A 70,695-nucleotide genomic window follows, 5' to 3' on the forward strand; every position below is an offset into this window, starting at 1 on the left:
AGTTGCATCATTTTGGCCCCAGAGTGGGTTTGTAATAAGACTAAATTCTTAAGTAGCTAGGAAACGAAACGACTATGCATGGGGCGGAAACACTTATCCTGTTATCCGTTAATATTATGCGCATGTTTCGTTTTATGTTGGAAAGCAAGTGCTGATTTTATTGTTTTTCCGGCTTGCCCGCTTGACCTTCCGCGAGCCGGAGGACCTTAGCCGGAAACACTCGCCAGCGGCGACGAAGCCCAATGGCAACCCGTCCATAACCGCGGAAACAAGCCCCCAGGCATAGGTGCCGGAAATCGCTACTAGGAATCCACGAGTTCGCAACAGATAACAATTTAATCAGAAAACTTAAGCTTACGTCCTAAAGGACGATTTTTGAAAATCACAACTTTCATACACGCCTAGGCGGAAAAATCCAGCTCTGCGGTTTTAGTCGGAAAACATACATGATCTAAAAATGAACAAGTAAAGGAGGTAAAAGACTCAGAGAGTGAACCATAAGCTTTATTTCATTGATCATGTATAACTATTACAGAGTTTGTAACTCGGAAAAAATACGCTAAGTGTAGAAATGACGTAGTTGTGCGATGTTCCAAGGGCGATCTGTCTCGTCGTAGATGTCATCCGGATCCTCACGCTTGCGTTTCCGGTGCCAATTAGCAGGTCTATCCTTCAGCTCGCGGAAATCAACAAGGTAGTATGACCCGTTATGAAGCACTTTGCTAACGACGAAGGGTCCTTCCCATGGAGACTGCAGCTTATGGTCTTTCACCTGCCGAAGGCGGAGGACCAGGTCTCCTGCCATGAAGGAGCGATTCCGAACTCGACGACTGTGATAGCGTCGGAGCTTCTGCTGGTAGATGGCGGAGCGCTGGTCAGCTAGGTTCCGAGCTTCCTCGATCAGGTCCACAGGATAGTCAGTCCGGCCTCGTTGTTTTCTTCATTGTAGGCGGAAACTCGCGGTGAATCGTGGATGATGTCGGAGGGAAGCACGGCTTCGGATCCGTATACCAGGAAAAATGGGGTAAACCCTGTTGATCTGTTAGGGGTAGTTCGTAAACTCCACAAAACAGCTTCCAACTCGTCAGCCCAAGCTCCAGCTGCTCATCGCAGCGGTTCTTCAAGACGCGGCTTAATTCCTGATAATATTAGGCCGTTAGCCCTTTCAACCTGACCATTTGATTGTGGATGAGCCACAGATGCAAGGTCCAGTCGAATCCCTACTGTCTCACAGTAATCCTTCAATTCTCCCTGTGCGAAGTTTGTGCCATTGTCTGTGATTATGCTGTGTGGGATGCCGAATCGCATCACGAGGCTGCAGACAAATTTTAGTGCCGTAGCACCATCGGCTTTCCTCACTGGCTTTGCCTCGATCCACTTGCTGAACTTGTCAACAGCGACCAGAAGGTATTCAAAACCGCCAGGAGATGATCTTTTTAACTTACCAACCATATCGAGCCCCCAGACCGCAAATGGCCAGGTGATAGGTATGGTCTTCAGCTCTTGGGCTGGAGCGTTTGGTTGAGTAGCGTAGTACTGACAACCTCGGCAGGTCTTGACTATCTTGTCAGCATCTTCTTTAGCTGTGAGCCAGTAAAAACCTAGCCGAAAATCTTTTGCAACGAGTGACCTGGGGGCGGCATGATGCCCGCAGTCCCCTGCATGGATCTCTCTGAGGATTTCAATGCCATCTTGATTGGAGACGCATTTGAGAAATACCCCTGTTGCGCTTCGTTTGTAGAGCTGTCCGTCAACAATTGTGTAGGATCTTGCTCGTCTGATGATCTGTCGCGCGAGGACCTCGTCCTCTGGCAACTTCTGATCGATGAGGTAGTCCAGGAAAGGCTGTGTCCAAACCGGAATGATAGCCATCACTTCCCTAGCCGGAGACACTGCCACTTCTGGGTTTTCCGGGTTAGCGCCCTTCACCGAGGGTATCCGGAGATGCTCCAGGAAAATTCCAGGCGGAATTGGCTTCCTGCCGGATCCGAGCTTGGATAGCATATCTGCCGCTGCGTTGTCATCTCGCCTGACGTACTTGACTTCGTATCCAAGGAAATGTTTGGCGATCTCGTCAACTTCGTCTCTATAGGCTGCCATGACGGAATTTCTGGCGTTCCAGGTTCCGGCTACTTGTTGTGCCACCAGGTCTGAATCTCCGCAACATATAATGTGCTTGATCCCTATCTCCTTGGCGATGCGCAATCCGTGTAGTAGAGGCTCGTATTCCGCCATATTGTTTGTAGCTTCGAAGTGTATTTGCAGAACATACTGCAGTTCTTCTCCAGTAGGGGACTTCAGGGTGACTCCGGCTCCCGAGCCTTGATGCTGCTTGGATCCATCGAAGTGCATAACCCATGTCTCAGGTTCCGGCTCCAGGTTCATATCCGGAGCTTCTGTCCAATCTGCGACGAAATCTGCCAAGACCTGGGATTTGACCGCGGTCCTGGCTTTGTAGTTGATGTCGAAGGCGGATAACTCAATGCCCCATTTTGCTGTGCGTCCTGTTGCGTCAGCGTTGTTGAGAATCGTTGACAGCGGAGCCTTGCTCACGACTGTTACTGGATGCTCCTGGAAGTAGTGTCTCAGCTTCCTGCTGCCTAGGAATACTCCGTATGCTAACTTCTGAAAGTGAGGGTAGCGCTGTTTGGACTCCGTAAGGACTTCGCTAATATAGTAGGCTGGCCTTTGGACTCCGTACTCGTGACCTTCTTCCTGTCGCTCCACCACGATGACGAGGCTGATGACCCTGTTGGTGGCTGCCAGGTAAAGGAGCATAGGCTCTGACTCTCCTGGAGCTGCTAGGATAGGTGGGGAGGTGAGTATGTCCTTCAACCCTTGAAGAGCTGCATCCGCTGCCTCGTCCCAGACAAACTTGTCTGTCTTCTTCAATAGCTTGTACAGGGGAAGTGCCTTCTCGCCAAGACGGCTAACAAACCTGTTGATTGCTGCGACACAACCAGTGAGCCGTTGCACGTCTTTGAGACAAGTTGGCCTTTTTATGCACAAAATTGCCTTGATTTTTTCCGGGTTAACTTCGATGCCCCTGTTAGAGACAATGAAGCCAAGGAGTTTTCCAGCTGGTACGCCAAAGACGCACTTCAGCGGATTCAACATCATCTTGTACCGACGGAGGTTCTCAAAGGTTTCTGTGAGATCGCTGATCAAGTCGGATCCTTTCCGGGTCATGACCGCAATGTCGTCGACGTAAGCGTGTACGTTCCGGCCTATTTGGTCCTTCAAAGCACCGCTGCATCGTACGTTGGTAGGTGGCACCTGCGTTTTTCAAGCCAAAAGGCATAGTAACATAGCAGTAAGTACCAAATGGGGTAATGAATGAGGTCGCCTTTTGGTCAGACTCCTTCATCCGGATCTGATGATACCCGGAATACGCATCAAGAAAACACAGAAGTTCCGCCCCTGCCGTCGAATCAATGACTTGGTCAATGCGCGGCAGGGGAAACGGATCTTTCGGGCAATGTTTGTTCAAGCCAGAGTAATCGATGCACATTCTTAGTATTTCAGTGTTCTTTTTGGGTACAAGGACGGGATTTGCGATCCAATCAGTGTGGATAACTTCTATTACAAAACCTGCCTCTAGTAACTTTGCTAATTCCATTCCTATGGCGCGGCGCTTCTTGTCTCCAAAGCGTCGCATAGCTTGCTTCACCGGTTTAGCCCCCGGGTTTATGTTGAGGTAGTGCTCGGCGAGTTCCCTTGGTACTCCGGACATGTCAGAAGGCTGCCATGCGAAGATATCCATGTTAGCGCGGAGGAACTCGACGAGCGCGTTTTCCTATTTGGGGTCCATGTTGGCTCCGACTGAGACCTGCTTGGAATCGTCGTCTTCCTTGAAGTTGACTTTCTTGGTCTCTATCGCGGCCTTGAAGGAGTTTTTGTGCTTGGAGATCTGCTTCTTGGTGGTCTGCATCTCAGTCGGATCCACCGCGGCTCTGTAGCCTTTCAGCTCTTCTCCAGATATCACAGACTCTGCGAAGGCGGCTTCGCCTAACTCGCACTCATGAGCCTTTTTGTAGTCTCCAGATATGGTAATCATACCCTTAGGACCCGGAATCTTGAGCTTGTTGTAGATGTAGCTTGCTCTTGCGTGGAACTTGTGGTAGGTGGGCCTGCCGAAGATGACGTGGTAGGAGCTCTTGAAGGGCACAACTTCAAACGTGATCTTCTCTTCGCGGAAATTGTGAACATCGCCAAAAGCCACGGGAAGTGTGATGCTGCCGAGGGAATTCGCCTTCTTACCCGGAACCACGCCATGAAACTCAGTGTTGCTGTGTTTGAGCTGTTCCTTGGTGAGGTTCATCCGCTCTAGAGTCTCCAGGTACATGATGTTCAAGCTGGCTCCACCATCCATGAGGCACTTGGAGAAGTCATACCCGTCTATGCGGGGACTTACAACCAAGGCGTAGCATTCTTTTGGCACAATGGCAGGGTGATCCTCCCTATCAAATGTGCACGGGACTTCCGACCACCTGACATACTGCGGCACAGCCGGAACTGTGGCGTTCAGGATCCGGGTAGCTGACTTGGTAGAGCGGACTGTTGGGGTTCCGAGGAAAGTGTGGTAAGCCCCCACGCTCTTTTTCTCGAATGGGTTGGATTTACCTGCGGACCCTGCCTTGGGATCCGGCGAGTTATCATCCTCATCCATCGCCTCGGAACTGTCTTCCTCTTTGTCCTTGCTCTTGCCCTTGCCCCCCTTGCCGCGTGGGCGGTGCTTCCGGGCTCGCTTGTATCCTGCCTCCGGGTCGTTCTTTAGATCATTGACCCACTTGCAGTTGCGGTTGGTGTGAGTGGACTTCCCTGTAACCGGGTCCAAGTGAGCCAGGCAGGGCATGTCTCTGTACTCCTCATAGGTTTGCGGGGTGCGGGATCCGCCAGCTGTGACCTCAGTGCCATGCTGCTGACCCCTGCCGGCTCCGCCACCACGGCCGCGTCCTCTTCCGCCTCCTGAACCTCCGCGTTGAAACGCCATGGCGACCATCTCGGATCCGCCACTCTTCTGGTCATCAGGGTTCTTGCGTTTATGGCTGCTGCTGTTGCCGTTATCACGGTTCTTCTTTTGTTGATGTAGGGGGATTGCTGTAGCTGCGAGATCACCGCCTGCGTCATCATCGGCGGCAGTATGATCACTGGCAATGGAGATCATTTCATCCAAAGTCAGTTTGTTTGAGTTAGCCAAACGAGTGAGCGTATGCCTCAGCAATCCTCCCCTCTGTAGTCCACCAATGAAGGCGTACATGGCTGTGGTGTGGTCGACGTTTTCGCACTCGTTCCTGCATGCCAACCATCGTGTGAGGTAGTGTCTTGAGGTTTCTCCCTTCTTCTGGATGCAGGCTTGCAAGTCGCTTGCCGTGGCAGGTCTTTTGTAGGTGCCTCTGAAGTGTTTCTCGAAAGCGGTCTTCAGGTCGAACCAGCAAAAGATGGAGTTTTTCTCGAGGTCACTGAGCCAGATCCGGGCTGGACCTACAAGGTACAACTGGAGCATGCGGCAGGCGATATTAGGGGTTCCTCCGGCAAAGGTTACTGCATTAGTAATCCTCAATCCAGGTATCCGGCCTTTCGGTGCCATCATAATGCTTCAAGTTTCCGGGTAGCTTGAGGTTCATCCTTGGCTTTGGTTCCTCTCGAATCATCCTGCCAAAGCACCTTTGGGCCGATGTAGTCGGTTCTGTATTCGTTAAGGCGTTCTCGTGCGTCGCGCGGGCCGTGGCGAGGAGATTGTGAGCGAGAGCGAGATCTCCGGCCGTCGCCTCCGCCTCCACCTCCACCGCCACCGCTAGGTGGTGGTGAGGGAGACCTGCGGGGGGGTTGATCCGACTTCTTGCTTCCACCTTCCGATTCTCCTCGGCCTTCCCGGTGCTGGCTCCGGCTTCTGTGGCTGCCTTCGCCATGGCGCTGGCTGCCCTGGTCGTTCCGGCTCCGGCGAGGGTCCGGGTCGCGGCTCCGGCGAGGCTCCGGGTCGCGCTCCTCATTCCGACTCCTCCTGGGCTCGGGCTCACGATCGTTGTTCTGGTTCCGGCGAGGTTCCGGCGAGCGCTCCCTGTTTCTGTTTCTTGGCAGCACGTTGTCGCGGATAACAATCCCACCATGCCCTGGGGGCCTGGTGTTTCCGGCTGGACTACGGCGGCGAGGGGGTCGCGGGTAACCATTAGGCGGAGGAGAGGGGTTGCGGTACTTGTCTCGTCCAGAGTACATTGCATCCTTTCCCTTTCTTGGATCTGACGGAGGCGTCTTTGACGGCACGGGGATCGGATTTGGGTGTTCCCTGGCTTTTCTTCTACGCTCCGAGGATCCGGTGTGTGATTCATCGTCGGGATGTCGATTGGCGCGAGCATCCTTCTGCGCGGTAGATACACAGTTATCCAGATTGGATTCTAACCTGCGCGAGGTATCCGCCTTGCTTTGCTGCTGCATTGCTGAAGCGACAAGTTTGCGGAGGTAGTTGATATCAACCTCTTCGTCCTTCTTTTTCAATAGCTCCGCAGCTTTTAGCATGTTATCCTTTGGGGTTTCCAGCGGCTGCTGCTCTGCGGGCGTGGCGAAGTTGATTCTGCGGGGCGGAATTGCTTCTCTAACGATTCGATCGGCCTCCGCCTGCGCATAGGTCATCTTTATTTCCCACTCTTGCCTCATGCTCTTGACATGCTCGAGTGTGTCAGCGATTTCGCGATCCTGTCTTTCGAAGCGGTCCATCAAGTTTGCAGCTTCTGCCCTTTCATCCATTATTGCGGCTGCGGTATTGGCGAGCTTCTTGGCTGTGGCCAGCATTTCCTTTCTCGTGGCCTCTAAAGCCTCCGGATCTGCGGCGTCGCCCGAGGTTATGGGTTTGTTAAGAATATCCGAGCGATAAACTGCATCCATGCCTGCTTGTGCAACCATCTCTTCGGTGTGACAGAGTTCCTCCGAGGAAGAATCCCTGCGGGGTCGCTCCCGTGACATTGGAGATCCTTGGCGGGATGGCTGAGGGTCGGATTGGTTGGTTGCCCCTTCTGATCCAGGTTCTCCCAGCGCTGCTACGGTTGCAAGGACTTGCTTAGGCTGGGCGGAGTCGACTTCAGGCTGATCACCGAAACCGTACTCCCCTAGCTTGCCGTTGAACTCGTTAGTATCCATGGAGGGGGTATCTCCCGAAATTGGGCTCAGATTTCCCAAAATCGACTCTTCAACCGGAGTTTCGCTTTCTCCGACAGGCTCAGCCTGATCCGGATCCGCGTCGTTTTCCGGTGCCTCTACCTGCTCAGGACCAGCTCCGTCTTCTTGAGGGGCGGTTCCGGCGGTATGGGCCAAGAAGTGTACGAAGTGGCACCTCTGCTTTTCTAACACCTGGGAGACCCAGGCGGATCTGCATTGGTCTTCCACCGTTGTTTCCTGCTCAGGGGCGGATTGGGTGGGCTTTGAAAATTCCAGATCCGAGGCGGAATCTTCCTTGGGAAGCTCCTGCATCTCAGATCGGATCTTCGCGACAGCGTCCAGCTCTGCGGCGGTCGCGTCTGCGTTACTTACCAGTGGGTTTCCGTCGGAATCGACGGTTTCCCCGATGAAGATGTGTATGCCGCCAACTGGGACGATGGAGAGCTTGACAGGGTTTGTCCTAGCCGGAATCCAACACTCGTCCGGAGGGACGATCGGCAGATTTCCGGCGTAGAGGACGCGCCCCACAGCGATGGTGTCGTCGTAGCTTCCCATGGCGGAACCCTCCCGGTTCCGGCCTCCAGACGCCGCAGGCCCCACGGTGGGCGCCAACTGTCGTTGCCTAATCGACGGTACCCCGGAGGAGGGATCCTCACGAGGGGGAGAAGAAGTAGGGGCCATAGGGCGGAGTGCACACGGGACGGTGGTACGCGATTTACCCAGCTTCGGAACACCTGCACCACTACAAGAAATCTGCCATAATATGACGTTTTTTTTATGACTGGAAATCAAAATGTCATAGCTTTATGACGTTCCTAGCATTGACCATCGTTGGCCACTGGGGGGGGGGGGCAAAACCCTAGAAAATCGTGACGTTATTGGGCAAAAACGTCATTGGCAATTTAGGTCAAAACGTCATTAGCAAAATTAAGTGGCCTACGACGTTTTTCCACTGCCGATTGCGACAAATCAACAACGTCATTAGCATGCCAAAAAAATTAGCCAATCAGAAGACAGGAAACAACCTACCAAGGATCAGCCCAAGACTTGGATCTCAACCATCCGAAGCATCCAACGCACCAAACAGAACCGAAATTGCCACCCAGGATTTTCCCATTCGCGCCGAAAACTTTGGAAACTAGCGCGCGATAGGGAAAAATTGGAAAAATTTCAGATAATACCGCGCGATAGGGCATCCCGCGCATCGTCGCTCCTAACTCCAAACCCTAGCCTCCCTGCGCCGCCACCACCTCCCTCCCTCCTTCCTTCCCTCAAAACACCCCGACCGAACCACATCCCGATGCCGCCCAAATCCAAGGCGGCGGCGGCGGCGGCCGCGGCGGAGCCAGCCGCCGTGGAGGACCTCTTCTCGGCGCTCCACCGCCACATCGAGGCCGGCGAGTTCCCCCAGGCCGTCAAGGTCGCCGACCAAGGTCAGGCGCTGCACACCCCCCTCCTCCTCCTCTCCCCCCGACGCGCTTCCCGTGCCATGATGCCCTAAACCCTGACCCCCCGCGGCTAATCCTGCAGTTCTCGCGGCGGCGCCGGGCGACGAGGACGCGGTGCGGTGCAAGGTGGTGGCGCACATCAAGTCCGACGCCACGGACAAGGCTCTCGCGGCCATCCGCGCCGCCGAGCGCCTCCCCATCGACCTCAGCTTCTATAAGGTAACGCACGTTCATCCTCCCACCCCTTGCTAGTGCGCGATGGATCTGTTTGCATTCGCTTGCTGTCCTGACTGCGTGGATCGATAGGCTGCGGTTTTGGGATCTGGGAGCAGTCAGACCTGCTTGGTGATGACCAAGCGGAAAGTCTCTGAACCATCTTTGAAGCTTCGAATATCAAAAACAGTTTAATGTTCGGTAGATTGCTAGCCACGATTCTGCCATCACCGTGTATCATTTTATCTACTAGAGAGCAACATTGCATAACAAAATTTGCTATTGAGAATTGTAATACAGTTGATTGCTGGTTCGTTGCGTACTTACAAAATCCATGTGCACTCACTTGCAGTGCACACTGCGAGAGGTGTTTGCGGCCTGGCAAGAACATATGGCCCTGCAAGCTGAATACTTGTGGTGAATCTTTGACATTTCTTTAGGATCTCTAGTTTCCCATAGACAAATAGTTTTCCTCTTCTTTGAGTTATTTCCATACATGAAGGTAAAGGTTTGGCGACCTGGGTGATGACGAGATGGAAAGTTTACCTTTGAATATCAAAAGTAGTTTAATGTCTGATGGTTTGCTAGGTACGATGCTGACAACACTGCATATAGAAATTTGTTTTACAGATCAAAATTGTTTAACAAAGCTTGGTATTGGGATTTGTAATGCACACTGAAGAGTTGTTTGCAGCCTGGCAAGAAGCTGTGGCCCGGCAACTTAAATACTTGTGATGGCATTTTCTATTATTACGCTTGTCTAACTTAATTTTTAAATTTGAGGTTCCAATGAGCGCAAAGAGTCCATAATCGCATGAGATTTGTACATTTTTATTTTACGTTTCTTTGTCTGTTCTGGTACTGAGCAGCTGCAACTGTTTTTTTAGATCAGACTGTTATGGGTGAACATGGTCATTTTACTCCTTAATTGATGATTATCATCCAGTTGAAAATATCAATATGCTGATCTCTTTTGATTTTTTTTTGTATGCCTGTATGATTTACTTTTTTACTTATACGAAGCATTAGGTGACAAGGTTTTGCTCAGCAATGCCGGCAGCCTAGTTGATAGCTAATACTAAAACATAACGAGGATTTACTTTCATGTTGGGTAGCAGTACAAAGGCTGATGAACTAAGATTGGATTCCATTGTCACTTAAGTGTAGATCTTCGACATTTCTTTAGGATCTCTACTTTCCCATAGACTAATAGTAGTTTTTTCATTGTAGTTTTTATAAGTCTTGAATACTAGGACATTTATTTGCTGGTATAAAAGGACTAGGATGTGCAAATCCGCTGAATAGTATTATTTTTATCTATATTCAGGCATACTGCTACTACAGGCAAAACAAATTGCAAGAAGCTTTGGAAATATTGAATGGCCAAGAAGAAACAGCTGCTGTTCTCCAGTTAGAATCCCAGATCTATTACCGGCTAGCAAGAATGACTGATTGCTTGAATAGCTATGAGAAGCTTCAAAAATTTTCATTCTCTAGATTAGGTAAGTCTTTGGTCTATCTCATTCTCCTCTTTGTTACTTGGTTGATGGGCCATGATGATGTGCATTATTTTGAGTTAAGTACCTATGTGATATGGAATATATGGTCTGAATAGCTTTGTATTAGGGTCTGATCAAGTCTCTATGATATTACTTTATGGTTAATTATATACGTGTTGCTTTCTTTTCAGTTTATGATGTAAGTGATAAGTCATAGTCATAATGATCTCCGTAAAATGGAAAATATCATACTCCAGTTCTCTATTTTCGAATTTATTGGCTGCATGATGTTCCAGGGGTAGCATTTACATGACTAGCACTCTTTTATTTCACTTTAGGCCATGCTCTCATTTCTCTTGCAGTAGATAGAGGCACAAATCTATTACAGTCTGATGCATATTTTTCTTTGGAAGCCTGTTGTAGTACTGCTGCCCTATGTTGCATTATTTCGCTGTTAAACGTAATTGGACACATGCGAATTAAAATTCATACTGTTAGCAAGTTCACCTACTATTTTGTTATCATACACGACAAGAAGTACTTTGTCCCTGTAATGTGAATCTGGAACTGAATCTGGAACTGCTCGTTTTTTCCAGGATGTCTTTCGGGTGGCACTGGACACAATAACAAGTACTGAGCAGAGATCACTACAATGCAATGGGTCACTGTAGTACAAATATGAATCTGTTGTCAGTGTCTTTCTTGTATATATATATATGATTTGTGGAAATATTGTAATATATTCAGTTACTGCTCTTATATGGATGATTTCATCATGTGTTGATATTTATATATTGTCTAATCTTGTTAATATAAACCTGACCAACCCAAGAATAAATGGATCATAAAAGGCTAAGGCCCAAATAGAGAAAGGCTGTAAAAATGGTGAGGTCCAAAATAGAAAAAGGGTGCAAAACGGCTAAGGCCCAAAACAGAAATGGACCAAAACAAAGGCCAATGCTTACGGTAAAAGGCTGGAATTATTGGGCTCGGCCCATGTAGAATACGGAATTGGACCGAGCTGATTTCGAATTAAGACGTTTTGGTTTCGTCATAATTTTGCCACGTCGGATTGCCACGCTGGACTCGGGGGCAGGTGCCCATGACGTTTTGGGAACGTCATGCCGTCGGTGACATTTTAAAACGTCACAAAGCTCTACGACGTTTTCAAGTGGAACGTCTTAAGCAGTCACTGCTGACTCCCAGCTTTCGACGTTTTGAAAAGCGTCACCGTAACGTCACAAGTAGCCATTATTGACGTTTCAGTGACACCTTTATTTTGTCAACTTATGGCAGATTTCTTGTAGTGCACGATGACAGGGCCTACTGCTGCTTGTCTGGAATTATCTGGGCGCTTTCGCGATGTTACAATGAGTTGAGGTTCTGCCTCTAGGGCTCCCAGGATCCGGCTTATAAAGGCGCACGGATCTAGGGTTTACATGGAGAGTCCTACCCGGATACAGGTTTCCTAACTACGGTACAATGTCTTGCCGTGTACGCCAAGGATCCGCCCTTCCATCTACGTCGTACCGGATCCGGGTCCCTTAATGGGCCTCCGTGGATCCGGGTTCCTCCTCAATGTCGGTTGGATCCGGCTCCCTGCTCCTGGGCCGGACATCTTCCGTCAGGATCAACAGCAACTGGGCCGCCCGATGGGCCACATGCCTCACCACCATCTGTGGGCCACCCGAGCTTGCCGGATCCAGGCACTGTCGATGGTACACCCATGAAGTATACCCACAACAATGCTCTTTTGGAAACTTTTCTCAAGACCGGTAACTGCACCAAACAAGGCAAGGATGGTGGATATATTTTAAATTTCCTCCTTGAGCGGTGCCACAAAAACTGCCGCATCGCCCGCGTAAAGTGAAGTCCTCGTAACCGTCCCTCTTCCTCTAATCTTGTGGAGGAGCTCATGATGGGTGGCCAACTATAGGATTTGTTGGAGGGGGTAAATGGCAAGCGCAAAGAGGAGAGGAGATAATGGGTCTCCTTGCCGCAAGCCTCGCCCATGCTTGATGGGGCGGCCGGCCACCCCATTAAGGAGGACCCTCGAGGAGGAACAGCTAAGAAAAACTGCAATCCAGACACAAATTTTTGGAGGGAAATGTTGGAGATATGCCCAAGAGGCAATAATAAAGTGGTTATTATATATCTTTGTGTTTATGATAAATGTTTGCATACCATGCTATAATTGTATTAACCGAAACATTGATACATGTGTGTTATGTGAACAACAAGGAGTCCCTAGTAAGCCTCTTGTATAACTAGCTTGTTGATTAATAGATGATCATAGTTTCATGATCATGAATATTGGATGTTATTAATAACAAGGTTATGTCATTAGATGAATGATATAATGGACATATCCAATTAAGCGTAGCATAAGATCACGTCATTAAGTTCAATTTGCTATCAGCTTTCGATACATAGTTACCTAGTCCTTCGACCATGAGATCATGTAAATCACTTATACCGGAAGGGTACTTTGATTACACCAAACGCCACTGCGTAAATGGGTGGTTATAAAGGTGGGATTATGTATTCGGAAAGTATGAGTTGAGGCATATGGATCAAGAGTGGGATATTGTCCATCCCGATGATGGATAAATATAATCTGGGCCCTCTCGGTGGAATGTCGTCTGATTAGCTTGCAAGCATATGAATGGTTCATAAGAGATGACATACCACGGTACGAGTAAAGAGTACTTGTCGGAGACGAGGTTGAACAAGGTATTGAGATACCGATGATCAAACCTCGGACAAGTAAAATATCGCGTGACAAAGGGAATCGGTATCGTATGTAAATGGTTCAATCGATCACTAAGTTATCGTTGAATGTGTGGGAGCCATTATGGATCTCCAGATCCCGCTATTGGTTATTGGTTGGAGAAGAGTCTCGACCATGTCTACATAGTTCACGAACGGTAGGGTGACACACTTAAGGTTTGATGTCGTTTTAAGTAGATATGGAATATGGAATGGGGTTCGAATGTTTGTTCGGAGCCTCGGATGGGATCCATGACATCACGAGGAGGTCCGGAATGGTCCGGAGAATAAAATTCATATATAGGAAGTCATTTTCTAGGTTTGAAAATGATCCAGTGTATTTATGGAAGGTTCTAGAAGGCTCTAGAAAAGTCCGGAAGAAATCACCGCAGAAGGTGGAGTCCCGACTCCACCCACCTTGGCCGGCCAGCCTAAGGGAGGAGGAGTCCTAGGTGGACTCCACCCCATGGTGGCCGGCCACCCCACCAAGGAAGGGGTGGGAGTCCCACCTTGAGTAGGAGTCCCACCTTGGGTAGGTTTCGTCCTTATGAAAGGTTTAGGAGTTGGACTCTTATTCGTTTTCTGGGTAAACCCTTGGGGCTGTTCCACCTATATATAGATGAGGAGAGGGAGGGGGCCAGCCACACCTTGGCCGCACCACCCTTGCCCCCTTGAGGCCGGCGCCCATAGCCCCCTCTCCTCAAACCCTAGCCGTCTCCCTCCTCCACTTCTCCCGCATAAGCTTTGGCGAAACCCTGCCGGAGATCTCCAGCACCACCGCCACCACGCCGTCGTGCTGTCGGGATTCTGAAGAGGATCTACTACTTCCGCTGCCCGCTGGAACATGGAGAAGGACGTCATCATCAACACCGAACGTGTGACCGAGTATGGAGGTGCTGCCCGACTGTGGCACCGTCAAGATCTTCTACGCGCTTTTGAAAGCGGCAAGTGATCATCTTCTGCAACAACGAGATCTAATCTCGTAGGCTTTAGAAATCTTCGAGGGTTAGTCTCATGATCTTCTCGTTGCTCCCATCTTCTAGATTGCATCTTGGCTTGGTTTTCGTTCTCGCGATAGGATTTTTTTGTTTTCTATGCTACGAATCCCATCAGGAAACATGTTTTTTAAGAAGCTCAAGGATGAACAATATCTCACGAAATCAAATGCTTTTCGAATGTCAAGCTTAAAGAGGAGCATTGGAGTTTTACGTTTGTGGAGGCGACTTGCAAGGTTGCGCATATACATGAAGTTGTTATGGATACTCCTACTTTTGATGAATGCGCTTTGTGCATTGGAGACGAGATCATTCATGAGATGGGCTAGCCGGATATCAATCATCTTGGCAATGATTTTTTGCTATGGCATGAATTAAGCTAATAGGCCTATAGTCGGAGATGCTTATCTCGGCCCCTCTTTTTGGGAACACCACAATATTTTCCAAATCGACCCATTGGACGTGTGCCATATGGAGGGTGTTGAATTGATGAATGGCACACATGACATCGTCCTTGATGATATCCCAACACTTCTTGAAAAAGACACCGGTAAAACCATCTGAACAAGACGCTTTGTCGAGTATTTGCCTAATTTGCTTAACCCATGGAGAAGGGGGCATCAATGCCCCATATCAACGTTCCAAAAATTAAGGCTCTCCCAATTGCAGTCAAGGTTCCTTGTAGGTCCTATCCCCATCACCGAAGAAAAGTGATCATGAATGATCCCCTCGTTTTCTGAATGCTCGGTGACCCATCCATTATTGTGCTTGAGGCGATACAAATGGTTTTTCCTTCTTCGCACATTCAGCCTCAAGTGAAACTACTTTGTGTTGGTGTCTCCTTCGATGTTAGAAATTCTTGAACATTTCTTTTTTTTCCCGCCCAATTATTGCCAAACTAATAATTTATCCTTTTAAGGGAAGCTCGAAGATACTTGGCTTCGAGATCTTATGGGTTTCAACTCTAGCCTACCCCAACTTGTTTGGGACTGAAAGGCTTGGTTGTTGTTGGTTGTTGTTGTTGTAAGGGAAGCTCGAAGATCATGCTCATCTGTTGAAAGAGGTCGGTTTTCTTGGACTATGTCAAGTTGGAGGATGTCAAAAAGGGCTTCGTGGAGGATCACATTGGTCTTTGGCACAAAGCTTTTGCGACTCCAAGTGGCAAGACATTTCCCCGATTGCCTTAACTTTTGGAATATATTTTGATAAGGTTCTATGTGCCCGGTTGGCTCATTCCAAGCTTGTTGGACCACATCTTGAAACCCCAGGAGGAAAATCTAAGAATTCTTGAATTTTAAACTCCTTGGTCTTCCAGGGGCACTATCATCGGCAAGGAGTAGGGGGAAATGATCGGAGAGGGCAGGACATGGGTGTCAAAGTGAATGTCCCATTTGGCGTTGACAAAAAAAAAGAGTCAAGCTTGCACATAGTGGGGCTCTCTTTCAACGTGCCTATTTTGAAGGTGAACTTTGAGCTCACAACTTTAAAGAGCATTGTGGAACTTATAGATGGGGTTACATGTCAACACTTTTGTTATTCTTGTCTCTACCTCTATAGATTTGGTTGAAGTCCCTAAAAAGGCAAAAGCCAGTTTTTACCATTTGCGGGCTTTTGGTAGATCAACTTGGTGAAGAAGTATCCCTAGAGTACACATTTGGTCCGTAGACAGAGGTGATCTTGAACATCTCATTTGTGTGGTAGTTGAGGATCGAGGCACATCGAGAAACTTATACGACATCCTCATCCCAAAGCTTAAGGATGCCTACCACGAGTGCCAATTGCGGGGCGCTAGGCAAAGCTTTTGAGGCAGCGACCAATTGTTTACTTCCGCACCTTCACGGTGAGCATGGCTGCCATCAAGCAGTCGCAGGCCCTCAATTGTACCAGTCACCCTTGGTCTTTGAATTCATCTAGAGCCTTCTCACTTTCTCAGTGACCACCTGACCCTGCTGTACAAGGCCCAGATTTTTTGCACCATCTTGGTGTTCTTCTTGTACAAATGATGCACATTTAGATGTGTATTCGAGAAAAAAAAAAACAGTTCAGGCCAAAAGAAAAAAAAAAGGCCCAGACCAATCCCAAAACTGCTTCCCACCTCTCACAACTGGTTGCCCATCAAGTAATTTTTTACTGTAGATGACTCACGAAGAATTTTGAGTTCAATTTTTTTACGACAATCACTCTACCAGAAACGATTCATGGTTCAAGCGCTCAGACACCGCTTACTCACATATATGCGTCATCACAGAATATGATTTGCTCACCAAAACCGTTAATAATGCACTAATATCATCTAGTCACCACTAGAACAGTACAGTAGCAGACTTGGGAAGCTTAAAAAGCTCCTTGAAAATCATTTAGATCACTAGCATGATAGGGTGACAGAATCATGCTACATAATACAGACAGAAAAATGTTCATAGTGAGGTGCCTAATCCTTCAGGTTCGCCATGGGAATGTTCTCAGAACATTTCAGATGTAACCTGCGCAACTTCAGTTACAACTTTGTTGTATTCCGTTTGCAGTTTCTCCTTCACCTCTTCACTGATCTCCCCCTTAGCTGGCTTGGTCATGACCAAGACGCAGCAAGTTGGCCTCTTAGTAGTCCCAGCAGTAGCAAGCTCCTGTGAATGAAGGCAAGCATAGTACATCAGATTACCATACTGTCTATCTTAACCATGAAGACAACCATAGCATAGGAAGGCACAAGTATAAGATAAATGAGACAAAACCAAGCAAGGTGCTAACACATTGTAGCACAATGGAAAAAAACAATAGAACAACAAATGACAGGACAACTATATGCTGCTCCTTAGTTGTTATGCACCCACAGAGGAAAACATGTTCTCCCTTGGTACATCACATGATTAGAAGGCAAGGAATATACAGAGGTGAATAAAGGTATATATATATATATTGACATATATTTTGCCATAAAAGTGGGTAAATATGTAAAGCCAGATATGTTGGCCTCTCAACAGGGCATGTGCATGTTTCATGTTGGCCTGTGACATGGGGCTGCTATCTCAGAAGATCAAGCATGCCAATGCAAACAGTGAAACAGGTGATGCAATCGATAAAAAAAATCAACTCAAAAGGTCCCAAACACAAAACCTTCTACTTCAGACAGATAAGCTGGTAAAGTGACCGTCTTGAGCTTGTTTTGACTCACAGAATGTAAGGTGCAAACATAGAATTAGGAAAATAAATGACTGCCTGATTCAGATACAGCTATAGTAAAGTGGATAAATAAAATGTCAAGAGGTGTGTTTTTTCTCATTAGCTGCCAATCGAATAGAATATTTGAAAAGTAAATGAAAAGACACTATGTGGTACTCCTTAGATGTACAGTAATGTTCCAGAGAGGGAAACACTTTAGTGTTAACAAAAGGAAAAAAACAGTTTTCAACTCAAAAGAGTGGCATTATTGCTATCTACAAGAAAAATAGAAAAGTTCTTCTTTCCAGTGTTAACAAAAATAGTTCATGGTGCTGTTAAAGATCCAAATAATGAAATATGCCTAGGTTGCACGCTCTGTTGACTTAGTCATCATAGAATGAATCAGCAACTAGTCAAAGTTTTAGAGTATTTAGGTTATAGGGAGACACAATTAATGCCACGTCCTGCTACCAAAAAAGGCCGGTGCAAACAAACCGGAAAACTTCCGACCCATCTCCCTCCAGAACTGTTGTCTCAAGGTCCACTCCAAATGCCTCACCTTGCGCGCCTCCGGGGACTCATCCCCCACCTTGTTCCCCCTGATCAGACCGGGTTCATCTCTGGGCGCTCCATTGCGGAAAAGTTCGTCTATGCTGCCGATATTGTTTAGGCTTGCCATAGGTGCTCCGCTCCTGCTGCAGTCTTTAAGCTTGACTTCCGCAAGGCCTTCGACTCCATTAGCTAGGAGGCTCTCAACCGCATTATGCGGGCTAAAGGGCTTCCTGATCTATGGTGCTCTTGGATTAGTCTGCTCAACCAATCTAGCCATACTGCCGTCCTCCTCAACGGTATCCCTGGTCACTGGATCCAATGTCAGCGAGGGCTTCGGCAAGGAGACCCTCTCTCCCCCTTCCTTTTCAACATTGTTGCTGATGTCCTCCAGCAGATGCTCCGCTTGGCCTCCCACTCTGGCCTCCTCCTCCACCCTCTTGTTGATGACCTTCCTTGCCCCGTCCACCAGTATGCCGACGACACCCTCATTATTATCCGGGCCGTCCCGAACCATGTCGCCAACCTCAAAAAAATCCTTGACGATTTCTCCGCTGCCACCGGGCTGACCATAAACTTCCATAAGAGCACCTTCGTGCCCATAAAAATTGATGCCCCTGTCACCACTTCTATGGCCGCCACCTTTGGTTGCCCGATATCCACCTTTCCCCAAACCTACCTGGGCCTCCCGCTCTCCCCCTATAAACTGCGCTTCGGACAAAAGCGACATGCGCCTCTCTGGGTGGCAAGGTCGTTGTCTTCCAATTGGCGGCCGCCTGATCCTCGTTAACTCTCCTCACATCTATGCTCTCTCATGCCATGTGCGCTGGGCTCCTCCCCGCTGGTGTTATCGAGGCTATCGATAAGCGACGGCGCGCCTTCCTCTGGACTGGTGAAGAATCCTGCCATGTCAGCCAATGCAAAGTGGCCTGGGACGATGTCTGTGCCCCCAAAACTCTTGGGGGTCTCGGAGTCATCTCCCTCCCAGCCCAAAACTCCGCCCTCATGACAAAATTTCTCACCAAACTTCACTATGACACATCGACCCCCTCGGCCTCCTGGTTCCGCCGCATGTATGGATGGCACAACTCTCGAGACCTGGGTGATCGTCACCACCTTGACACCCCCATCTGGAAGGACATGGTGGCGGGGCTCCCCTCCTTTCGCTCCATCTCCAAAGTTTCTCTGGGTAACGGGTCTTCCACGGCCTTCTGGGTGGACTGTTGGCTTGGGGACCAAACCCTCCAAGAACGTTTTCCCAACCTCTTCTCTCACTCTACCCGCCCCAACATTAACGTTGAGACCACTCTCTCCTGGGGCCTACGCAGCTCCCTTGGACCGCGCCTCACGGCTGCCGCGGCAGATAACCTTCGAGTTTTGTCTATCGAGCTGAACCTTGTGGAGCTCCGCCCTGACGCTCCGGACCTACGTGACGCTCGCCTCTCTAACAAAAAACTCTCAAACAAGTGTTTCTATGTCAACTCTTTCAGGCATTAGCAGATTGACGACGTGGCTCCAACTGTTTGGCGGAGTGCTGCCCCCTTAAAGTGCAAGATTTTGCTGCTGGCTTGCTCGGAAAAGGCGTCTGCCCACAAACGAGCAGCAGTTTCGACACCACCTATCTACTTCTGCTCCCTGTCTCTCCTGCAACCTTGATGAAGATGTTGATCACCTCCTGCTTGTTGAAATCTGGGATATCTTCCACCAAGATTTCAACCCAAGCATGTACACCGGGTTCTCTGACTTCTGCCTCAGACGCAATTGCACATACGAGGAATCCACCATCAACACTGCCATCGCCTGGAACATCTGGAAGCGAAGAAACGCGATGACCTTCAATGCTGTTGTAGAAAATCTTTCTCTTGTGTGTCGCCGATGTATTGAGGATATTAGGCTCTAGGCCTATAGATGCACTGCCCCCTCCTCCACCTCTTTTCTTAATTCCTGGTGTAATGGTTATGATCCCCCCTGAACTCTCTAGGCTAGCTCTCCTTCTGCCCCTCTGCCCCTCTCAAGCTGTGTAATGAACCCGTCTTTTTTGCTTTGATATAAAGTTGTTCAGGCTGGCGTAAGCCCGCCGTAGTCCAGGTCAAAAAAAAAATCAATGCCACACAATGACCATAGATAGTGGAGAGAAATATGTAGCCTACCTCTTTTGAGTTCACATATATGTATGGGACATTAGCTTCCTCACAAAGTATGGGAAGATGTGTAATCACGTCGATAGGAGAGATGTTTCCAGCAATTACGCACAACCTGCATCGAACAATACCACATACGTCAGTGACATTATGCAAGTCAAGCCAATGAATGGTAGATTTATAAAAGCAAAACAACAATATCAAACAACTAACCATCAGAACAATCAAACTCTACAGATATTTTCAATAGTTAACAACTTCATATTACCACACATGGAAAATTCTATCATCAGCAAAAAAACAGCACACTGCAGTTTTAAGTACTTATTATGTTAATGCCATAATGCATGTTTTGTGGGGCACATGATGTGAACTATACACTATAACTACTGGACAACTTGTAAGCACGTCAGATAACTCCATGACATATTTGAGCTAAAAAAAATCTGCTCTTCGCTGATTGCTTTGATCAGGTATCACCGGCACAGACTGGGTGACCTATACCCAGGAGCTCTCCAGGACTATCATACTACTGCACTAATTACCGAACAAACAATAACAGTGATGAGCTAGAGATGCTACCCTTTGTTCCCGCGACGGATGCTCTTGACCACCTCCTTGACCCCGCGCTTCAGGCACTTGGCCTCCGACGCTGCAAAACCAAACCGCATCATGAATAAACCGAGAGCTCACCAACAGAGCCGAAGAAATTTTGATTTGCGCGAAAGAGGAAAAAAGGGGAAACCCCACGGACCTCGGCGAACGAGCTTGAGGGTCCGCTTGGAGAGCTTGTCCTTGGCGAGGGGCTGCGCGATGGGCGCCAGCGCCAGCGCCATCTTCTTCTTCTTCTCCGTCTCCGTGTCGCTGCCCATCGCCGCCGCCGCCGCCGCTGCCGCCGCCTTGTGACTTCGCGGGTTTTAGGACTCGGGACGCCGTGCCGCCCGCTATTAAAAGGGGTTTGGGCCTAGTCCCTGGCACGTGGGCCCGCACGCGCATTTCGGCCCACCTGGTAGAAGCTCGTGGGCAGTTAAGCGGCCCAAACCCACATTGACGCCCGAACCCTACCTTCCCGTCGCAACGCCCACCAGCTCGACCGGCGGCGCCTCCACCCCTCGCTGACCGCCGACGAGCCGATTCTCTTCGCGTCTCCTTCGTGGACGCTTAGTTGCTGATTTTTTCCCATGGGAAAATCCAAAGGTGACCGGGATTTCCCCTTTCTACACTGTGTAGCTTCTTGATTGAAGTTGTAGTTCGAGTTGGGAGGCATGAGTATTTTTTTGCTGCTTTGTAGACAAGAAGGCGCCGCGGGAGGCGAAGGTTGATAGGAAGCTGGCGCTTGGGCTTGGAGTGAAGAAGAAGCAGCTGAAGAAGAAGAAGGATAGAGCTTTGGATGGTGCCGCTGAGAGCGAGGTCGCAGCCGGACATGGTATCGTGAAAGGTATTTGCAGTGATTGTTTCCCTGCAATTTTGTTCTGGGGAATCAGTGGTTAATCTAGGCCTGGAGCTTAGTTTATGCGCTTATTAAGAAATGTTACACTCATTGCCCCGGACGCCCCGGCAAAGGGTAAAAGCACTGATGCAGTGGTATATAGTTTGAATTAGGATGGGAAGATAAAAGAGGAGTGGATATTGATTTCCTTGTCCGACTGTTTGTTCCTCCATTGTCACTTAAGTTCAAGTTTGAAGTAAAAACTTGCTAAGTAAGTTTTCAGCATGAGTGGAGGCCTTTAATTTAGGGCCAGGATAGATTCCATCACTTCATGTTCATTCTCTCAATCTGATGCGTTACCTGTTTCATTCAGACTGAATCAGATCAGTGGCTCCACAGTAGGATTGCGAATTGTATTATTGATGTAGAATCACTCAGATGTTCTGTCAGTTTACGGCTGTAGAAACGTAGAATGGTATGACAGAATCGAGATTCTGAATACCTTTGTACTCTTCAGTGTCTCATGTGCACAAAACAAATAACATGGATACCATCTCATTTCCTTGGCGCCTGTTAATTTCTTGGTTCCAGCTCTTTGAGTTCTTTCTCTGACCCTATATATTGTTGTCAAGTTTTTTTTTTTTTTTTTTTGTAGAGCGTGATAAGGAGCTATATCTTGTAGTATAATGCTTTATCTTCTGTCTTTACTTGTTAGATAAGGAATTGGTAGGCAGCAAGAAAACTTTATTGATGAAGCAAAAGAAGAAAAGTAAGCATGTCAAAGTAACAAAACGTCTTACCAAGGCCGATAATTTGGTGTCTGTCGTTGAGGATGAGGCAACGCCTAAGCTGAAGAAGAAGAGCAAAAGGCAGCTAAAGGAAAGCAACAGTCCTGTTGAGGCAGAAAGTCTGTTGGAAAGTAATGATGCTGACACACTTAGAGTGAAGAAGAAAAATAAGAAGGTGAAGGAAGGGAAGAGCTCTGTTGAGCCTGACACGCTTGAGCTGAAGAAGAAGAAAAAGAAGGTGAAGGAAGGGAAGAGCTCTGTGGAGCCCAGTGATGCAGATGATATCCTGCATGATGAAAATCCAGATGAAGAATCTCTAAGAGGTAAGATTTGCTTCCGAGTTAACACTTTGACTGATGAATTATGTTTGAACCATGATGTATGACGTTGTTCTTATCACATTTTTTTCTTGACAAATTGGTTTTTCATCCGTGCAAGAAACTGGTTGATAGCCTTCATTTTGTGCCATATTTCTCACTCTAGTAATTCTTGATTCTTTCTTGTAACTAATAGTTGATGTGCGTATATTTTATGCAGCTGATGTCAACCAACTTGCTGATGAGAGTGAAGTTATGGGTATTGGGGAACCAGAAAAGGCAAAGAAACGAAAGAAAAATAAGAAAAGTAGGCCTTTGTACTTTTGTCCTAAACAAAGTTGTTCTTAATTATTATCTAACTGTTGCATAAATGGTTCTGTTTCCTGACACACTTCCTTTCCACTTGATGCAGAAAAAGTGAAGCAATCTGGGGAAGTCAACACAACAGATATGCAGGTATCAATTAGAGAGGACAATTTGGAGAGGCATGTTGAAGTTGATACTGCAGATGTTGTTGAAGTTGATACTGCAGATGTTGATGAAATTGCATCAGTCGATGAAGACTGTTCTAGAGGAATGAAAAGTAATGCTACACTTATAAATTTTTTTATCACCCAGAAGTTATATTTTCCTCTAGTATATAAAAAAGATGCATTGTCCAGTTTCTACAATGAAAAATACATAATTTACTGTCGCCAGTTACACTCTCAAGGAATGCCATTACATAGACTTCCTTAAATCAAAAGATTCGTGGGAGTCAATTTCATCGCGAAACTGACAGATCTATATCTAGCTTGTTGGTTCTATCAGCCTAAATCATATGTGGTGTAGACTTTGAGGGTGCTTATTAGTTGGCAGTCTGCTCCAGTGAATTCCACTGTATTCCCATATCTTGCTTTGTTATCTTAGAACCTGCAAATGGACGCAGCAAAGTCCAAAATGGCAAAATACTGATGATGTGACTGATGTCTTGTCAGAATGGATCTTGGAGTACAGGCAGAAGCGGCCAGGCTTGAAAGTTTTGCAGCAACAAATAGATGAGTTTATAACTGCGCATGAAGAACAACAAGAGCAGGTGTGTATTTTCCATTTATTAAGCATTCAAGGACCAGCCAACTGACCTGATTTATAGCTAGCTTGTTCTGCAAACAATTATTGAATATCTCGAGTTAAAATGCAAGCTAGGACAAGTTATTTAAGCTTGGTAGAGTGTATTGCCAACGCACGAAAATCATCTGCTTTCTGTCATTTATTAGGGAAAAGAATTTTCCATATGTTTGTGTTGGTATGACAACTGTTTGATTTGTTTGTCATCTGGTACCTGTTTGATTTATTCAGGAGAAGAAGGAACGAGAGGCAGCAGCTGCAGAAGATGGGTGGACAGTTGTAGTGCATCATAAGGGTAGGAAAAAGACTACAGATGCTGAAACTGGAACAGCGGTTGGCTCTGTATCTCTGGTTGCAATGCAAGAGAAAATGGCTCAAAAGAAACCTATGGAAGTTGGTCCGAACTTCTATAGACATCAGAAACGGGAAGCTCATATGACCGGTATGTCAAAAAATATTTATAGATTCCCACTATTATCCTTGATGCAGTTTCAGTTACTCCTAGTGGTCAGTACATGTATGATGCATTAGAACCTAGACTATGTTCAACGCTATAGTTTTAGGCAAAGAACGGATAGCTCGGACTTGCAGCGTTGTCCGGTTCAACAGCCCATGATCAGTTCAGGTGTTTGCCATGCCAGTCTTGTGACTTTCTGTTTAGTGTAGTCTGTTAGGTTTTTGCAAATATACAAGGCTTGGGTTCATTATTCATTTCTTTTTGTTTCCAGTCGAGAGTCTAGGGAATAAATCTTATATATTCCAGAAGTTATTTTGTGGTAGCAAACAGAGTGACTTGGTAGGCCATCGCAAATAAATGTTAATTTTGCATGTCAAGTTAATCCTTTCATGAAATAATTTGCAGTACGTGAAATTTGGTTTGGAAAAGAGGTGATATGCGGCTTTGATCGAGGAACTTATTTTCTCTATCTGCTACGAGCTGCAGTCTGCAGCATAGTGCATTTTTTGTGCAGGTTGATCATGATTGTGGCTGCAGAAACTGCTTGGGGCTAACAACCGTTGTTTCTTTCTTGTGCAGAACTGGCGATGCTGCAGAGCAAGTTTGAGCAGGACAAGAAGAGGATACAGCAGCTACGGGCGCAAAGGAAGTTCAAGCCTTACTGATGCTGCCCGAATTTTGAAGGGGGTCCTTCAGGCCACGGAGATGCCGGGTTGATTCTACAGTATTCAGGAGCAGCCACTGGCGCCGAGAGGCTGGTTGCTATGTTAATCATGCGTACGCAGCATTCCTTTTTTTGACAGAAAATGTTGCATTGTTGGACAAGATGCTGTATGCTTGATGACTGGAACCATTGCCAGCTATGTATGGAGTACAATGGCTTAAACATTTGCAGCACAAATGTAATTCTTGGTTATTTGGCCCATTTTTTGTGGATCATTCTTGTGTTGTTCTTTGTCCCTTTGTAGCATGTTAGTCCACAGGGCAGATTGAAGCGACGGTCTTCTACTTCTACAGCTGCCCTGCTGTTGATGAGATGGAGGCCACGGTGTTTGGAGGTGCTCATATCACCGAGGCAAGTCCCGCAGTCTGCTTTGGTTTGTTGGGGGATTTCAGGCCGTTCTGTTCGAACCGTTTGGTCCTTGACCTGTCAAAATTGTGGCAACCTGTGATATAGTGGCTCTTGTTTGGTTAGTAGCCAAAATTTTGGTTGCCACTAAAATGTTGCCCACCTTCCTTCTCACAGTTCTTGCCAAGATTTTGGCCAACAAAGGAACAAGGAATCCTTAGCAATTTTTTTGCAGAAATGGTAAGGCATGAAATGGCATAAACCAAACATGTTCCAGTATCAGTAACCCCTTTCCACAGTCGGTGTACATCAACCATAAACCTCCTCATCCAACACGTGGCACACAGACAGAGGCAACCGCAGCCTTTTGTTAACTAGGACATACACGGACACACACACGCGCAAGCGCAAGAGATACCAGAGAACCTCGACCGCGATGGTGAGCCTCTCGACCGGCGTCCTGGGCGCCCTGAGCATCGCGTCCCTCGTCCTCTCCGTCCCGCTCATCGGCGTTGGCTCCTACCTCAACGACCACGCCGCCGGCGCCACCGAGTGCCAGCGCCTGCTTCGCCTCCCGGTCCTCGCGCTGGGCGGCGGGATCCTGCTCCTCTCCCTCATGGCGCTCGCCGGCGCGTGCTGCCGCCCGTGCAACCCGCTCCTCTTCCTCTACGTGATCGCCATGTTCTTCCTCGTCATCGGCATGTTCTTCGTCACCGTCTTCACCTACGCCGTCACCAACAAGGGCGCCGCCACGGCCGCCTCCGGAAGCGGCTACGGAGACTACCGGATCGGGGACTACTCCGACTGGCTCAAGGACAAGGTCGGGGACTACGACACGTGGCGGCAGATCCAGAGCTGCATGGCTGACTCGGGCATCTGCGGCGATGGCCACTTCAGTGGACGGTTCGGTGGCGTCGCCGCCGGAATCGACGCTACCGACTTCTACCGCCTGAATCTGCCGCTCCTCCAGGTACGGACGCGCGCATGCATGGATCCGTTTCGTTGATTGGTTGCATGGCGCGCATGCATCACGCATACAGCTATAGGCAGTGGCCACGTGTGTTTTTGTCTGATTTCGTTCTAAGGGCATCTCCAATGGGGCGACCCATTTCGGACGTCAAAAATATCCGTGCGCATCCCTTAGCGTTCGCTCAAATGGTCGAAATCGACCCTGCGTACGTTTGCGGGGGTGGCTCCAGCGGCACGACGCAATTTTTCGATTTTGCATTTTTATAACATGAAAACATAATTTACATAGTAAAAGAAAGAAAAATAAAAACCATAAGAACGCTTGCACCTACTGGTTCTCATCGTCGCTGTCGATCACGACAAGCTCCAGTACCACCCACGGCTAGTTGGGAAGCGGCAGAACATACACCAGTGCCGCCGGCGGTGGTGGAGGTGGAGGAGCCCATGCCGGTGGTGAAGGTGGAGGAACCCACACCGGTGCAGGAGGTGGAGCAGCCCATGCCGGTGCTAGAGGTGGAGGCCCCCACGGGTTGTACGGCGGAGGTGGAGGCGGCGGTTGAACCGGTGGCGTGGCCGAGTCCTGGAGCGCCAGCCGTAGGGCTTCTTCCTCCGTGAGGCCCAGCGGCATGATGCCGGTGGCGTACCGGGGCTGCGGCGGCTGCATCGGTCGGTCCACCTCCGACACGAGGACGCCGAGCCTCGCGATCTCGTCGTCCGTCATGTGGTCCAGGTACTCGAACTTCCGGCCCTCCGCCATGGCCAACTGCTATTCTTGGAAAATGCACGCGCCGTAGTCGTCGATGTCGTCCTTGGCCTCCTCATTGTGGTACGCCAGCGCGTCGTGGTCCTGTGCAGGCGCCGACGCCTGCCATGTTCGACGACGAGGCGCAGGTGGACGGTCAAAGGGGAAGTCCCTGTCGCCCAGGAAGCCCGCCCTCCTCCTCGGATCCTTCTCGAACTCGCGATAGGTGCGCCAGCTGTCGAAGTCGATGGCGTAGGCGGGATCGGCGCGGAGGTCCAGCGGCAGGTACCGCCGCCTGCCGGATCTCGGCGCTCCTATATGGCTCGCGCGCAGACACGGGCGGGACAGACACCTGGAGGTAGCTCAGCCGCCAGCCGCCAGGCATGTGCACGTCCTTCAGTCGTTGCACGGCGTCCAGTTCGCGTGCATCAGCCGTGCCACGTGGACGGGCAGCGGCACCATGTGCGGCCGCTCCGACTTCTTGGTGCCGATGTCGGACACCTCGAAGTCGTTCTTCTTCTTCCCCATGGTGCTGCGGTGGCACGCGGCGGTGGTGGTGGGAGTGGGGGTGTGGGCGATGGCAGGAACGATGCCGGTCGACTTTTAAGGCCGGTCGCGCATGGGAAATGATGCTATTAAGGCGGCGCAGAAGCCCAGCCACCATCCGCCACTGCGCGCGAACCGCGACATTAATGGCGAGGGCTGCGGCGCAGATGCGGAAGCACTGACCGCGGAAGATGGCCGCGGAAGCGATGCCGTCGATACAGGCTCGTTGCTAGGCAGGCCGGTTGAGAAGCGAGCTCTCACTTTGGGCGTCCGCGCAGCGTCCGCGACGACGCATTCCAAACGCAAATATGCGCCGAGTTTGCGTCATTGCAGATGGCCCGGTCACGATGCGTCGCCCGGTGGAGCGTGTTCCAGACGTATTTTTGGCCCGGGCGGACGCAAACGGTCGCTCAACGTCGCTCCGTTAGAGATGCCCTAAGTGAAGTGATAATCAACAAAATGCTCATTTATTGGCGGAGATAGACTGTTGCATTAACTGCAGTAATTACCTAGTTATATTATGGTCCCTAACGCTCAGTTGACTGAGATTTAAGTTATGTCTAAGTTGACATCAGCGTGTATCAATGCAGACCTTGATAATCCTACTTTTGAAAAAAAAAACTCAGTTACTTAATTCCATGGATAATCCTACTTTTAGTTTTATTCTAAGTCAACTATTTCAAATTTGACCGAATTTATATAAAAGATACTCCCTATGTTCCATTCTATAGTGCCTATAGTTTTTGGCACGGAAATTAGCGCAAGAGTATTTTTTACACAAGACCCCTAGCTGAACGATCTGAGATCAACGTAAAATTTGGGAAATCCATATCTTACTAACTTACCATAACAAATTTGGGACCTGAACGATTTGGGAGCTGAATGGGGAGGGGGTAATTGAAAAAAACTAAGCTACAACCTTATATTCTGAAACAAATGCCAAAAATCTATAGGCACTATAGAAAGGAACGGAGGGAGTATATAACAATATTTATGGCATGAAATTAATATATTGTAAAAATACATTCTAAGGTGGATCTAATTATATTAATTTGTTTTCACAAATGTTGCTACGTCATTCTATAAAGTTTGCCAAGCTCAACTTTTTTTTTTATTTAAGACAAAACTAGAAATACAGTTATTTGTAGACACATAGGGTAGGTCTTTTCTACTTAGGTATAATTATAATGATTAAGCATATAGACAAAATGCAAATGCTAATCTCCACATGTTTCTACATATTTTTCCTTTTTTTTCTCACATATTTATTTCCTCCGTTCCATAATAGAACTATACCAGGATAGCCTCAGATCAAAACCTAAATGTGCCAGGATCATAGAAGCAAGGGCAATAAGTATTCATGAATTTGAGCTGTTGCTAATAACTCTGCCACCTGAATACTTGATTCATTAAGGTCGTCACCCTCCGGAAGTCTCTATCGTTTTCTTTGTTTGTCTGTTAAGCTTCACAGGGCCTAAATCAAACTCCAATCGCTGCTACCACTCACGACGACATTCAACTTATCTTGCCTCGTGCCTCATACAATCATACGATCGATGTTCTAACTGCTACCTAACCATATCTTTTCTTTTGTTCCTCGCTTCCTCCTCCAGGTCAGCTGTGATTCAATTCACAAGAAATAACATAGGTTAGGAAGTGAGTAAAGTATCTAGTATGGAACGGAGGAAGTAACTAATATCATAGTTATATAATTAAATTAATGAGGGGCTAAATAGAAGTGGCAAAAAATAGGGGTCAAACAGGAACAACATGGGCAAGAGTGTAGAAGGACTTGAATTTGGGTAGAAGTTAAGTAATGGCAATCTGTTTGTTTTCAGCCGTTTTGTATTTGATTAGTTCTTAGTTTTATTTTGGTGGCTAGGTCCTGTGGCGTACCATGTTGTAGTTTTTGTACTACTACTTCCGTAGTCTGGTCGTACTTGAAAATTAAAGCGGACTACCGCCAGTAAACAGACAACATGCTGATAAAAAAGTGTATACTGTGTTTCCAGTCCGGCTGCTGCAAGCCGCCGGCGTACTGCGGGTACCGGCCGGTGAACGCGACGTTCTACGAGGCCCCGGCGAGCGGCCTGGACACGACGGATGCGGACTGCCAGGCGTGGAGCAACGAGCAGAGCTTGATGTGCTTCCGCTGCAACGCGTGTAAGAACGCCGCGCTGGCCACCGCCAAGAGCAACTGGCGGGTCGTGGCCGGCGCCAACGTCGCCGCCCTTGTGCTCCTCACCTTCGCCTACTCCCTCGGCTGCTGCGCCCTCCGCAACAACGACCGCCGCCGCCGTCACTACTACTGATCGCTTAGTTTGGTCTTCTTCCATGCATGCATGGTGGTTCCATAATTCAGAGTAGATCGATTTTTGTGTTTGGTTTTCTTCTTTTTCAGTTAGCAATGCAGTTAAGCACAGAGGTAACAGCAGACAGGATGTATAATTGTTTGGTATGATGCAGAATTTTCTAAGAGGTTAGAAATACGGCGCTAGCTTGACCATCGGAAGGTGACATGCATGGGAATGAATGAATGATGCAGAGGCCTCTGAAGAGTCTGAACACCAGCACTTTTCAGAAGTCTTGAACCTTGGTTTCCACGGCACATATCACCTACTCCTGCATACCCAGACGAGTACCCTTTAGGACGTACAATGGTTGATAAGACGGTCTTATGCCTTTTGGTATGACAACAAAACATGGTATACAATGGATTATTTTTTAGTCTTATCTTTAGCCTCGTGTATTCCTAAAAATATGGTGAGACATATTGTGCTAAGAGATGATCTCTTAGCCAAGAGAAGGCAAAGATCTTTTTTTGTTTCTCTCTCCTCCAACTCAGCAATTATCTTATGTGGCATTCCTAAGATAAGACTAAGATAAAACCATTGTACATGCCCTTACATGTAGCAAAACACACAATAACTCTGGAGGACCTATGCCCCGGGTCTCTCACACACGCCAGCGAGTCTTGGTGTCTTCCTACTCACTTGTCTCTTCCACCCTCACATGTCACATGGTCAACATGCTTCAAACTCGTGTGTGTTTTGCTGCGATCGAACGAGCGTGGTGCTGCCTTGATTCTGTGTGTGTGCTGCATATGTTTCCGTGGGCAGCTGGGAACATTGTCCTCCCATGATGCATACATGTGTTAACCTTTTTTGTGGATTTAGTACGATAGTTGGAGATCTGCTGCTTACCCAACTTTTTTTTGTTACATTGGTGTTTCCGAAAGGTTGCTATGCTTTTCTTTTGTATGTTTTAACCTATTACGGCAAAAAAAAAATACAATGGCGCTACAATAGCACAATTTTTTTGTTACGCGGGTCGGGTACGATGCAATGATCGGATTAACGAGATTTCGCGTTTTAGCAATATCCGATGATGGGGAAGACGGAAGATGAAATCCTCAGATCCCAGGGGACGCTCATCATTACCCTTACATGTACACAGATCCTGATCCCTGAATTGCAATGACACTGCGTGTCATTTGACATCTTATTCTGCGTTCAAGGTGCAAGATCAAGATCTCGTATCTTCATTTAAGGGAAACATTTTCTTGCTGGGAAAATAAGTCTATAAAACTGCAGAACTGTCTGCATGCAACATCTTCGGAAACAAATCATGTCAATCATAAATTAGTTTCATCAATATTGGGAATGACTCTTAATTTATTTTCACGCCAATCTTGAGAGAAAGAGATACGCAAAGGCATTGCCCCCAATTTCAGCCAAAGATCTACTGCTAGAATTGTATTTCTTGGGGCACAGATGGTACCATATGTTGGCGTCCGAAGAAACACAAGATACGAGACTACCAACTACCAAGATACATGGAAGCGTGCACGTATGAGGAAATCAGAGGGCATCTAGCACTTCTTGATGCAGAAGCAGCCGTGATCGTGAACGCGAACGCACTTGCCTCCGATGAAAGCCCCTGGGCGCCCTGGCTCGGTCACGCAGACGTTTCCGCAGTAGGAGTCGCGCACGCACGGCCCCTGGAACTTGTGGCTCTGCGTCAGGCACTGCTTGGCCAAAGCTACCTGTACTGGCCCCTTGTCGTCTGCACCGATAGAATACATCAAAATCGATTCTCTCACATGATTTCAACGGTTTTCCCAGTTGGTATGTCAGAAAGATTCATTCGGTAGGTAATGATACCTGACGCCACGAGAAGCAGGATGACGACCATACAGACCTTCAGAGACAGATCCATTTCGATTTGCTGTAAAATACCAAGACGGTTACGCTGGAATGTATGGGCTCATGAAAGCAGAGGGGTTCTTGTTATATACTAGCAACAGCATACATATTTCCTTGTTTATGTTAGCCCATTTTTAGTAGGTAATTAACTCATCCCTGTAAACAGTAGAAATCGTCCTATGCCCGGCAAGTTTCTCGTGTCATCGAAAGCTCCATCCATGATATGTATTTAACCCTTTTATGTCTTCGTTAATACTAATATTTTAGCTAGGAAACATTTACAAGCTAACAAACGGTAATATCTGTTTCTGCAAACCTGACTTTTTTTCTCCATATTGTGTCCCGCACAAATATCTTTTGACAACTATTTTTTTATAGTAGGTTGTGTTACGAGCTACCAGATGATGTTGTATATTTGTTTTCATGCTACTATTTTCCCAGCGTGAAAAAGAGAGTTTCTCTCGGATTGATTTGAGTCACTGGTTTTGTCATCCATATCCAGCCACACCTGCATCATCCTCTTTTTTCGAGCAACGGACGTCATCCTCTTATTTACCGTTTCCCCGTTGCATGGTAAACAGTATAATTTTGTGTGACTAGAAATATGAAGAGCTGTTTCAAGATGCTCTCAGTAACCTTTAGAAAACTCATTAGATATTTGATGTAAGACCAATATTTTATGGGCCGTGTGCTGGCCGTTGGGTGACCGATCGATCTTGGGGAAGATTGGTCGCCCGCCTAGCCATTTGATCACCTTACTAAGACAGATCTGGAATGTCCATCATTCGGAACAAAAAATCCACCCTGTGCAGCAAACATAAATATTATTGCAACAAAACATGTCAACATTTTTTAAGAACATGTAAACTCGTGGATATCAAGCAATACTTCTGGAGAAATGCAAGATTCTTCTGCAACAATGTTTGCCTGATTTTTCTACGAAAATGATAACTTATGGATTTCGTGATATTTGAACAAAATAACATTCTTCTGCAACAAATTTTCCCAAATATGTAAAACTAGTGACTTTTTGTAATATTTCCGACACACCATTATAGCAAAAATAAAAAAACGTATTTAACAAATCACCGTTTGTCCCAAATCCTTGTAGCATCTTGTGTGTGCTTTCACGAAAAAACTTATATGAGTTTGTAGCAATTTGAAAGCATGTACGACAACATCAAACCATCTGTTGAATAACTTGTACCAACGTACATGGAGGCCCAGATATCGCCATTGTCGATGCGTCCAAGTGCACATCGTTGACGAAGAGCACTTTCGGGGAATTTTTTCTTAGTTGTATATCATTCCAATGAAGATCTTTGGCGAGTGTTAAAGTGTATAAGTGGATTGCCTGGTTTTTTGAAAGGACGAGATGTCTCCTAGAGGGGAAGGGAAGTGGTGAATAGGCGTTTTAAAAAAATTGCAGATTTAGCATGTAAAATGCGGAATTAAACTAACGTTTATTTCACAAGCACAAAACCTCTCAAGCTAAGCAATATAGGCACAATATGTAACACACAAGAGATATAAATATATACGTATTTCAAGCTCGACGTCTATCACAAGGAAAGTGAACTCGGGTATAAAGATAACTAAGACACGCGGAGACGAAGATGCAACCTCGTGTTCCCTCACGTTGGAAATATGCGGGCTACCACGTAAGTCTTCCGAACGCGACAAAAGCTCACCTTCTTCTCCAATCCAATACCACGAAGGGCAAAGGTCTTTCCCTTATGGCTAGCTTTTCCTCCACTCCGGAGATGGCTAGGTCCACGAAGGAGAAGCCTGTGCCTCTTCACAATCTTCCACGAAGAGGCCACCAGAGCACCAACTGACAAGGGGTAACCTTATCAATGCCCATAATGATACAGTTGGGTTTTCAGGAAGGAGAGCGCTGGTGAATTCAAAGACCGGTCAGCCAAACTAGGTAGCCGATGAAAAGCTGGATCAAGGGCGAAAGTCACCGAGATTGTATTATCAAACTAGGGTTACCGGGATGTTGCGGGTTGTGAATCTAACTTCCCTCTGGGTGGCTCATCCTAGCCCTTATATAGTGGGTGTACCGGCCCCGGATAATACCCCTAATAGATTTGTTTGTTCTTTTTCTTTTCTGCATCATCATGCATCTTGCATCATATCATTCATGTTTTATCTAATAAAATAAAACTATTTTATAAAACCCTAACACTAAGTTATTTTATGTTTGCTATCAATTTGTTGGCTCTCTTACCTTATCTTTCTCTCCCTCTACTATTCAAAATTCAAACCTTTGTTTGAGCAGTTTCAAAACAGATTTGCAAAACAGTTTTCAAAGGAGAAAAAGTATGTTTTAAATAAAACAAAACCCCTTCCCCTCTCCCCTGGACCCTCTCTCTGACCCACCTCTCTCCTCTCTCTTTCCTCAGCCCAGCCGGCAGCCCAAGCTCCCTCCTTTCGGCATGTTCCCTCCAGCCCGCACCTTCCTGGCAGGCCTGCTAGCCCAGCCCACCTCCATCCTCGCGAATCGGTGCACCACGCGGTCACCTTTCTCCTCACCATTTCAACGTCGAAGACGACCTCCCCAAATCGGGTAATGGCGCCCGGTGAGAAAATCCTTCGGCTGCGCTCGTTTCCCCTCTCCCCAAAATATCCTGGAGCCCCTCCTGGAACCCTAGCCTCTCCTGACTCCTCCCTCTGCGCTGCCAGCTTCAATCCCCCTCTTCCTCTCTGTGAGCTTCCGAGCGGGGACCTCACAGACCACCATGGTGCCACCCCTCTGGTCGCTCCCTCGGCGAGTTGAGACCACCAAAACCTCCGCCTTGATGGCGCAGTTCTCCTCATCCGAGAAAATCAAGCCGAGGAAGCCTCAACCGTCACCAACACCGTCGTTCTTCCCCATTACCGGCGGCCAATTTCTTCTATTTCGGCGGACATGGACCTTCTCCGGCCCTTCTGAGAACATCAGCTTGCTCCTGGTACTCTTGTCGATCTCAAGGACCACCCCAATTCCCGTTTCACTGCTCAGCTCTCCTACCGGCGTTGACGGTCATGTTTTCTTCAGATATGGTCGCCGCCGGTGATGCTCCGGTGCCTCCCTGCATGTCGCGCCGCCCGCTTTTGGTTCGCAGAGACCCGGCGCATCTTCCGCGCCCCCTCACTCGTCCTAGGACCCACGCCCCCGTCGCGTCCGTGCTCGACCTGCATCACATATGACGCGGATGTCGCGTGCATCTGCCTCCGTCCCTTCTCTTCATTTTCGTCAGGGAACGACACCGGCAGCAACAGCGCATGGTTCGCCAGCCTGGCATCCTGCGTGGCGCCTGGGCCCATCCGCAAGTGTCCGCGGGCTAGATCCCTCTCGGTGAGAAACACCCTCCTAGATCTAGATCTGAAAATCTTGCAGAAACCACCCTACAACTTTTTCCAACCCGCAGCCCCTGGCGCGGATGTTTTTCAGCATAACCCCTGCATCTATGTTAAATGAACATGGGGTCCTCCCCCTTTCTGTATTTTGTTTTCGGGTCCTTTTCTATTTAAAATACAATCTGTTTTTCTATTTTAAATAATAAAAACTATTCTGTTAATAACTTTTAAATGGTAACTCCAATGAAAAAGTGTTCTATATGAATTTTGATAAGGAAAATGCAAGGATCATGAATATGCCATCCATATACCTCTTTGCACATCGCATCATATCGAACCGTGATAGTTATGCATGTTCACCTATCATATATGCGGAGTATTTCGAAACACCAACGTGGTTGTCCCCGCTTCGTTTAACTTTGAAGTAGCCCACCCCTGCCATGTTGTGCCATGCTATTCAACACTTAAATTTTCCGGTAGAAATGCAACTCCAACTTTAATTTGTTTGTCCGGGGTTCCGACTCTGCTTAATTCGGATAAGTTGCATTGCACCATCGTTGCCATGTCATGCATATCATCTTGAGCATGCCGACTCTTTATCCATAGTAGTAAGATTTGCATCCGTTGTTTGTTGTAGCATTTGATTCTTTCTGGATAGGATCACGAAGTGGTGATGTGAGATACGACAAGTTCTTCTGCAACTTTCCACAGGCGAGCCCTCCCTCTTCACCTATTTTATATTTTTTTTCTCTCCCTCTCATTGCTATCCTTATGTTGCGATTCTTTATCGAGTCACGTGACCTATTCCACTTGATTACCATAATAATCCTATATGTATCATTCCTTACCCATAGCCGTTGCTTGATGTTTGAGCCTTGCGAGTCGTAGGCGTGTTTAGGCTCTGTTGTTTATCTCGGTCTGTTATCGGGATATGTTGGGTTGTTGGGAGGTTATCACATGATATATCAGTTGTTGGAGATACTCATGCTTTACTTTAATATTAACAACTATAATTGTAAGCAGAGGCATATGTGAGCCCCTTTGCGAAAGCATCGGAACTTTGACTCGCTAATGTCCGCTAGGACCGAGTTCTTGTTATATGTTCCGAGATTGAGTGCTCTACCCGTACGTGGGGACGATTATCGGGACCCCCCTCACCCATTACCTTTTCTCAAGTCAGTTGAAAAGGGGCCACAACCTTAGTTTTATTTGCCTATGTCATGTATGTCATGCTTTACTTACTGTTGCCTTCGAGTGTTTACTTCATGTTGCCTTCGGGTGTTTATATTCTGTATTGTACATTGCAGGATGTTTAGCAAAGCGTGTGGTTTGCACGCCTAGCTGCCGGCGCAAATCTCTGAGTCCGTCTCGGAGTATGGCCGAACTTCATCACGGGTAGCTTAGTTGGGTGCCCCCTAGACTTTCTTGTTGAACTGGGAACGGTCTTGTTGTGTAACATCCACCTATCGTAAGTGGGTCGAGCATGCGTATGGTTACATTTGGGCAACTCCTGCAGGGTGTACATCTTATCGATAAGCCGTGTCCGCGGTTATGGACGACTTGGAGCTGTTTAACTCGATCATAGACAACTTACACCTTTATGTTGATGCTAATAATTTGCTAATAACTTGCATAGTAATATAGCATTACTACAATGGCTACCTAATAAAACTTGTCCACTGTAATAAAGGTGAGCTCGCGAGATAGTCCTTGGTATGCTGATTATGCTAACTTTATTGTTTCTAAGTACTTGCCTCCAACCTTTTCAGCTCAGCAAAGGAGGAAATTCTTTTATGACTTGAGGCATTATTTTTGGGATGACCCACACTTATATAAAGAAGGAGTGGATGGTATTATGCGAAGATGTGTTCCCGAATATGAACAACAAGAGATATTGAGTAAGTGTCATGGTAGTGCTTATGGAGGACATCACGCCGGAGATAGAATCGCGCAAAAGGTTCTACAATCGGGTTTTTATTGGCCGACTCTCTTCAAAGATGCAAGGAAATTTATTTTATCTTGTGATGAATGTCAAAGGGTTGGTAATATCTCCAGACGCAATAAAATGCCTATGAATTATACTCTTGTTATTGAACCATTCAATTGTTGGGGATTTGACTTCATGGGTCCTTTCCCTTCTTCAGAAGGTAACACTCATATACTTGTTGCTATTGATTATTTTACTAAATGGGTGGAAGCCATACCCACAAAAAGTGCTGATGGTGAGACCTCTTTAAGAATGCTTTTAGATATTATTTTTCCTAGATTTGGAGTTCCTAGATATCTCATGACTGATGGAGGTTCTCATTTTATTCATGGTGGTTTTAGAAAAACTCTTGCTAATTATGGTATTAATCATAGGATTGCTTCCGCTTATTATCCTCAAACTAGTGGGCAAGTAGAATTATCAAATAGAGAGATTAAATCTATCTTGCAAAAGACTGTTAATAAATCTAGAAAGAATTGGGCTAGTAAATTGAAGGAAGCACTATGGGCTTATAGAACTGCTTATAAAAATCCTATGGGGATGTCACCTTATAAAATAGTTTATGGGAAAGCTTGTCATTTACCTTTGGAACTAGAGCACAAAGCTTATTGGGCTGTAAGAGAACTAAATAAAGATCCTAAACTTGCCGGTAAGAAGAGATTGCTACAATTGAGTTCTCTAGATGAATGGAGAAGTGAAGCTTATGAAAATGCTAAACTCTTTAAAGAGAAAGTTAAGAAATGGCATGATCGAATAATTATCAAAAGAGAATTTAATGTTGGGGATAAAGTCCTATTGTATCGGTCTTGTCTCAGATTTTTTTGCAGGGAAATTAATCTCAAAATGGGAAGGACCATATGTCATTGTGGAAGTGTATCGTTCAGGGGCAATTAAAATTAGTTCTCTGCAAGGCGATGCCACACAAGTGGTGAATGGACAAAGACTCAAGCATTATATCTATGGAGATTCTTACAATGAAGATGTTGATGTTATTCGAGTGGTAACTTCGGAAGCTTTCATCAAAGGCCAAATTGATAGTTCTGCAGAGTTCGACTTTGAATAGGAAACAGTACTGGTAATAAAAAGTCCGCGTTTAACTTTCCAAACAATGTTTTTGCTATTTTTGGAAAATATGAAAAATTACGAGATCGAAACGGAGTGGAGGAGACGCACGAGGGCGTGCCCCCATAGGTCGGCGCGGGCCCCAGCCTGGCCGCGCCGCCCTATGAGGATGGCCCCTCGTTGTCCCTCTCCGACTCTAGTTCGACCTGGTACTTTCCTTTCGTCGTGAAAATTCCTGCTATATAATCCCCCGGACCCCTGGAGGTCCGTATATCATTTTCTCGTCGTGTTTTGTTTCGAGCTGTTTTCTGCCTGGATCCGCTTGATCTAGAGCCACCAAGTCTTCGTCAGGAACTCCGAAGGACAGCTTCTTTGAGGACGTCGTCAACCTGTACATGAACGAGCTGAAGATGCACCCCAAGGAATTGATGCTCGTAGATGGAGAGTTGCAGATTGAAGATGTTCGGGGTCCTAAAGGAGAAGGAAGCTTGGAAGACAGGATGGAGAAACTAGAACAAGAGGTCTTCAACTACAAGAAGATGGCTGAGCGTGAAGTGGACATCTTCCACAAGATTGTGTCTGAACTTATTGATGGGCACAAGAAGGAGACCGCAAGGCTGTGGGACGACATCCTTTCGCTTCACGACACCACCAACAAACTCCAAGCTCAACTCTATGATGTTCAGAATCAAAACTGTGAGTATGAAAACAGGTTTAAACACATAAGCTATGCTGCTAGTTTCAGGATTCCTGAGACCAAGATGTCGTTTGTTGATGGAGAACCTCTTCCTTGGAAGTCTGATGATGGCAAGAATTCATCACCACCACCGCCGAAGGAGTAATTCATCATTGGTATTGGCACCCCCTTGGTTTGTTCCAAACTTGGGGGGGGGGGGGGTGCCGCGGTATCACATCATCACTATCTTTTACCCTTTTTACTATCAAGTAGAGTCATATCATGAGTAGGGAAGTTATCATATAAAGATGGGTTGCAGTGTGGAAGTATCTCTCCTTTAGTTAATTGTCTATGTATCCCTTGGTGTGAGTTATCGTTATGAAATATTAATGAGAAGTCTTATCATTTACATATTGCACATCTTATTTTAGTTTGCAATTTCTGCTATATGATTGATCTTGATGTTAGTATTGGTATCACTTTGGGAGCATTGAGTAAATCTATTTGGTTTTGGCAAACTTAGCATTGGTCAATAGCAACAACAATTTGAGTTTAAGTAGAAAAGAGAAATACATGTAGATATGTTGTTTCATTATCTTTCTTTCTTGTTAGCTCTTAGCTTATTGTTCTGAAGTTAAAATTGTTTGTGCTTACAAGGAAGATGCATGATTGTTTCTATCACATGTGTATTTCTTTGTTTCCCTCAACTCTTATGCTTGCTAATCAACCTTGCTAGCCAAATACCTGTACTGAGAGGGAATGCTTCTCGTGCATCCAAACCTTAACCCAAACCTGTGCCATCAGTGTCCACCATAACTACCTACTATGTGGTATTTCCCTGCCATTCCAAGTAAATACTTCATGTGCTACCTTTAAACAATTCAAATTTATTATCCCTTATTCGTGTCAATGTTTTATAGCTCATGAGGAAGTATGTGGTGTTTTATCTTTCAATCTTGTAGGGCGGACTTTCACCAATGGACTAGTGGCTTCATCCACTTATCCAATAATTTTGCAAAAAGAGCTGGCAGCGGGGTTCCCAGCCCCCAATTAATTAACTTTCATTAATAATTCTCTTCACATGTTTTGCTCTGATTCATCAGTAAGCAACTTAATTTTGCAAATAGACACTCCTCCATGGTATGAGATTGTTGGAAGGCACCCGAGGATTCGGTTAGCCATGGCTTGTGAAAGCAAAGGTTGGGAGGAGTGTCACCCATAAATAAATAAAAACTAAAGTACATGTGTAAACAAAAGATAAGAGGGATGATCTACCTTGCTGGTAGAGATGACGTCCTTCATGGGAGCCGCTCTTTGGAAGTTTGTTTGGCAAGGGGGTTAGAGTACCCACTACCATTCGTTGACAACAACAAACACCTCTCAAAACTTTACTTCTATGCTCTTTATATGATTTCAAAACTTGAAAAGCTCTGGCACATGATTTAATCCCTGCTTCCCTCTGCGAAGGGCCTATCTTTCACTTTATGTTGAGTCAGTAAACCTATTTCCCTCTATCTTAAGCAAGCAATTGAGTTGTTGTGATCAAACCATTTACATTGTGATCTACTTAATCATGCCTTTTACTCTTCCTTGTTTAGTACAAGTTTTATCTGAATGAATATAGCTTTGAAAGTTATCAATGATTATGAGGAGATTATTATGATTGAGTATGCAAGTTGTGCCATATAAGCTTTAACATAAGAGCGTTGCTCGACAGATAAGCACAATCTGTTAATTGTTCTCTGACCAAGAACGAAGTTTGCCATCACCAATTATGATTTCTTATGCACCTTTATTTGTGATTACCGTCTACTTGTTTCAAGTTGAATTATATGAGGAAGTTGTTCACTAGAATGTCTTGTGTGAATTAATATGATGCTTCTTGTCCGTATTTGGTTTATCGACTCTTCACTCCATAAACATGTGGTCTTGTTTACCGAGTTCAGTTTCGCTTGGGGACAAGCGAAGTCTAAGCTTGGGGGGAGTTGATACGTCCATTTTGCATCACTATTTTATATCATAATTTACTGTTATTCATTGATATATTTCATATTTAGAGATGATACTTATGTTTTTTCATCTATTTTGCATGTTTCATGATTATTGGAGAATCGCGCACCGGAGTCAGGATTCTGCTGGAAAAAGCACCGTCGGAATGCAATATTTCAGAAGATCAACAATTGACGGAAATTACACTGAAAATCTTATTTTTCCAGAAGACGGAGCTAGCCAAAAGGAGGAGCCGAGGAGGGCCGCCATGGCCCCCCCATAGGCCGGCGCGGGCCCAGGCCTGGCCGCGCCGCCTTGTGGGGAGGGGGCCCACAGCCCCCTTCTGCCGCCTCTCCTTCGCGTACTTCTTCGTCCCGAAAACCTAAGATCCAGGGGATAGTCATGAAGAGTCACAACCGCCTCTGCGGGGCGGAAAACACCAGAGAGAAAAGAGCTCTCCGGCATGCTGAAATCTGCCGGGGAAATTCCCTCCCGGAGGGGGAAATCGACGCCATCGTCACCGCCATCGAGCTGGACATCATTGGAATCATCATCACCATCATCTCCATCATCATCACCGCCATCTCCACCGCTGCACCTCGTCACCGCTGTAACATCTAGGGTTGAATCTTGATTGTTTGTTAGGGGAAACTCTCCCGGTATTGATTACTACTTGTTATTGATGCTATTGAGTGAAACCATTGAACCAAGGTTTATGTTCAGATTGTTATTCATTATCATATCACCTCTAATTATGTTCCATATGATGTCTCGTGAGTAGTTCGTTTAGTTCTTGAGGACATGGGTGAAGTCTAAATGTTAGTAGTGAATTATGTTGGGTAATATTCAATGGTTTGATATTTAAGTTGTGGTGTTATTCTTCTAGTGGTGTCATGTGAACGTCGACTACATGACACTTCACCTTTATGGGCCTAGGGGAATACATCTTTTATTCGTTTGCTAATTGTGGGGTTGCCGGAGTGACAGAAACCTGAACCCCCCTTGGTATATCGATGCAGGAGGGATAGCAGGATCTCAGAGTTTAAGGCTGTGGTTAGATTTATCTTAATTACTTTCTTGTAGTTGCAGATGCTTGCAAGGGGTATAATCACAAGTATGTATTAGTCCTAGGAAGGGCGGTGCATTAGCATAGGTTGACCCACACAACACTTATCAAAACAATGAAGATTAATCAGCTATATGAAGCGAAAGCACTAGACTAAATTCCCGTGTGTCCTCAAGAACGTTTGATCATTATAAGTAAACAAACCGGCTTGTCCTTTGTGCTAAAAAGGATTGGGCCACTCGCTGCAATTATTTCTCTCGCATTTTACTTACTCGTACTTTATTTATCTGTTATATCAAAACCCCCTGAATACTTGTCTGTGAGAATTTAGAGTGAATCCTTCATCGAAACTGCTTGTCAACACCTTCTGCTCCTCGTTGGGTTCGACACTCTTATTTATCAAAAGTACTACGATACACCCCCTATACTTGTGGGTCATCAGCCATGTATGCCATGCTTTACTTATTGTTGCCTTCGGGTGTTTACTTCTTGTTGCCTTCGGGTGTTTATATTCTGTACTGTACCTTGCGGGACATTTAGCAAAGCGTGTGGTTTGCACGCCTAGCCGCCGGCGCAAACCTCTGTGTCCGTCTCGGAGTACGACCATACTTCATCACGGGTAGCTTAGTTGGGTGGCCCCCTAGACTTTCTTGTTGAACTGGGAACGGTCTTGTTGTGAAACATCCACCTGTCATAAGTGGGTCGAGCATGCGTATGGTTACATTTGGGCAACCCCTGCAGGGTGTACATCTTATCGATAAGTCGTGTCCGCGGTTATGGATAACTTGGAGCTGTTTAACTCGATCATAGACAACTTACACCTTTATGTTGATGCTAATAATTTGCTAATAACTTGCGTAGTAATATAGCATTACTACAATGGCTACCTAATAAAACTTGTCCACTGTTGAGTGCCTTTTACAATGCTTCTTCGCCTTGTTGAAGGGGATATGTGTATTTGGCTGGGTTATGTTTGTGTAGTATTTATCTGTTACCTTGTGCGCTCTCTTATCTTCTCTGAGTAGACGGATGTTGTAGTGTGTCTCTATTGGTTATAGTTTTGTTGCCGCTAAACCTACCATATAGCCCCCGGTGATATATTCGCCTGGCAAGCATAGCCATTTCTTGTCTCACTAAGTACGTGCCGGAGTTCGTTCCTTGGTACTTACCCTCGCCTTTTATCTTTCTCTTTTGTTTCCTCCCTTTTGTCGGCAACCGATGGCCCGACTTCGACACGTACAAGATGACGATGTTAGCAAGGTTACCCTTCCGGCTTGGCCTGGGCAGGGTTATGGACGCCATCGTTTATCTTTAGGACTCTTAGTCCAATTTGTATCTTGTCCGTACTTGGACATATTCGATCTTCTGTATGATTTGGATCTTTGTATTGTATATTTGTATCTTGACTCGTTGGAGTCGTTGTTGTAATATATGTATCTTGTGGGCTCTATTGTAAACCTGTTGTAATTTTACTACTCGTGGTAATTCCTCTAGCATCACGTGTGTGATTCCTCTAGCGTCTCAGAATCGATATCGTGCGAATTTTGGCGGGATCGCTGGAATCCTCATGGTACTGGTTCCGGGGCGTCACAGTGGGCTAGGTCTCAGAGTCCACCTTCGGGTTGGTTACATTGCTTATGTCAGTTTACCCGAGCCTACCTATTTTACATAGTCATTGGGCTTCGGCTCCGTGCGGTATTCTTCATGAGCTTCGCCTATTTCTTCCAGGATTCGCACCAGGGATGTCAATATTGAGTACCCTATATGGCATACCCATGTCACCAACCACCAAGCCAACTAGGAGGTAACCCCTCCAAGAGTAACAAGCTCATGGTCTCTCACTCAAACTAGTCGTAATGGAGAGCTCAACACTTATCCAAGGATGCAAAAGCAAGAACATCAAAGGTGTTAAAATCCTTCACACTCAAGTCCCACCAAAGCAACAAATGCTATGGAACTAGAGAGGAAGAACACAAGAGGAAATCAACAAATTACTCCAAGATTTAGATCCCATGAGTTCCCCTCACTTAGAGGGGGAATTGATTGGTGGAGATTGTAGATCTAGATCTCCCCTTCCAAACCATTCAAGAAAACGCAAGAATCGTAGGAGGGAATTGTGAGGAAGTAAGATGCTGAGGTTCAACAATAGAGTACGAGAATAGAGCAAATAGAATGGTTGAACTTTTTTCCTTGCATAGGAAGAAGGACTATTTATAGTCCAAGAGAGAAAACTAGTCGTTTGGAGAATTCATGCGACCCAAACCGGCAGCAAGTTTAGCGGCGTCGGTTGATACGTTGCAAACGTATCTATAATTCTTGATGCTCCATGCTTGTTTTACACCAATTTCTACACGTTTTGTTTACACTTTGTGGCATTTTTATGCATCTTCTAGGACTAACCTATTGACAAGATGCCACAGTGCCAGTTCCTGTTTTCTGCTGTTTTGTATTTCAGAAAAGTTGTACAGGAAATATTCTCAGAATTGGACGAAACGAAAGCCAAAGTTTCTATTTTTTCGGCCCAAAAATGGAGTCCAAAGCAGAGACGGAGGAGGGCTCTGTGGTGGGCACACCACCCCTAGGTGTGGGCCCATCTCTGGCCGCTCCTAGGCATGGTGTGGGGCCCTCGGGCGCCCACCGACGTCGCCCTTTTGCCTATAAATTGCCTCCCGACGCGAAAACCCTAAAAAAGCATCTTCCATGCATGAAAAGTTTTGTAGCTCCGCCGCCATCGAAGACAAGTTTCGGGGGACGAAAGTCTCTGTTCCGTCACCCTGCAGGGATGTGGAATTGCCCCCAGAGCCATCTCCATCGACTCCACCGCCATATTCATCGTCGTTGATGACTCCCATGATAAGGAGGGAGTAGTTCTCCCCCGAGGCCAAGGGCTTTACCGGTAGATATGTGGTCTATCTCTCTCTCCCATGGTATGATCTTTATGTGATCACGAGCTTTGTAATCTAGTTGAATAAGTAGATGTTATTCTTCAACTATTATGCTACTCAAGTAGTTTTATTATGTGATCTCTGAAGACACCTTGTCCCACGGTGTGAAGGTGACAGTGTGCATATTGTTGGAGATATGCCAAAGAGGCAATAATAAAAGTGTTTATTGTTATATCTTAGTGTTCATGATAAATGTTTACATCCCATCTTATAATTGTATTAACCGGAAACATTAATACATGTGTGTTGTGTAAATAACGAGAGTCCCTAGTAAGCCTCTTGTTAAACTAGCTTGTTTTTTAATAGATGATCATGGTTTCCTGATCATGAACATTGGATGTTGTACAAGGTTATGTCATTAGGAGAATCATATAATGGACACACACCCATAATAAGCGTAGCATAAGATCAACTCATTAAGTTCGTCTTGCTATAAGCTTTCGATACATAGTAACCTAATCCTTCGACCATGATATCGTGTAAATCACTTACACCGGATGGGTACTTTGATAAAATCAAACGGCACATCGTAAATGGGTGGTTATAAAGATGGGATTAAGTATTCAGAAAGTATGAGTTGAAGCGCATCGATAAAGAGTGTGATTTGTCCATCCTGATGACATATAGATATGCTCTGGGCCCTCTCGGTGGAATGTCATCTAATTAGCTTGCAAGCATGTGACAGGGTCACAAGGGATGACATACCACAATACGAGTAAAGAGTACTGATACGTCTCCGACGTATCGATAATTTCTTGTGTTCCATGCCACATTATTGATGTTATCTACATGTTTTATGCACACTTTATGTCATATTCGTGCATTTTCTGGAACTAACCTATTAACAAGATGCCGAAGTGCCGATTCTGTTGTTTCTGCTGTTTTTGGTTTCAGAAATCCTAGTAACAAAATATTCTCGGAATTGGACGAAATCAACGCCCAGGGTCCTATTTTGCCACGAAGCTTCCAGAAGACCGAAGAGGAGACGAAGTGGGGCCACGAGGTGGCCAAACCCTAGGGCGGTGCGGCCCCCCCCTTGGCCACGCGGCCCTATGGTGTGGGCCCCTCGTGCCGCCTCCTGACCTGCCCTTCCGCCTACTTAAAGCCTCCGTCGCGAAACCCCCAGTACCGAGAGCCACGATACGGGAAACCTTCCAGAGACGCCGCCGCCGCCAATCCCATCTCGGGGGATTCAGGAGATCGCCTCCGGCACCCTGCCGGAGAGGGGAATCATCTCCCGGAGGACTCTACGCCGCCATGGTCGCCTCCGGAGTGATGTGTGAGTAGTCTACCCCTGGACTATGGGTCCATAGCAGTAGCTAGATGGTTGTCTTCTCCCCATTGTGCTTCATTGTCGGATCTTGTGAGCTGCCTAACATGATCAAGATCATCTATCTGTAATTCTATATGTTGCGTTTGTTGGGATCCGATGAATAGAGAATACTTGTTATGTTGATTATCAAAGTTATGTCTATGTGTTGTTTATGATCTTGCATGCTCTCCGTTACTAGTAGATGCTCTGGCCAAGTAGATGCTTGTAACTCCAAGAGGGAGTATTTATGCTCGATAGTGGGTTCATGTCTCCGTGAATCTGGGGAAGTGACAGAAATCTCTAAGATTATGGATGTGCTGTTGCCACTAGGGATAAAACATTGGTGCTATGTTCAAGGATGTAGTTACTGATTACATTACGCGCAATACTTAATGCAATTGTCTGTTGTTAGCAACTTAATACTGGAGGGGGTTCGGATGATAACCTGAAGGTGGACTTTTTAGGCATAGATGCATGCTGGATAGCGGTCTATGTACTTTGTCGTAATGCCCAACTAAATCTCACTATACTCATCATAATATGTATGTGCATGGTCATGCCCTCTTTATTTGTCAATTGCCCAACTGTAATTTGTTCACCCAACATGCTGTTTATCTTATGGGAGAGACACCTCTAGTGAACTGTGGACCCCGGTCCAATTCTTTATACTGAAATACAATCTACTGCAATACTTGTTCTACTGTTTTTTTGCAAACAATCATCTTCCACACAATACGGTTAATCCTTTGTTACAGCAAGCCGGTGAGATTGACAACCTCACTGTTTCGTTGGGGCAAAGTACTTTGGTTGTGTTGTGCAGGTTCCACGTTGGCGCCGGAATCCCTGGTGTTGCGCCGCACTACATCCCGCCGCCATCAACCTTCAACGTGCTTCTTGACTCCTACTGGTTCGATTAAACCTTGGTTTCTTACTGAGGGAAACTTGCCGCTGTGCGCATCACACCTTCCTCTTGGGGTTCCCAACGGACGTGTCAACCACACGCATCAAGTACTTATCGGTAACGAGGTTGAACTAGGTATAGAGATACCGATGATTGAACTTCGGATGAGTAAAGTATCGCACGACAAAGGGAATCGGTATCGTATGTTAATGGTTCATTCGATCACAAAGTCATCATTGAATATGTGGGAACCATTATGGATATCTAGGTCCCGCTATTTGTTATTGATCGGAGAGGACTCTCGATCATGTCTGCATAGTTCACGAACCGTAGGGTGACACTCTTAAGGTTCGATGTTGTATAGTAGATATGGAATATCGGATGGAGACCGAATATTGTTCGGAGTCTCGGATGGGATCTAGGACATCACGAAGAGGTCCGGAATAGTCCGGAGAATAAGTTTTATTTTGGGAAGTCATTTTCAGGGTTACCGGAAAAGTTCAGTATTTTTCGGTATTGTACCGGAGGTTCTAGAAGGTTTTGGAGGGTACCATAGTGGGGCCCACCTATTCCGGATGACCAACATGGACCGGAGGGGTCGCATAGGCCCACATGGGCCAGGCACACCAGTCCCCCAAGGCCCATGTGGCTGGATCAAGTGGATAAGATCAAATCCCTTGAAAATAGGGACTTAACTTGTGGGGGGGGGGGGGGGGGGAGTTGCCCCCCTTGTTTTGGGCGACCCTAGGGCTTGGAGGAGGGGCCAAGGAATCCCCCCACGCCTATGTAAGAGGGAGGGGAGGGTTGGGGCGCAACACATCATTCCCCAAACCCTAGCCGCCCCTCTCTTCCTCCTCCTTCTTCCTGCGCGGGCTTGGCGAAGCCCTGCAGGAATTTCTCCTCCACCTCCACCACCACGCCGTCGGGCTGCTGGGATTCCGAGGAGATCTACCACCTCCGATGCCTGCTGGAACGGGGAGAGGAAGGACGTCATCCACACTGTACGTGTGACCGAGTACGGAAGTGCTGCCGGATTGCAGCACCAGAACGATCGTCTACATCAACCATGAGATATGATCTCGTTAAGGCTTTGGATCTACGAGGGTTAGTTTCTCATCTATCTCGTAGCTCCGATCTCATATATTAGATCTTGGATTTTCCATAGATTGGATCTTGGTTTTATTCGTCTTTGCGGTAGAATTTTTTTCTATGCAACAAACCCTACAATGGTATCAGAGCCGTGTCTATGCATAGATATTTTGCTCGCGTAGAACACAATGGTTTTGTGGGCGTTGATGCTTTTGTTCTCGCTTGCTTTTCGTGTACTTTGCATCTTGCGGGATGGGGGGATGAAGCGGCCCGGGCTAAGCTTACATGACCGCGTTCATGAGACTTGGTCCACGCTTGACATGCAACTTGTATTGCATAAGTGGCTCAGCGGGCGTCTCTTTCTCTCACCATAGTTAAGATCCAATTTACAATCTGCACTTGACAACACTTGTATCATCGTTATGGTTCTTGTTCGTAGGTAAGATCGGATCTTATTCGAAATCCCCAAGCCACATAAAACATGCAAAGAAAATTAGAGGCATCTAACTTGTTTTTGCAGGGGCATGTGATGTGATATGGTCATTATGTGATTATGTTTATATTTGATGTAAGAGATGATCCTTATTGTAATGTGGCAACCGACAGGAGCCTAATGGTTGTCTTTATTGTTTCATGATCTGCGTGTCAATCACCATGTAATAGCTTTATTTCATTATTATGAGTTAGTAATTGTAATAGTTGATATGGATGGTGGACAACCATGAAGCGACGCCATGGACCTTGGTGCAATGCTGGTGATGATGGAGATCATGCTCGTATGCTTTGGAGATGGAGATCAAAGGCACAGGAAGAAAATGCCATATCATATCACATTATACATTCATGTGATGTTTATCCTTTTATGCATCTTATTTTGCTTAGATCGCGACGGTAGTATTATAAGATGATCCCTCACATTAATATCAAGATAATAAAGTGTTCTCCCCTTGTATGCACCGTTGCAAAAGTTCATCATTTTGAAGCATCTCGTGATGATCGAATGTGATAGATTCTACGTTCACATACAACGGGTGTAAGCCATGTTGCACACACTGAAATACTTGGGTTTACTTGACGAGCCTAGCATGTACAGACATGGCCTCGGAACACAGGAAACCGAAAGGTTGAACACGAGTCATACAGATGATATGATAAACATGTTGATGTTCACCATTGAAGCTACATCATCTCACGTGATGATCGGACTTGGTGTAGTGAATATGGATCGTGTGCCACTAAACAACTATGAGGGATATTGTATTAAGTGGGAGTTCCTTAGTAATTTGATTAAAACTTGAACTAATTGTCCTAAACATAGTCTGAATTGTATTTTGAATTAATTTGTATAATTGGCATCCATTATCTACCATGCGCTAGTCTTGTAATTGAGATACAAACACTATTAAATCTGACAAGTAACTTTACGGACTGGTACCGTATTGTTAAAGAATCAAGAAATGATTAAGTCCTATTGCAAACTTTTGGTAAACCTCACATTGCTGATTCAAAGAGCAATGGTTTCAATTAGTACCAAAAATCATCTTGTCTCCGTGAAACTTGAAGTTCAAATCCGTTTGAAAAGTAAGGAGCTGGAAAGTTTGTTTTCAGAAATAAGCAATAAGCAAGGTGTGAGATATATGTGATATGTAAGACCTTATTGCAAGATGATAGAATATAATTTGGTGAGACTACATAAACTCATAAGTTTTATGGGAATGTACGAAGGTTGAAGATGCTAGGCGTCCTGATCCTCCAACTAGTTGGGCACTAATGATATTCGCATATCCACAAAGTATTTCATCCTTAGTATGCACTGTTGCTAAGACTCGTCGTTTCGAAGCATCACGTGATGATCAGGTGTTATAGATTCTACGTGTGCATACAACGGGTGCTAGCCAGATTTGCACATGCGAATACTGAGGTTAAACTTGACGAGCCTAGCATGTACATACATGGTCTCGGAAAGTTGTCATGATTTGATGGATAAAAATTATGAGTGAAATTGTTCATCACATCAAAAAGTTACTAATAGCGAAATCCGGAACACTTATCATGTGATGATCAACTTCAATGTAAGAACCTCAAGGTTATTGTTATTTGACCAACAAAGCCTAGAAGTTATTGATGTTGAGTGTTTTATGAAATAAGAGGAAAAGACAAAAGAGAAACTACAAAAGATTTTGGCACAAAGAAAGAAAAGAATAGAAAGTCTAGGTCAGGTGTATATGGATGATATATATGTTACGAATGTATTCTTTGATTAGTCACACAATGAAATTCTTGGGTACTTGTACCAGATTGATTGGTATGAGATGTCATACAACACAACACAATAAAAGAATACAATAGCCTAAGTGACTGACAAGGAATGTGGTAATAATGCATGTCTGGAACAAAATAAAGTGTTATTATGTTCGTCATTGGCATTCTACCTAGCCCTTCATATTTATAATAAAGAACTTAATAATTGTTATTTTGCTTTGGTCAAATGAAAACAATGAGTTGTTCAAATTATGACACTACTCCATGTACGATGGATAAGTTATTATAAATCCTAATGGTGAAACACACATGCATAATACTGACGCTAAAATGCCGTAAGGAAAATAATAAGAATTCCACTTAATTGTGCAACCGCCATTTAGGTCATGTCAGAAAGGAACACATGAAGGAACTCCATGCAAATATTTTATTTGGAGTCATTCGATTTTTGAATCGTAAGGAGCTTGCAAATATTTTCTAAAGAAAATGACTGAAATACCGTTCATAGGTCAAGAGTTGAACGGGCAACTAGCTTAGTGGAAACATACATGATGATGTATATGGTTCATTAGGCATAGGTGTGTGCGGAAGATTCTTCTACTTCATGAAAACTTCCATCAATGAATTGAATGTATATATATGGATATATTTATTCAATGAGGAAGAAGTTTGAAACATTTAAATAGATTCAAATAAAATTCAGCATGAAGTGGAAATCATCATAATAGAAAATTAAAATATTTATGATTGGATCATGGTGGAAATATTTTAATTATGAGTTTTAGCGAACATCTAAGAGAGTTACAATTTTTTTCCATAACTCACGATTCTCGGAACACCATAGTTATGATGGAGTATTCGAGGGGCGTATCCAAACCTTGTTGGATTAATGATGAGATGATGCCATTATATTTTTGTGGATTATGAGTTAGAGACTACCACTTTTACACTAAATAGAGTGTCATCATAATCCGTTGAAATGACACCATACGAGTTATGTCATGGGTATACATCCTAATAGTCCTTTCTTAAATTTTGGTATGCATAGCATAAGCAAATGAGTTTACAACCAAAATCGGATGAATGTCTTTGTTGGTTGTCCTAGAGAGCAAATTGGGAATTCTTTCCACTATGAAGTCAAAGACAAAAGTATTTGTTGATGTTTCTTGTTTATTTCCAAGAAATTTTTCTCACGAAATATTTGAGTAGGAGCAACATGGAACTCGATAAGGTTGATGAACCTGAGCATAATAATCAGAGTAGCGCAGAGCCGGAAATCATTTCGGAAGCGGCTACGACACTTATAGCTCCCATATCTACAAAGTGTTATAGTCATGGAAATCGAGGTACCTATTGAACCTTGTAGGTATGGTTTACTTTGTGATCAAATAAATGATTTGTGGACAAATGATTGATTTTGAACAATGATAAACCAACTACATACAAAGAAGTTATGATGGGCCCTGACTCCGTTAAAATGGCTAAGTGCCATGAAATCCAAGATAGGTGAATATTTTTTGAAAGTAAATGGATCTATAAAATTGATGGACATGGATGCAATATCCATGAAGAAGCTCGACTTGTCAAAAAGTTGTTTACGATAAAGTTCAAAGAGTTGACTACGATAAGATTAGATCTTCTGTAGCCATGCTTATAGTCTATGCAGATTATTCTAGTAATCACTACATATTTATTTTATGAGATATGTTAGTAGGATGGCAGAAATATATTCCTTACCAAAAGTGTTTATTAAGGATGTATACTAGATACAACCAAGAGTTTTGTTATTCCGTGGAATACTAGATAGGTATGCAAACTTCAACTGGATGAAGTGAGTATCACGGAGTTGGAATCTTCACCGGATGAAATAATCAGAGAGTTTTGATTTCATCGGAAAGGATGAAGATGCTTGCATTTGCAAAAAATTAAGTGGGAGCGCTGAGACATAGTTATAATATTATATGTGGATGACATATCATTGATTATAAATGATTTAATTATGTACTTGATGTGATTAAAAAAATTCGTTGAAAATTAACCTCAATGAAAGGATATGGACTGAAAACATATTTAGTGTCAAGATCTATGAAGATAGATTGAAGCACATAATAAGTTTAAGTCAAAGTACATTGTCGAGGGTACTCCTCGGCAATGCCCTCTGTTTGGGGCTTAGGGTAGATGGAATCCTGTAGGCTGACACGAGACATCGGTTATCAAACAAGCGGGGGAAAGCAATTTACCCAGGTTCGGGGCCCTCGATGAGGTAAAACCCTTACGTCCTGCCTGTCTGATCTTGATTATGTGAATATCGGGTTACAATAGGGTGCCGAAGGTTTCGGCTGTGATCTCGTCGAGAGGCTAAGTACTACGAGGACCAAGCTCTGGACTTATGGTGGCTAGAATTGCTAAGATTGTGCGCGTTTTCCGGCAGCCCCTCTCCTGGCCCTTATATAAGGGGCTAGGTCTCGGGAGATCTTTTCCGGGTACGACTAGGTTACAAAGGCTCCTAGTTCTAGACTTTCCTTGTATTCTTCGTTTCTTCATCTTGTTCCTCAAGGAACCTTCTTCGGCATCGACGAAGCGGCCCACCTTTCCATTGGGTGTCTTCATGGGCCTCCAGTTGGGCCGTACAGGATAGGGCAATAACAATTACCCGAAGGGTAATGCCCACGTCAGTAGCCCCCGATGTCTAGCCGAAGATATTTCGGGTAGAGACTAAAGCATGCCTCCACCGAATGTTCTTCTCTTTTGGTAATTCTTGTCCTCCTTGTAACATCGTCACCTTCTTCTATCGGGTGCGCATCCAGCGCCCCCGATGGGAGTAGCCCCCGAGTCTAGGTACGGATGCTTGCAATCCGTGCGTAGACTCAAGTTGTGCCACTCGAATGTATTCCTCTGCTGAGACTTTCCTGTGTCTTCATAAGTCACCCGATACATTCACATCAGGGCTTCAATTTTTTAAGTAAAGTTTAATGCATAAAGGATATCGAGTAACGTGCCCAGCTTTGCTGGTTAACTGCCGATGGCAAAACAACGCTACTGTACACAGAATCAAATCCCGGGGCATGATCCTGGAGTGCAAAAAGATTTGTCGGGTGCGCGTCCAGCGCTCCCGATAGGAGTAGCCCCCCCGAGTCTAGGTACGGATGATTGCAATCCGTGCGTAGACTCGAGCCAAACATTCCATCCTTTTCTTCAGATATTTTTACGTCCTTCCTCGTAGAAAAGCCTTCGAGTCCAAATTTATCGAGTGCGCGTTCAGCGCTCCCGATGGGAATAGCCCCCGAGTCTAGGTGCAGATGCTTGCAATCCGTGCATAGACTCAAGTCGACCACCCAATGGTTTTAGTTTTTCTTCGGATACCACAAGCGAGCTTCACGACGTCACTGATGACGTAATTACTATTGCAATTCTGACTGACAGGACGCGACCTATCGGGCCCATCCTACTTCTGCGCTATTCTGTTTAAGAATTGACCACTACTTGCGTGCAGTTACCAAGGCGTCTCCTCGATTCCCGCAATTGATGATGAAAAGAAGTCCCCTTAATAAATCGGAAACAACGACACGTGCCCGCTCAATCCTCAGGCTTCTTTGTACTTTATAATATCTCGGGGCAAATTCTCCCCTTTCCACACTTCTTCCTCACGTCTTTTTCCTCCTCATTCGTCCTTTTCATTCATAGCTACTGCGTCGCCGCCGCCGTTTTCAGACCTTCTTCAGATCCCATAATGGTGAAGAAGAAGAACCCGACTCTCACCACCATTGTCGCGAGAAGCGGCACCGCCGCTAAGACTTCTCCAAACCCGCCGCGGAGAAGCACGTCAGATGCTCCTCCCTCAGCTCCGGCGCCACCAGCGCCATCAAGCTCCACGGCCGGGCCTACCCCTGGCGATTGGCCAGCTTCTACCACCACGAAGCGGGACAAAAAGAGGGCCCGGAGCCTCGGAATAATTTCCTCTGATGAGGGGAATGCTATTCTTCCAGGTGCGATTTCACAGCCCAATACTCCTGCCGGTTTTACCGTGATGTTCTTATCCTTCCTGTACCGAGGTCTTTCGCTCCCCGCTCACAAATTTGTTCACCATCTACTTAGAGTGTATGAGAATCAACTATGGCAGTTAACTCCCAACTCAATCCTTCACCTTGCCATCTTTATCGCTCTCTGCGAAGCGTTTTTGGGCATTGAGCCCCACTTTGGTTTGTGGAAGAAGATTTTCTTCGTGAAGAGATACAACAACAGTGGTGGGTCCTTCATCATTGGTGGAGTTGGTTTTGTTGCTCGTAAAGAAGTCAACTACTTCAACTTCCCAATGAAAGAATCCGTGCAAGGATGGAGGCTGAAGTGATTTTATATCATAGGCTCATCAACAGCCGACTCCCAGCTTCCCCAATTCTCCGATGTTCTAGAGGCCAAGCCCAAGAAGTCTTGGAAAAATATCCTCTCACCCGATGAGAGACCAACAGTTGACAAGTTATTTGATAGATTCCTTTGAATCAAGGAATCCGATGGTCAAACCATGATAGGCACTGAGGTAGCCGCCGTGTTCCTAAAACATCGAGTTCAGCCAATCATGTCTAGGGCCCATCCGATGTGGTTGTATTCGGGTCCCAGGGACGAGACTAGAGTAAATATCGCTGAGTTATCCGAAAAAGAACTGCTTGACGAGATCCGGTGTCTCACCCTCTTTAGCCAGGAAGATTCAATCCCACTGATATCTCCTCAACCGCCATTTGACGCTGATCATCTGCCAATCGAGGTAAATTTTCCCTTTATGCTCTTATTGTCCTGATTCCTTTGATTATTTCAACTGCCATTATTCTCATTTTTCAACTTCGACAGGTCCTTATGGCTCCCGAATGTTTGCAAAACCTGTCAAATAATTCTTCCGAGAAAAGGGATTCCTCAGTCCTTGTAGGATCCCATAATGAAGGAAATGCAAGTCCGATAAATGATCATGATGATCCGATGAACCCCGAAGCTTTTTCCTTCAATCCTCAATTCTCTGTTGATGACACAAGTGCTACAGCGGGGTCAATGCATGATGACGACGCTGATCGTGCTGCCTTTGTTGATGCAGCTACGGAGAAGGCCGAGGCGCTGCCTTTGTAGAGACCATCCAGCGGCTTTGCCGACGAGGATGATCTTTTTGATCTGTAAGTCCTTGCTCCTTTTTTCCAGGGTTGTGTTCTGTCTTTGCAATTCGTATCCTCTTTTGACTTTGCCAATTTTTCACTTTTGTAGTGACGAGGGTTTCATCGAACCTCTGTCCAAGAAGACTAAAACTTGCACCATCCTGCCGAATCCCGCAGCCTCCGAGGCTTCGGCCCCTGCTGCAGCCCCCATGGCCCAGATGTCGATAGCTTCTTCCCTTTCCAAGGGGAAAGATATTCCTTCGACTGCTGCGGTTACAGCTTCTCCTTCATGGAAACATGTAAGCCTTTCCTTCTTTAATGTAACATCTCCCGAGTGGACCTTGAGCAAATTATTAGTTTGTTGACAATTAGGTCTCCATCTGATAATCATTTTTCCTTATTTCTCAAGGATTTGCGAGCTGTCATCTCTTCTCTGGAGGCTTTCGCCTCCCAATACACTTCTCTGGAAGTAGACAAGGCCCAGCTGCAAAAGGAGGTCAAGTCTTCTTCCTCGAAGTTGGAGGGCGCGATAAAAATGGCTGCCGAAGCCCGCCAGGAGATTGACTCCCTGAAGGAGGAACTCAAGGAGCTGAAGAAGAGGCTGAAGGATGAAGAAGCATCCAGGCTAGCTGCTGAAGCTCGGGTGATTGAGAAGGATGATCTTCTTTGCCAGTCTTCCTTGGCCTTACTCAGTAATTCGATTTTTCGCCCTCTCATCGATTTTTGCTTTGCAATTTCAATTTTTTTGGTTAATGAACTCTTCTTATTTTGTTTTTCCACAGAAGCTGCTGACATCCCTGCCGAGGCTCTGGACGAGCTCCCGAACGATTCTCCAGCAAATTCTCTGTCGATGATGCTCGCGTCTCACCAGCTCGTTCAAGACCTCCTTCAGAAGGGTAAGGGAGCCATGGCAAGGATGCACTCAATGATCTTCCCCAAGATTGATCAAAACAAGACCTTGGGGCAGCTGATCGACGCTTTTTCCGTCAACACCAGGGAGGTTATCGAGGTATTCAAATGTACTTCTGTTGGCGTCCGAAACCCACCGGCGAGCTACGGCTGGCAACACGAAGAGCCGGGAACAACCTAGGGCTGCGGCTGGCCCTGGTCCCTCCGAGCGACGGCCCGCAAAGCTCCTGGTACACACGTCCCGGTGCTGGTGCAAGGGCGTGCCACCTGATCTATACCTGATCAGGAAGGTGATGGATTCGCCTCGCTTAGTTTCCTGCATGGCATACACGTAAACATTAAATACGAGCCTCGATCGGCTCTCAGGTTATCCCGTGAATCGGCTCAAGGAGCCGATCCACCCATGACTCGTATGGGGTTTACGATTGCATGGTGGTCCTGCTTGATCAATATGTAGCTAAAACGACCTACGACGATTTAGGGTTCTCACCACATAATCGGAACATCCTACGCGTGACTGAGCCTGGCAGCCATGCACGGTGATAATAAACCAACCCTAGACAAGGCCTAAAAACCAACATTAAGTTGATCCCCGGAACATCTTGTCTAGGGTTAGCAAACTACACCCTACGTGCTACTGGATCATTCAATCCATTTGTAAGGCCTAACTATGCAGATATTAAACTAATCCTTGAGGAATCAAGGAGCAATCATAACGGATCGGATCTACTAAACAATGATCAAGCAAGGTGCCGCCCTTACACCTAAGAAAGGTGTAAGGGCGGCTAGACGTCTAAGGGTTGCATGAACGAAAGCATGTGATACGATGAAAACAATGCTAACCCTAACACATCTATGATAACTACGTTGCTCGCCATCAAAAAGGCTTCAGCACGAGCAACGCATGAACAACGAATAAACGTATACTGCCTAGATCGCAAGATGCGATCTAGGCAGCATGATGCTTACCCAGAAGAAACCCTCGAAACAAGGGGTCGGCGATGCGCCAAGATTGGTTTGTGATGAACGTGATTGTTGTTTTTTCTCAATAACCCTAGATACATATTTATAGTCCGTAGACTTTCTAATGTGGGAATAATCCCAACCGTGCACGAGCCAAACTCTAACTAACCGACACGTATCCTACTATATTTACAGATACAAGGGCAAACTGCCCAAACTTCGTGTACAAGGCCGGTTTACGTATTTCTTCCATGTATATTCTTCAAGCCCAATCTTGATCGCGGCCCACCTCTAATCCGGTCAAATTCTGGTGATAACACATGCCCCCCTGGTTTTGGAATTGATAATTCCAAAATCACTCTGCTTTTTCTTCGTCGGGTCATGTCGTGGCAGAGCAAAACCGTCGCAGTATCCTTCATCATGATGCCTCGCCTTCTCAACTTCTCCGCGTGATTTGACCGTTGTTTTTTTTCTTTGGGCACCACCTCCTCGGAAACTGCTGTGGCATTGAATCTCCACTATATCCCCTTTATTTAACCGCGCCGAACAGTTCGCCTCTTCATCCCCTTGCTCTGTTCTGGCCATTGGCACCCAAAAATTCCCCATCTCCCGTAGCCATGTCTTCCTCTTCTTCCTCCTCCGCCTCGTCGGATCTTTCTTCCCAGTCATTCTCCTCTTCGTCCTCCTCCAGCTCGTCGGTATTCTCCGATTCTTCCTCATCTCGTGAGTCGACGCCAGAGTGGGGCTCGCTGGCGGCGCACGACATCCTCGCCGCATCGGAGTGGGACAAGGAGGACCACGAGCCCTACGCCTGGTCCGAGGACGACAAGTCCTTGACCAGCGGCGACGACGACCTTCAGTTCCTCGCCAACGGGGAGCTGGAAGCGACGAGCGAGGACGACTCGTTCTCCTGGGACAGCTACACTTCCTCCGAAGAGGAGGAAGAAGAAGACGACGACGACTCCCTCGAGGACTATCCGCCGGCGAAGCGCTTCCGCGCCGGATCGGATGATGACGACGACGACGACGACGAGGAGGAGGAGGCTCCCATATAGGGCTATGGGAGCAGCGACGAGGAGCTCGCCGGCAGCAGCGCCGACGAAAGCTCCGACGACGAGGGCAGCGATGGCCCGTAGAGTAGGGTCTACTAGTATAGGTCTAGTAGTAGTAGCAGATTGGCCAATAGGCCCTTCTTTTGTTCTTCCTCCCCTGAGCAATCGGCTCTTTCTTTGTAAGAAATCCTTTTTAATTTTGCTTCTTTGTCGATTTTGCCGATTGTCAAACGAAGTCGATGCACAAAGAACCGATGGCAGGGCATCGGCTTATGCCATAAACATGCTCTAAGGCCATAAAAGTTGCCTGTTCACACGGTCAACAGATCCAATTCGTGTCCACGCCATCTCCCGGTTTCAAACGCACAGATTCAGCAAAATCCACGGGAAAATTACCTCAGATGCCATGAATTCTGGCATGAAATCAATCCGTTAACCTGCTTAATTGAGCTTGTTCCTCTAGAGTCGATGGCTACGCATCGGCTTTTTCATTATTCTAAAGTCGATGTCTATGCATCGGCTGTACTGATATCCATATTTCTCAAGTTGATGTCTGCGCATCAGCTATGATTTGTATACAAAAAAAAATTTTACTGGCCGATTTCATGAATCGGCCCCCAAATTTCACCGTTCGTCCTCCCACATGCTTGGGAAATATTTCTTGAGATGTTGGCCGTTGACAGCTACTGGGAACTTAGCGCCGTCCAGTTGCTCTAGCATGTATGCATTACCCTTCAATGCATGGACGACTTTATATGGACCGTGCCAATTAGGAGACCATTTACCATACGCTTTATCCTTGGTTCCTAATGGCAACACAGCTTCCCATACTAGATCACCAACTTGAAACTCCTTTGGTCTCACCTTCTTATTGTATGCACGAGCTACCCTAGCTTTATTCTCTTTAATATTTTCCAACGACCAAAGTCTAAGTTCCGTTGCATCCTCAATAGTGTCACTCATCAAAGCTGCATATTCTTCAGCTGTTAGATCATTCTGAAACGTGACACGTCTTGATCCAGCCGTAATTTCCCAAGGCAATACGGCTTCCTGCCCATAGACGAGCTGGTAAGGCGAAGTCTTTATGGCTCCATGGCATGACATGCGGTAGGCCCACAAAGCTTCTGACAATGTTTCATGCCAAACCCTAGGGTTCTCGTCAATCTTCCTCTTGATCAGCTTGATCAGGCTCTGATTAGATGCTTCAGCTTGCCCGTTGGCTTGAGCATAGTATGGAGATGATCGGATCAGCTTAATCCCCATGTCATCGCAGAATTTTCTGAATTCTTTAGAAATAAAGACCGAACCCCCATCGGTCGTGATTGTTTGGGGAATCCCGAACCTATGAATGACGTGTTCTTTGACAAATTTGATAACATCTTCTGATTTTACCTTCTTCATAGGGACGGCCTCCACCCATTTGGTGAAGTAATCTGTAATGGCCAGGATCCACTCGTGGCCTTTGCTCGACGCAGGATGGATTTTGCCGATCATATCCATGCCCCAACCTCGGAATGGCCAAGGCTTGATGATGGGATTCATTGATGATGCGGGTACCATCTGAATCTTCCCGAACATCTGACACGCTTGGCATCCCTTGTAGTACTTGAAGAAATCTTCAAGCATAGTGGGCCAATAAAACCCTGATCGCCTAATCAGCCACTTCATCTTATGAGCCGATTGGTGAGTTCCACAGGCGCCTTCGTGCACCTCATGTAAGAGCCGATTAGACTCAGTTGGTCCCAGGCACTTGAGTAGTAACCCTTCCAACGTCCTGTAGAACATGTCATCTCCTATAAGGACATATTTCATAGCCTTGTATCTTATCCGTTTAGGTGCCCCCCGAGCCGAATCCTTCAAGTAATTGAAGATATCGGCTCTCCAGTCATCCTGTTCCAGGAACTGCACCTGAACTTCTGACCCGTCTGGTATGTCCTTGTACCCTGACGCCATTTGCGCGAGATCATTGGCATCGGTATTCTGAGATCTTGGGACCCAATTGAAATTGATGTACCGAAAATGTGTCATCAGCTCACGACATTCCATCCAATATGGGAAGAGCGACTCACTCTCGCACTTGTATTCGTCCGTGAGCTGGGAAATCACCAACTTCGAGTCTCCAAAAAGCTCCACCGCTTCTGCCCCGGCTTCCAGCAGCAACTCCAGTCCCTTGCGTACTGCCTCATACTCAGCGACATTGTTTGTGCAAGGGGTAGATAGTCTGATGGAGAAGGAGTATGTTGCCCCCCGAGGCGACACGAGCAGAATGCCGATGCCACAACCATCGTCACAAGCCGACCCATCGAAGAACATAGCCCATGCATGTATAGATAGTGCTGCTATATTAGTATTGATCTGTTCAGCTATGAGATCGGCCAACGCTTGTTCCTTGACTGCTTTTGCAGGCTGATACCGGAGATCAAACTCCGATAATGCAAACATCCACTTATCAAGTCGGCCTTTCAAAACAGGAGCCGACAGCATGTGCTTGACAACGTCTGACTTGCATATGACGATGATTTCTGCTGTCAAAAGGATGTGATGGAGCTTGGTGCAGGTGAAGAACAGGCAGAGGCATAACTTCTCGACCTCAGGATACCTTGTCTCTGCATCCAACATCCTTCTGCTGAGGTAGAATACAACCTTTTCAACGCCCTCGTAGAGTTGCACCACCACTGAAGCAATGGACGTGTCAGCTACCGATAGGTAGATATAGAACGGCCTGTCCTGCTGAGGCGGAACTAGCACAGGCGATGTTGTTAGATACCGCTTAATCTCATCACACGCCTGCTGTTGTTCTACCCCCCAGTGAAACTCGTCATCAGATTTAATCTTGACCAACGCCATGAACGGCTCAATTCGTCCTGAGAGATTAGAGATGAATCGCTGGACGAAATTGATCTTGCCGATCAAACGTTGGAGCTCCTTCTTCGTGGTAGGCGGCTGCATGGTACGTACTGCCTCCTGACTTTTCAGGCCGATCTCAATTCCTCGTTCATGAACAAGAAAACCTAGGAACTGACTGTCGGGGGGAAGACCCCGGATAGGGCAATGGACGCGGAGCAGCCGGCTGGCCACTGGCCGGCTCGCGGCAAAGGCCGGCTGAGGAGCAGCCGGCTGGCGCCGTGGCCGGCTGGTCCGGAAGCCGGCTGGCTCTAGGTCCTAGTCGGCCTGGCTACGGCCACCAATGCTGTAGCTGGGCCGGCTTCTACAAGCCATATCCGACTGGGGTTTGTACCTCAGACCGACTCGAGGCTGGCGAGTCTTGCACTGGAAGGAACCGGGTTGGTGGTCCGGGTTCCTAAAGTCCACGCTGACTCCATCTTCCGTAAAGCGCGGGGCACTGTGGAGCAATAGTGCCACACGCCGGACAGGCCGTCAGGGCTTACGACGATCCGTACTGGCTACAGTGGCTGACGGCGACAGGGACACCTCCTCTCCATACCGCTGACCGTGGCAGCCGGATGGGACGGGCCACGATGCCTCAACGTCCCCTGACGTCACCGCCTCGGGAAGGAGCGGGAGCCGGAGCCGGCCGAGCCGGCCAGTAAACTATAGGGTCTTATATGTAAAAGTGTCGGCGCCTATATAAGCCGCACTACCCCCTCTCGTGCAGGGGATCGATCATTTATTGCTTCCACCCACCTACAGAGCTGCCCTGTGAGAGAGACCATCGTCTCCCTTAGCCTCTCAGGAGCAGCCGGACACAGCTCTAGGAGCACCCTTGTATTGTGTGATCACCATATACACTCATAGCAGGAGTAGAGGTTTTACCTCCATCGGAGGGCCTCGAACCTGGGTACGTCGCCGTGTCGCTCGTGCCCATACCCGCATCCGGATACCGCCGTGAGATCCCTCAGGAACCACTTCGATTAGCCACCCTATGGCATATGCCGTGAAGATACCACGACATTTGGCGCCCACCGTGGGGCCTTCAGCATCCTCGGCCGGTGTCTTCATCCGGACGGGCCTCACCATCACCACCGGCGAGCGAGTCGCTTCAGGCTTGATCTGGAGATTCGGCTCCCTCGACTGCGTCAGCGACAACGCTGGCTGCTTCGCTGACCGGCCCTTCCCAGCCGGCGGCAGCGTCATCTCCTTCGGCGGCCACGACGTCTACGTCGCCACCGTCGCACCGCCGCGCTACCCGCGGCAGGTGCTGCGCTGCGCAAGCCCTCCTCCGCGAGCCGGCAGCAGCGCTCCCGCCAGCCCCGCCGTCGTCCAAGTCATGATGGCTGGCGAGGAGCCCCCCGTCAAGAACCCGCGCACCCGTGGCCCCGGCCTGGAGCGCAATATCGACCCCAACGCCTCCGGCTCAGCCGCCAGGCCGCCGCCGCCACCGTCCCGGCTGGACGAAGTCCGGGCAAAGCTGAGCACGCCGCTCACGCCTGGCGGAGACCCCGCCGCCATCGAGGCGGACCTGGAGGCGCATCGCCAGCTCCTCCTCAAGCAAACCGAAGAACTGGCTGCTGCTAAGTGCCAGATGGAGATCACCCAGCGCGAGTACAACCGCGCCCACGGCCTCACTCCAGGCGGCGACGAGCCAAGCCGAGCCGGTCACGTCCGCCGCAGGGGCCGTGACCTTGGCGCCGAGATCGCCCGCGACGGCGCTCCTTCGTCGCCGGCTCCGTCCGCAGAGCTGCCCGTCTACAACACCCCCGACAAGAACATGCGCGCGGCAGAAGCCGCCGCAGAAGAGCTGAACCGCCTTGAAGGCGAAGAGTTACGCCGCCAGACCAAGCGGGTGACTGAGCTGCTTAACGCAGCCAACAGGCAGATCGCCGACCCCAGGTATGTCAATGCCCCCAGAGCTTCTCACGCTCGTGGCGCCGCAGGCAACGACAGGGAAGGCGCCAGGGACACGGCCGAGTCCGCCTCCCCAGCACCAAGCCGGCGCCATGATTCCCGGGCCACGCACGCAAGTTCGGGCCGGCCGAGCCACCAGCCGAGCGGCAGCAGCCGCAGCCGGCCTCCCCCAAGCCGATACCAGGAGCAAGACTCTGAGCCCCGCCGTCAGCACCGGCCGGTTCCAGAAGCAGCCGGCACACGCCAGCCGGCACGTTCCCGGCTGGGCCCCCGCATCGAGCCCACCGACGCCAGAGACCGCCTCGACCGGCTGGTCGAATCCCGCATCGCGGAAGAGGAGGCGCCGGCTTGCCCCAAGTGCTTCGGGCCCCGCATCGCCAACGAGCCCGTACTCGACGGCTTCCAGCTCCCCCGCGACACGCCCAAGTACGACGGCACCGCCAAGCCGGAGGACTGGCTGCTGGACTACTCCACCGCAGTCGGCATCTCGCGGGGCAACAAGCGGTGGGCGGTACGCTACTCCCCCCTGATGCTGGTCGGCTCCGCCCGCACCTGGCTCAACAACCTGCCAGCCGGCAGCATTAACGGCTGGCTGGACTTCGAAGAGGCCTTCGTCAGCAACTTCACCGGCACCTACCGCCGGCCGGGTCGCCCTCAGCAGCTTGAGATGTGCAAGCAGGGCCCGGACGAGACGGATCGCGCGTACCTGACGCGCTGGTGCGAGATGCGCAACTCCTGCGAGGGCGTGCACGAGATCCAGGCCATCAGCTTCTTCATGGGAGGCTGCCGGCCAAACACCATGCTGTGGCACAAGCTGCGGCGCAGTGACCCCAAGTCGATGGCCGCCTTGATGGCCATCGCGGACAAATACGCGCTGGCTGAAGAAGCCGGCAAGGCGCCGGCTGACCCAGCACCGGCTCCCCCCAAGCGGGACCATCACAAGTCGGCTGAGCACAAGCCGGCAGACGGCGCCTCTCATGGCAGCTGGCGGGATAACTACCGCGGCAAGCGTCACAGCGACCAGCCGGACCGCCGGTACGGCTCCGCCCACGTAGCCGCCGTGGCAGACAACGCGGCAGGCGGCAGCCGCCGCCAGAAGCAAGACCGGCAGTGGAAGCCGAAGTACACCTTTGAGCAGATGCTCGACTCGCCGTGCAAGTACCACAGCGGCAAGAACCCCTCCAACCACACCACCCGCGACTGCCACTTCATGAAGCGGCTGACCAGCGATGAACCCCTCCCGCCTCCACCCCCGCCTCCACCAGCCGGCGGGCCGGGTGGCCAAGCCGGCGCAGAGAACGCTAACCTCGAGCACCACGAGGCTAACCAAGTGCACCATGGCGGCCGATATCTGGCCGAAGACGCCACCTACATCATCTTCACCTCCGAGCCCGAGGACAGGACGAGCCAGCAGAGCCGTTCCCTCGAGGTCAACGCGGTCATACCGCCGGTCCCCCAGTACCTAAACTGGTCAGAGCAGGCCATCACTTTTGATCGCCGCGACACACCGGCTGTCCTGCCGAAGCCGGGCAGCTACGCCATGGTCCTCGACCCCACCATCGGCACAACCCGGCGCAGCGTGCGTTTTTCGCGCGTCCTCATCGACGGCGGCAGCAGCATCAACATCCTCTACCGCGACACCGCCCGCAAGCTGGGCATTCAGGAGGCCGAGTTGCGCCCCACCCCCACCGTCTTCCATGGCATCGTGCCAGGCCATTGCTGCCAGCCGATCGGCCGGATCACGCTGGAGGTGATGTTCGGGAAGCCGGACCACTTCCGCACCGAGAGAATCGAGTTCGAGGTGGTGGACCTCGTGAGTCCCTACCACGCGCTCCTGGGCAGGCCGGCCCTGACCAAGTTCATGGCGGTGCCCCACTATGGGTACCTGAAGATGAAGCTGCCTGGCCCCAAGGGGGTCATCACCGTAGCCGGCGACTATCGCCGCTCCATGGACTGCGCCACGCAGAGCTCCAAGATGGCCCAGACGCTGGTCATCGCCACCGAGAGGCAGCTCATCCACGACGCTGTCGCCCTCGCCAAGGCCGCGCAGACAGACATGCCGGCTGCGGGCAACCCGGCTGGGACGACTCACTTCCAGCCGGCCGACAACACCAAGAAGATCCTGCTGGACCCGGCGCAGCCGGACAAGTTCGTCACCATCGGTGCCGGCTTGAACAAGAAATAGGAAAGCGAGCTCACCAGCTTCCTCCGTGAGAATCGGGACATCTTCGCATGGACTCCAAGAGACATGCCGGGTGTGCCGAGGGAGTTGGCTGAGCACCACCTCCACGTCCGGCCCGAAGCCAAGCCGGTGAAGCAGCCCCTCAGGCGCTTCGCCGAAGAACGAAGGAAGGCCATCGGTGAAGAAATCGCCCGGCTCCTAGCTGCCGGCTTCATCATGGAAGTGCTGCACCCGGACTGGTTGGCGAACCCGGTCCTGGTTTTGAAGAAGAACGGCTCCTGGCGCATGTGCATCGACTACACCAGCCTGAACAAGGCGTGCCCGAAGGATCCCTTCCCCCTGCCGCGCATAGATCAAGTCATAGACTCGACTGCCGGCTGTGAACTGTTGTCTTTCCTAGATGCCTATTCAGGCTACCACCAGATTCCTTTGAATCCGGATGATCAAATAAAGACTTCGTTCATTACCCCGTACGGGGCTTATTGCTACACGACTATGCCGTTCGGCTTGAAAAATGCAGGCGCCACCTACCAAAGGTGCATGCAAAAATGCTTACAGGATCAGATCGGCAGAAATGTTCACGCATATGTGGATGATGTCGTTGTAAAGACCAAGGAGACGACTACCCTCCTTGATGACCTGAGAGAAACCTTCACCAATCTGAGAAGATTCCGGATGAAGCTCAACCCGGCCAAGTGCACATTCGGCGTGCCGTCTGGCCAGCTCCTTGGTTACCTCGTCTCTCAGCGAGGGATCGAAGCCAACCCGGACAAGATCAGTGCCCTGGAAAAGATGGAACTGCCGCAGTGCCTCAAGGACGTCCAGAAGTTTGCTGGCTGCCTGGCTTCCTTGAGCCGCTTCGTCAGCCGGCTGGGGGAGAAGGCACTGCCCCTGTATCAATTGATGAAGAAGGCGGACAAATTCGTCTGGTCACCGCAGGCGGATGAGGCCTTCCGTGACTTGAAGCGCGTGCTCTCAACCGCGCCAATCCTTGCAATGCCGGCTTCAATGGAGCCGATGCTGCTGTACATCGCAGCCACCAACCGAGTGGTTAGCGTTGTCCTGGTGGTGGAGCGCAAAGAAGCCGGCAGGGAGCAGCTGGTCCAACGCCCAGTCTACTACCTTAGCGAAGTGCTCTCCCAGTCGAAGCAAAACTACCCCCACTACCAGAAGGTCACCTACGGCGTCTACATGGCGGCCAAGAAGCTGAAGCACTACTTCCAAGAGCACCCCATCAAGGTGGTTGCCACAGCGCCCTTGGCGGAAATCATAGGCAGCAAGGATGCCAACGGCCGGGTTGCCAAGTGGGCCCTGGAGCTAGCCGCCCACACCATCCTCTACGAGCCGCGCACAGCCATCAAGTCGCAGATCCTCGCGGACTTCTTCGTCGACTGGGCTGAGATGCAGTACCTGCCGCCTGTGCCGGATTCCACACACTGGAAGATGCACTTCGACGGCTCGAAGATGCGCAACGGCTTGGGAGCCGGCATCGTCATCACTTCCCCCAAGGGAGACCGGCTGGACTACGTCCTGCAGATCCACTTCGCCGCATCCAACAATGTGGCGGAGTATGAAGCGCTCATTCACGGGCTGAAGCTGGCCAAGGAGATTGGCGTGCGTCGCATACTTTGCTTCGGCGACTCCGACTTGGTCATACAGCAAGCATCTGGCGACTGGGACGCGAAGGACGCCAACATGGCCTCGTACCGCTTCCATGTCCAGCAGTTATCCGGCTTCTTCGACGGCTGCGAATTCCACCATGTGCCACGAGCAAGCAACGAGGCGGCGGATGCCTTATCCAAGATTGGCTCAACCCGGCAAGCCATTCCGCCGGGCATCGCCTTGGCGGTTCTCAAGAAGCCGTCCATCATACCGTCACCGGATTCGGATTCAATATTCGTGCCGGCTGACCCGGGGGCTGCTCAGCCGAACCCGGGGGCTTCTTCGCCCAAGTCGGGGGCTAACAAGCCGAACCCGCCGGCTACCATGCCGAACCCGGGGACTTCTCAGTCCAACCCGGGGGCTTCATCGCCAAACTCGGGGGCTAACAAGCCGAACCCGCCGGCTAGCAAGCCGAAACCGGCGACCATGCAGTCGAATCCGGAAGCTCCCACGCAGGAGGCCCTGATGGTCAGCGTATTCGAGATAAGATGCGTACCTTCATGGGCACAAGAATTCCTCTCCTACCTCACCGACGGTGCGCTGCCTGATGATAGAGTCCAGGCCAGGCAGATTGAGAGAAGGGCCAAGGCCTATACCATCATCAACCACCAGCTGTACAAACGCAGCGTAAGTGGGGTGTTCCAGCGGTGCGTCGAGCCGGCTGAAGGGATTGAACTCCTACGGGAAATCCATCAAGGAGAGTGCGGACATCACGCCTCATCCAGAGCCATAGTGGCCAAAGCATTCCGGCACAGTTTTTATTGGCCGACTGCGCTCAGAGACGCAGAAGATTTGGTGAAGAAGTGCAACGGCTGTCAGCGCTTCGCAAAGCAAAGACACCAGCCGGCTTCCGCCTTGAAAACCATCCCCATCACATGGCCATTTGCCGTATGGGGCTTGGATATGGTAGGCCCATTCAGAACGGCGCGAGGCGGCATGACACATCTCTTGGTGATGATTGACAAATTCACCAAGTGGATCGAAGCCAAGCCAATCAAGAAACTGGACGGGTCCACAGCCGTCACATTCCTCAAGGAAATCATTGTGAGATTCGGCTACCCCCACAGCATTATCACCGACAACGGCAGCAATTTCTCCCAAGGCATCTTCTCTCGCTATTGCGGGGAAATGGGGATCCGGATGGCCCTATCTTCTGTGGCACACCCAGAGTCCAACGGACAAGTGGAAAAGGCTAACGGCTTAGTTCTAGCCGGCATCCGGCCCCGGCTGGCGGAGCCGCTCGAGCGGGCAGCCGGCTGCTGGATTGAAGAATTGCCCCATGTGCTGTGGAGCCTGCGCACAACGCCAAACCGCTCAGTCGGCTTCACACCATTTTTCCTCGTATACGGGGCCGAAGCCGTCTTGCCGACTGATATCGAGCATGATGCGCCAAGGATCAAGCTCTACACAGAAGCCGAAGCTAAAGAAGCTCGCGAAGATGGAGTTGACCTGGTCGAAGAGGCCCGACTGCTGGCTGCGTCTAGATCTACTATCTACCAGCAAAGCCTCCGACGCTATCACAGCCGGAAGGTCCAGCCCTTAGCATTCCGAGAAGGAGACCTAGTGCTCCGACTGATCCAGCGAACAGCCGGACAGCATAAACTGTCATCCCCATGGGAGGGTCCCTTCATCGTGAGCAAGGCAGTAGGCAATGATTCCTACTATCTCATAGATGCCCAAGAGGCTAAGAAAAACAAGCCGGACAAGGCTGACGAGGAGACTAAACGTCCCTGGAATGTCAGGTTACTCCGCCCATTTTACACATGAGAGCAGAAATGTATGTATCCCTTGTATCCCTTTTGTGAGTTATGAAAAAGCTCGCGCCAAGAGGGCCGTTTCCGACAAGTTTTTCGCGTACTTTACCTTGTTTCGCCAATTGGCTCGAACCCTCTCACGCGGTCGGCTCAGTAACGTGATCCGGTTTCCGACAGCCGGCTTCCGATCCAGCTACAGACCGCAACCCGGCTGTCCGGCTGGCGGGAGTAAGGCCTAGGAAGCCGGCACGCGAAAAACGACTAAGGGAAAGAGTAAGAGCGAGTTGACTTGCAACTTTTCATATAAGTGCCGGATTGCCGAATTCAGCTCGTCCGACTGAAATACTGTCGGCCTCACCCAGCGGCCCGCTCCTGATCCGGCGACGGATCGCAAGTTGGACGTACGACCGGCAAGAGCACAGCCAAAGAGTGGGGCGGATGGGAAAAAGCGAACGAGTCGAAAGAAAGCAACTCGGCACACAAATGATTAACAAACACATTAAAGTGTGACTTAATTAAAGGGCGATAATATTCATACATCTGCACCCGGCATCCCGGGGATTTAATAAATTGTCTTGGCAAAAGAACAACTGGAAAGCAGGAAATCTAAGCCGGAGGGGCATCAGCGGAGCCGGCTGCCGGGTCGTCCTCGGGCACGTCCTCCGCCTCCTCATCGTCCATGTAATCTCCATCGGATGGAGGAGGGTTCGGGTCCGCGACGAAGAGGGTCTTGTCGACGAAGTCGGCGATGGTGCTGGCTCGAGCAAGGCGGGCGGCCTTGTATTCGGCCGGGAGCTTGTCCTCCACGCCGGCTCGCCGGAACTCAAGCTGCCCCAGGTCCACCTCGTTGTACCAGGAGAGGACGAAGGACAGCGCCATGTCGGCACCAGCGCGCGTGGCCGACTCCTTCCAGTCGAGGAAGCGGTCAGGCGCCCGCTCCATCGAAGAGATGAGGCCGGAGATATCTTGCGGCGCCGCCTCTTCAGGCCACAGCATGGGCACCAGCTCTTCAGCCGCCTTCCGAAGCTCCCAGCCAAGTTTGGTGATGGGCTCGATGCGGGCAGCCATGGACGCCAGGTGGTCCCCCATGGAGAAGTACTCCGAGCTGCCCTCGCCGGTCTCCCGCCTCCTGGAGTCGCGCGCGACGCCAACGGCTGCCAAAGCCGCGTCCTGCGTCTCCGGGAAGGCCGCTGCAAGAAGAAGAAGCAAGTCAGAAACCATCGAAGCCGAAATAAGCTGAAAAATGCAAATTTTCGAAGTCCTAAGCCAAAAGGAAAAGCCTGGCGGCAGCCGGCAAGAACCGACTGCCACCAGCCCGAAGATGAGGATAGCGAAGAAATCAGAAGTTTCTGCTGCCGGCTGCCAACGAAAGCCGGCAGTCGACAGCCGAAAGCCGGCAAAGGGAAAGGAACATAAAGATGCACTCACCCGCCAAGCCGCGATCAAGCGCGCTAAACTCGTCGGTCCAACGCTTGGCGGTAGCCGTCAGCTCGGTGGACTTGGCGGTGACCTCCTCCTGCAGCGCAAGCCGCTGCTTCTCCACCTCCGTCAGCCGCCGGCTCAGATCATCCACCTTCTCCTTCTCCGCCGTCCTGAGGGAGTTGAGCTCGGTGAGGTGGTTCTGCTCCAGCAGGCGCAGCCGCGTCAGCTCCTGCTCAGCCAGCTTGAGCTTGCCGGCGGCGGATCGGCCCGCCTCCTCGCTCTCGGCGCACTGGGCGCGAGCGGCTCGGAGATCCGACTCCAGCTGCGGGACCTTGGCGGCTTCAACTGCGAGGCGGCCGGAAAGAAATGTCAGCCAACCAAGATTAAAAAGAAAATAAGACATCAAGTCGAAAGAAGCAAGAGCTTACCCTTGGCGGCTTCCAGCTCGCGGGCCAAGTCGGCCCGATCCAGCTTGGCCTTGTGGTAATGGGTGACGGCGCGATTATACAAGGTGGTGCGCCGGTCCATCACAGCCTAAGGAAAAGAAAAAGTCAGTCGAACAGGCGAAACCCGTGCCGGCTCCAAGCAGCCGGCCCATGCCTCGGAGGGCTACCAGGATAGT

General features: G+C 48.2%; 4 protein-coding genes across 4 annotated transcripts; 3 read left to right on the plus strand and 1 right to left on the minus strand.

The window, feature by feature from the left end:
* Nucleotides 1–8,435: 8,435 nt before the first annotated feature.
* LOC127310091 (uncharacterized) lies at nt 8,436–10,529 on the plus strand. The gene is made up of 4 exons (XM_051340794.1): nt 8,436–8,585; nt 8,683–8,819; nt 10,141–10,315; nt 10,504–10,529. The coding sequence occupies exons 1-4, from the start codon at nt 8,453–8,455 to the stop codon at nt 10,527–10,529; spliced, it is 471 nt and encodes a 156-aa protein (XP_051196754.1). The 5' UTR covers nt 8,436–8,452.
* A 5,799-nt stretch (nt 10,530–16,328) lies between these two features.
* LOC127306297 (H/ACA ribonucleoprotein complex subunit 2-like protein) lies at nt 16,329–20,855 on the minus strand. The gene is made up of 4 exons (XM_051336919.2): nt 20,680–20,855; nt 20,508–20,577; nt 19,935–20,040; nt 16,329–16,700 (listed from the first exon to the last, which is right to left on the minus strand). Exons 1-4 carry the CDS (start codon nt 20,795–20,797, stop codon nt 16,539–16,541), a joined length of 456 nt encoding a protein of 151 aa, XP_051192879.1. The 5' UTR covers nt 20,798–20,855; the 3' UTR covers nt 16,329–16,538.
* A 108-nt stretch (nt 20,856–20,963) lies between these two features.
* On the plus strand, nt 20,964–24,962 carry LOC127306296 (uncharacterized). The gene is made up of 8 exons (XM_051336918.2): nt 20,964–21,122; nt 21,217–21,363; nt 22,070–22,465; nt 22,680–22,766; nt 22,872–23,042; nt 23,437–23,534; nt 23,798–24,008; nt 24,603–24,962. The coding sequence occupies exons 1-8, from the start codon at nt 21,107–21,109 to the stop codon at nt 24,686–24,688; spliced, it is 1,212 nt and encodes a 403-aa protein (XP_051192878.1). The 5' UTR covers nt 20,964–21,106; the 3' UTR covers nt 24,689–24,962.
* Nucleotides 24,963–25,446: 484 nt separating this feature from the next.
* Nucleotides 25,447–30,179, plus strand: LOC127309355 (tetraspanin-7). The gene is made up of 3 exons (XM_051340234.2): nt 25,447–26,062; nt 29,362–29,694; nt 29,816–30,179. The coding sequence occupies exons 1-2, from the start codon at nt 25,529–25,531 to the stop codon at nt 29,659–29,661; spliced, it is 834 nt and encodes a 277-aa protein (XP_051196194.1). The 5' UTR covers nt 25,447–25,528; the 3' UTR covers nt 29,662–29,694; nt 29,816–30,179.
* The last annotated feature ends 40,516 nt before the right edge of the window (nt 30,180–70,695 follow it).

This window comes from Lolium perenne, chromosome 6, assembly GCF_019359855.2.
Source record: "Lolium perenne isolate Kyuss_39 chromosome 6, Kyuss_2.0, whole genome shotgun sequence".
Lineage (NCBI taxonomy): Eukaryota > Viridiplantae > Streptophyta > Magnoliopsida > Poales > Poaceae > Lolium > Lolium perenne.

Excerpts from the sequence above, each read along its gene's own strand:
- LOC127309355 (XM_051340234.2), top strand. The coding sequence starts at position 25,529 with ATGGTGAGCCTCTCGACCGGCGTCCTGGGCGCCCTGAGCATCGCGTCC. Across the intron at positions 26,063-29,361 it reads TGAATCTGCCGCTCCTCCAG|TCCGGCTGCTGCAAGCCGCC; the intron begins GTACGGACGCGC and ends CTGTGTTTCCAG.
- LOC127306297 (XM_051336919.2), bottom strand. The coding sequence starts at position 20,797 with ATGGGCAGCGACACGGAGACGGAGAAGAAGAAGAAGATGGCGCTGGCG. Across the intron at positions 20,578-20,679 it reads CCTCAAGCTCGTTCGCCGAG|CGTCGGAGGCCAAGTGCCTG; the intron begins GTCCGTGGGGTT and ends TTGGTTTTGCAG. Across the intron at positions 16,701-19,934 it reads TATATGTGAACTCAAAAGAG|GAGCTTGCTACTGCTGGGAC; the intron begins GTAGGCTACATA and ends CTTCATTCACAG.
- LOC127310091 (XM_051340794.1), top strand. The coding sequence starts at position 8,453 with ATGCCGCCCAAATCCAAGGCGGCGGCGGCGGCGGCCGCGGCGGAGCCA. Across the intron at positions 8,586-8,682 it reads CGTCAAGGTCGCCGACCAAG|TTCTCGCGGCGGCGCCGGGC; the intron begins GTCAGGCGCTGC and ends CTAATCCTGCAG. Across the intron at positions 8,820-10,140 it reads TCGACCTCAGCTTCTATAAG|GCATACTGCTACTACAGGCA; the intron begins GTAACGCACGTT and ends ATCTATATTCAG.
- LOC127306296 (XM_051336918.2), top strand. Across the intron at positions 21,364-22,069 it reads CGGACATGGTATCGTGAAAG|ATAAGGAATTGGTAGGCAGC; the intron begins GTATTTGCAGTG and ends TTTACTTGTTAG. Across the intron at positions 24,009-24,602 it reads ACGGGAAGCTCATATGACCG|AACTGGCGATGCTGCAGAGC; the intron begins GTATGTCAAAAA and ends TTTCTTGTGCAG.